The sequence below is a fragment of the Somniosus microcephalus genome, chromosome 28 (genome assembly GCF_052327205.1).
Source record: "Somniosus microcephalus isolate GS21.2 chromosome 28, FLI_Smic_1.0, whole genome shotgun sequence".
Taxonomy (NCBI): Eukaryota; Metazoa; Chordata; class Chondrichthyes; order Squaliformes; family Somniosidae; genus Somniosus; species Somniosus microcephalus.
In genome coordinates this window covers 44,286,585-44,358,673 of record NC_141014.1, presented here as the reverse complement: position 1 = coordinate 44,358,673, position 72,089 = coordinate 44,286,585, and the positions used below count along the sequence as shown (strand labels likewise).

At 52.6% G+C, this 72,089-nt stretch overlaps 1 protein-coding gene across 1 annotated transcript; it reads right to left on the bottom strand.

Annotated features, from left to right (window-relative positions):
• Positions 1-17,394: 17,394 nt before the first annotated feature.
• LOC147099707 (galanin peptides-like) lies at positions 17,395-45,402 on the bottom strand. The gene is made up of 6 exons (XM_085969344.1): positions 45,294-45,402; positions 41,906-41,986; positions 41,109-41,163; positions 37,687-37,785; positions 21,466-21,540; positions 17,395-17,632 (listed from the first exon to the last, which is right to left on the bottom strand). Exons 2-6 carry the CDS (start codon positions 41,984-41,986, stop codon positions 17,571-17,573), a joined length of 372 nt encoding a protein of 123 aa, XP_085825470.1. The 5' UTR covers positions 45,294-45,402; the 3' UTR covers positions 17,395-17,570.
• Between the last annotated feature and the right edge of the window lie 26,687 nt (positions 45,403-72,089).

The following is a 72,089-nucleotide window of genomic DNA, read 5'->3' as shown; positions in this document are numbered from 1 at the left end:
CACAGACTGTGAGAGTGTATACACAGACTGGGACAGTGTATACACAGACTGGGACAGTGTATACACAGACAGGGACAGTGTATACACAGACTGGGACAATGTATACACAGACTGGGACAGTGTATAGACAGACTGGGACAGTTTATACACAGACTGGGACAGTGTCTACACAGACAGTGACACTTTATACACAGACTGGGACAGTGTATACACAGACTTGGACAGTGTATACTCAGACTGGGACAGTGTATACACAGGCTGGGACAGTGTATACACAGGCTGGGACAGTGTTTACACAGGCTGGGACAGTGTATACACAGGCTGGGGCAGTGTATTCACAGACTGGGACAGTGTCTACACAGACTGGGACAGTGTATACACAGACTGGGACGGTGTATACACAGACTGGGACAGTTTATACACAGACTGGGACAGTGTATACACAGACTGGGACAGTGTATACACAGACTGGGACAGAGTGTGCACAGACTGGGACATTGTATACACAGACTGGGACATTGTATACACAGACTGGGACAGTGTATACACAGACTGGGACAGTGTCTACACAGAGAGTGACAGTGTATACACAGACTGGGACAGTGTAAACACAGACTTCAACAGTGTATGCACAGTCTGGGGCAGTGTATACACAGACTGGGGCTGTGTATACACAGACTGGGACAGTGTATACAAAGGCTGGGACAGTGTATACACAGACTGGGGCAGTGTATACACAGACTGGGACAGTGTATACACAGACTGGGACAGGGTATACACAGACTGGGACAGTGTATACACAGACTGGGACGGTGTATACACAGACTGGGACAGTGTATACACAGACTGGGACAGCGTATACACAGACTGGGACAGCGTATACACAGACTGGGACAGTGTATACACAGACTGGGACAGAGTATACACAGACTGGGACATTGTATACACAGACTGGGACATTGTATACACAGACTGGGACAGTGTATGCACAGACTGGGACAGTGTCTACACAGAGAGTGACAGTGTATACACAGACCGGGACAGTGTAAACACAGACTTCAACAGTGTATACACAGTCTGGGACAGTGTATACACAGACTGGGACAGTGCATACACAGACTGGGACAGTGTATACAAAGGCTGGGACAGTGTATGCACAGGCTGGGAGGATGTATACACAGACTGGGACAGTGTATACACAGGCTGGGGCAGTGTATACACAGACTGGGGCTGTATATACACAGACTGGGACAGTGTATACACAGGCTGGGACAGTGTATACACAGACTGGGGCAGTGTATACACAGACTGGGACAGTGTATACACAGACTGGGACAGTGTATACACAGACAGGGACAGTGTATACACAGACTATGACAGTGTATACTCAGACTGGGACAGTGTATACACAGACTGGGACAGTGTATACACAGACTGGGACAGTGTACACACAGACTGGGACAGTGTATACACAGACTGTGAGATTGTATACACAGACTGGGACAGTGTATACACAGACTGGGGCAGTGTATACACAAATTGGGACAGTGTATACACGGACTGGGACAGTGTGTACACAGACTGGGGCAGTGTATACATAGACTGGGACAGTGTATACACAGGCTGGGACAGTGTCTACACAGACTGGGACAGTGTATACACAGACTGGGACAGTGTATACACAGACTGGGACAGTGTATACACAGATTGGGACAGTGTATACACAGACTGGGACAGTTTATTCACAGACTGTGACAATGTATACACAGACTGGGACAGTGTATACACAGATTGGGACAGCGTATACACAGACTGGGGCAGTGAATACACAGACTGGGACAGTGTATTCACAGACTGGGACAGTGTATACACAGATTGGGACAGTGTATACACAGACTGGGACAGTGTATACACAGACAGGGACAGTGTATACACAGACTGGGACAGTGTATACACAGACTGGGACAGTCTATACACAGACTGGGACAGTGTATACACAGATTTGGACAGTGTATACGCAGACTAGGACAGTGTATACACAGACTGGGACAGTGTACAGACAGACTGGGACAGTGTACACACAGACTGGGACAGTTGATACACAGACTGGGACAGTGTATACACAGTCTGGGACAGTGCATACACAGAATGGAACAGTGTATACACAGACTGCGCCAATATATACACAGACTGGGACAGTGTATACATAGACTGGGACAGTGTATACACTGACTGGGACAGTGAATACACAGACTGGGACAGTGTATACACAGACTGGGACAGTGTATACACAGACTGGGACAGTGCATACACAGACTGGGACAGTTTATACACAGACTGGAACAGTGCATACACAGACTGGGGCAGTGCTTACACAGACTGGGACAGTGCATACACAGACTGGGACAGTGTATACACAGACTGGGACAGTGTATACACAGACTGGGACAGTGTATACACAGACTGGGACAGTGTATACACAGACTGAGACATTGTATACACAGACTGGGACAGTGTATACACAGACTGGGACAGTGTATACACAGACTGCGAGATTGTATACACAGACTGGGACAGTGCCCCAGTCTGTGTTTACACTGTCCCAGTCTGTGTAGGATCTGTCCCAGTCTGTGTAGGCAGTGTATACACAGACTGGGACAGTGCATACACAGACTGGGACAGTGTATACACAGACTGGGACAGTGCATACACAGACTGGGACAGTGCATACACAGACTGGGACAGTGCATACACAGACTGGGACAGTGCTTACACAGACTGGGACAGTGTATACACTGACTGGGACAGTGTATACACAGACTGGGACAGTGTATACACAGATTGGGAGAGGGTATACACAGACTGGGACAGTGTATACACAGACTGGGACAGTGTATACAGACTGGGACAGATTATAGCCAGACTGGGACAGTGCATACACAGACTGGGACAGTGTATGCATAGACTCGGACAGGGCATACACAGACTGGGACAGTGTATACACAGACTGGGACAGTGTGCACACAGACTGGGGCAGTGTATACACAGACGGGACAGTGTACACACAGATTGGAACAGAGTACACACAGACGGGATAGTGTACACGCAGACTGGGACAGTGCACACACAGACTGGGACAGTGTACACACAGACTGGGACAGTGTACACACAGACTGGGACAGTGTACACACAGACTGGGACAGTGTACACACAGACTGGGACAGTGTACTCACAGACTGGGCCAGTGTACACACAGACTGGTACAGTGTACACACAGACTGGGACTGTACTCTCAGACTGGGAGAGTGTACACACAGGCTGGGACAGTGTACACACAGACTGGGACAGTGAACACACAGACTGGGACTGTGTACACACAGACTGGGACAGTGTACACACAGACTGGGACAGTGTACACACAGACTGGGACAGTGTACACACAGACTGGGACAGTGTAAACACAGACTGGGACAGTGTATACACAGACTGCGAGTGTGTATACACAGACTGGGACAGTGTATACACAGACTGGGACAGTGTAAACACAGACTGGGGCAGTTTATACACAGACTGGGACAGTGTATACACAGACTGGGGCAGTGTATACACTGACTGGGACAGTGCATACACAGACTGGGACAGTGTATACACAGACTGGGACAGTGTATACGCAGACTGTGACAGTGTATACGCAGACTGGGACAGTGTATACATAGACTGGGACAGTGTATACACAGACTGGGACAGTGTATCCATAGACTGGGACAGTGTATATGCAGACTGGGACAGTGTATACACAGACTGGGACAGTGTATACCCAGACTGGGACAGTGTATACACAGACTGGGACAGCGTATACACAGGCTGGGGCAGTGTATACACAGACTGGGACAGTGTATACATAGACTGGGACAGTGTATACACAGATTGGGACAGTGTATACATAGACTGGGACAGTGTATATGCAGACTGGGACAGTGTATACACAGACTGAGACAGTGTATACTAAGACTGGGACAGTGTATACACTGACTGGGACAGTGTATACACAGACTGGGACAATGTATACACAGACTGGGACAGTGTATACACAGACTGGGACAGTGTATACACAGACTGGGACAGTGCATACACAGACTGGGACAGGGCATACACAGACTGGGACAGTGTATACACAGACTGGGGCAGTGCATACACAGACTGGGGCAGTGTTTGCACAGACTGGGACAGTGCATACACAGACTGGGACAGTGTATACACAGACTGGGACAGTGTATACACAGACTGGAACAGTGTATACACAGACTGGGACAGTGTATACACAGACTGGGACAGTGTATACACAGACTGGGACAGTGTATACACAGACTGGGACATTGCATACACAGACTGGGACAGTGTATACACAGACTGGGACAGTGTATACACAGACTGCGAGAGTGTATACACAGACTGTGCTAGTGTATACACAGACTGGGACAGTGTAAACACAGACTGGGGCAGTGTATACACAGACTGGGACAGTGTATACACAGACTGGGACAGTGTATACACAGACTGGGGCAGTGTATACACAGACTGGGACAGTGCATACACAGACTGGGACAGTGTATACGCAGACTGGGACAGTGTATACGCAGACTGTGACAGTGTATATGCAGACTGGGACAGTGTATACATAGACTGGGACAGTGTATACACAGACTGGGAAAGTGTATACATAGACTGGGACAGTGTATATGCAGACTGGGACAGTGTATACCCAGACTGGGACAGTGTATACATAGACTGGGACAGTGTATACGCAGACTGGGACAGTGTATACACAGACTGGGACAGTGAATACACAGACTGGGACAGTGTATACACAGACTGGGACAGTGTATACACAGACTGGGACAGTGTATACACAGACTGGGACAGTGTATACACAGACTGGGACAGTGTATACACAGACTGGGACAGTGTCTACACAGACAGTGACAGTGTATACACAGACTGGGGCAGTGTACACACAGACTGGGACAGTGTATACACAACCTGGGACAGTGTATACACGGACTGAGACAGTGTATACACAGACTGGGACAGTGTATACACAGGCTGGGACAGTGTATACACAGGCTGGGACAGTGTATACACAGACTGGGACAGTGTGTACATAGACTGGGACAGTGTATACACGGACTGGGACAGTGTATACACAAACTGGGACAATGTATACACAGACTGGGACAATGTATGCACAGACTGGGACAGTGTATACACAGACTGGGACAGTGTATACACAGATTGGGAGAGTGTATACACAGGCTGGGACAGTGTATACACAGGCTGGGACAGTGTATACACAGGCTGGGACAATGTATACACAGGCTGGGGCAGTGTATTCACAGACTGGGACAGTGTTTACACAGACTGGGACAGTGTAATCACAGACTGGGGCAGTGTATACACAGCGTGGGACAGTGTTAACACAGACTGGGGCAGTGTATACACAGACTGGGACAGTGCATACACAGACTGGGACAGTGTATACACAGACTGGGACAGTGCATACACAGACTGGGACAGTGCATACACAGACTGGGGCAGTGTATACACAGACTGGGACAGTGCATACACAGACTGGGACAGTGTATACACAGACTGGGACAGTGCATACACAGACTGGGGCAGTGCATACACAGACTGGGACAGTGCATACACAGACTGGGACAGTGTATACACAGACTGGGACAGTGTATACACAGACTGGGACAGTGTATACACAGACTGGGACAGTGTATACACAGACTGGGACAGTGTATACACAGACTGGTACAGTGTATACACAGACTGGGACAGTGTATACAGACTGGGAAAGTTTATACACAGACTGGGACATTGCATACACAGACTGGGACAGTGTATGCACAGACTCGGACAGGGCATACACAGACTGGGACAGTGTATACACAGACTGGGACAGTGTACACACAGACTGGGTCAGTGTATACACAGACGGGACAGTGTACACACAGACGGGACAGTGTACACACAGACTGGGACAGTGTACACACAGACTGGGACAGTGTACACACAGACTGGGACAGTGTACTCACAGACTGGGACAGTGTACACACAGACTGGGACAGTGTACTCACAGACTGGGACAATGTACACACAGACTGGGACAGTGTACACACAGACTGGGATTGTGTACTCTCAGACTGGGAGAGTGTACGCACAGACTGGGACAGTGTACGCACAGACTGGGACAGTGTACGCACAGACTGGGACAGTGTACGCACAGACTGGGACAGTGTAAGCACAGACTGGGACAGTGTACGCACAGACTGGGACAGTGTACGCACAGACTGGGACAGTGTACGCACAGACTGGGACAGTGTACGCACAGACTGTGACAGTGTACGCACAGACTGGGACAGTGTACACACAGACTGGGACAGTGTACACACAGACTGGGACAGTGTATACACAGACTGGGACAGTGTATACACAGACTGGGACAGTGTATACACAGACTGGGACAGTGTATACACAGACTGGGACAGTGTATACACAGTCTGGGACAGTGTATACACAGACTGGGACAGTGTATACACAGACTGGGACAGTGTATACACAGACTGGGACAGTGTATACACAGACTGGGACAGTGTATACACAGACTGGGTCAGTGTATACACAGAATGGACAGTCTATACACAGACTGCGAGAGTGTATACACAGACTGGGGCAGTGTATAGACAGACTAGGACAGTGTATACACAGACTGGGACAGTGTAAACACAGACTGCAAGAATGTATAATCAGAATTGGACAATGTATGCACAGACTGGGACAGTGTATACACAGACTGGGACAGTGTATACAAAGACTGGGACATTGCATATACAGACTGGGACAGTGTATACACAGACTGGGACAGTGTATACATAGACTGGGACAGTGTATACACAGACTGGGACAGTGTATACACAGACTGGGACAGTGTATACACAGACTGGGACGAGACAGTGTATACACAGACTGGGACAGTGTATACACAGACTGGGACGACACAGTGTATACACAGGCTGGGACAGTGTATACACAGGCTGGGGCAGTGTATTCACAGACTGGGACAGTGTTTACACAGACTGGGACAGTTTATCCACAGACTGGGACAGTGTATACATAGACTGGGACAGTGTATACACAGACTGGGACAGTGTATACACAGACTGGGACATTGTATACACAGACTGTGTCAGAGTATACACAGACTGGGACAGTGTATACACAGACTGCGAGAGTGTATACACAGACTGGGACAGTGTATACACAGATTGGGACAGTGTATACACAGACTGGGACAGTGTATACACAGACTGGGACAGTGTATACACAGACTGGGACTGTGTATGCACAGGCTGGGGCAGTGTATACACAGACTGGGACAGTGTACACACAGACTGGGACAGTGTACGCACAGACTGGGACAGTGTATACACAGACTGGGACAGTGTATACACAGACTGGGACAGTGTATACACAGACTGGGACAGTGTATACACAGACTGGGACAGTGTATACATAGACTGGGACATTGTATAAATAGGCTGGGACAGTGTATACACAGACTGGGACAGTGTATAAATACGCTGGGACAGTGTATACACAGACTGGGACAGTGCATACACAGACTGGGACAGTCTATAAACAGACTGGGACAGTGTATACACAGACTGGGACAGTGTATACATTGACTGGGACAGTGTGTACACGGACTGGGACAGTGTATACATAGACTGGGACAGTGTATACATGGACTGGCACAGTGAATACACAGACTGGGACAGTGTATACATAGACTGGGACAGTGAATAAATAGGCTGGGACAGTGTATACACAGACTGGGACAGTGTATACATAGACTGGGACAGTGTATACACAGACTGGGACAGTGTATACACAGACTGGCACAGTGTATACATAGACTGGGACAGTTTATTCACAGACTGTGCAGTGTATACATAGACTGGGACAGTGTATAAATAGGCTTGGACAGTGTATACACAGACAGGAACAGTGTAGACATAGACTGGGACAGTGTATACACAGACTGGGACCTTGTATACACAGACAGAGACAGTGTATACACAGACAGAGACAGTGTATACACAGACTGTGACAGTGTATACACAGACTGGGACTATATATACACAGGCTGGGACTGTGTATAATCAGACTGGGATAGTGTATACATAGATTGGGACAGAGTATACACAGACTGCGAGAGTGTATACACAGACTGGGACAGTGTATACACACACTGTGACAGTGTATACACAGACTGCAAGAGTTTATACACAGACTGGGACAGTGTATACACAGGTTGGGGCTGTATGTACACAGAATGGGACAGTGTATACACAGACTGGGACAGTGCATACACAGACTGGGACAGACTGGGACAGTGTATACACAGACTGGGACAGTATATACACAGACCGGGACAGTGTATACACAGTTTGGGGCTGTATACACACGGGCTGGGACTGTGTATAATCAAACTGGGACAGTTTATACACAGACTGAGACAATGTATACACCAACTGGGACATTGTATACGCAGACTGAGACAGTGTATACACAGGCTGGGACAGTGTATACACAGACTGGGACAGTGTATACATAGACTGGGACAGTGTATACACAGACTGGGACAGTGTATACACAGACTGGCACAGTGTATACATAGACTGGGACAGTGTATTCACAGACTGGGACAGTGTATACATAGACTGGGACAGTGTATAAATAGGCTTGGACAGTGTATACACAGACAGGAACAGTGTAGACATAGACTGGGACAGTGTATACACAGACTGGGACCGTGTATACATAGACTGGGACAGTGTATACATAGACTGGGACAGTGTATACATAGACTGGGACAGTGTATACATGGACTGGCACAGTGAATACACAGACTGGGACAGTGTATACATAGACTGGGACAGTGAATAAATAGGCTGGGACAGTGTATACACAGACTGGGACAGTGTATACATAGACTGGGACAGTGTATACACAGACTGGGACAGTGTATACACAGACTGGCACAGTGTATACATAGACTGGGACAGTTTATTCACAGACTGTGCAGTGTATACATAGACTGGGACAGTGTATAAATAGGCTTGGACAGTGTATACACAGACAGGAACAGTGTAGACATAGACTGGGACAGTGTATACACAGACTGGGACCTTGTATACACAGACAGAGACAGTGTATACACAGACAGAGACAGTGTATACACAGACTGTGACAGTGTATACACAGACTGGGACTATATATACACAGGCTGGGACTGTGTATAATCAGACTGGGATAGTGTATACATAGATTGGGACAGAGTATACACAGACTGCGAGAGTGTATACACAGACTGGGACAGTGTATACACACACTGTGACAGTGTATACACAGACTGCAAGAGTTTATACACAGACTGGGACAGTGTATACACAGGTTGGGGCTGTATGTACACAGAATGGGACAGTGTATACACAGACTGGGACAGTGCATACACAGACTGGGACAGACTGGGACAGTGTATACACAGACTGGGACAGTATATACACAGACCGGGACAGTGTATACACAGTTTGGGGCTGTATACACACGGGCTGGGACTGTGTATAATCAAACTGGGACAGTGTATACACAGACTGAGACAATGTATACACCAACTGGGACATTGTATACGCAGACTGAGACAGTGTATACACAGGCTGGGACAGTGTATACACAGACTGGGACAGTGTATACATAGACTGGGACAGTGTATACACAGACTGGGACAGTGTATACACAGACTGGCACAGTGTATACATAGACTGGGACAGTGTATTCACAGACTGGGACAGTGTATACATAGACTGGGACAGTGTATAAATAGGCTTGGACAGTGTATACACAGACAGGAACAGTGTAGACATAGACTGGGACAGTGTATACACAGACTGGGACCGTGTATACATAGACTGGGACAGTGTATACATAGACTGGGACAGTGTATACACAGACTGGGACAGTGTATAAATAGGCTGGGACAGTGTATACACAGACTGGGACAGTGTAACAATAGGCTGGGACCGTGTATACACCGACTGGGACAGTGTACAGATTGCGACAGTGTATACACAGACTGGGACAGTGTATACACAGGCTGGGACAGTGTATACACAGCCTGGGACAGTGTAGAGATTGGTACAGTGTATACACAGACTGGGACCGTGTATACACAGACTGGGACAGTATATACACAGACCGGGACAGTGTATACACAGTTTGGGGCTGTATACACACGGGCTGGGACTGTGTATAATCAGACTGGGACAGTGTATACACAGACTGAGACAATGTATACACCAACTGGGACATTGTATACGCAGACTGAGACAGTGTATACACAGGCTGGGACAGTGTATACACAGACTGGGACAGTGTATACACAGACTGGGACAGTGTATAAACAGGCTGGGACAGTACATACACAGACTGGGACAGTGTATACACAGACTGCAAGAGTGTATACACAGACTGGGACAGTGCATACACAGACTGGGACAGTATATACACAGAGCAGGACAGTGTATACACAGTTTGGGGCTGTATACACACAGGCTGGGACTGTGTATAATCAGACTGGGACAGTGTATACACAGACTGCGACAATGTATACACCAACTGGGACAGTGTATACGCAGACTGAGACAGTGCATACGCAGACTGGGACAGTGTATATGCAGACTGGGTCAGTGTATACACAGACTGGGACCGTGTACATACTGGGACAGTGTATACGCAGACTGGGACAGTGTATACACAGACCGGGACAGTGTATACACAGGCTGGGACAGTGTATACACAGACTGGGACAGTGTATAAATAGACTGGGACAGTGTATACACAGACTGGGACAGTGTATAAATAGGCTGGGACAGTGTATACACGGACTGGGACAGTGTATACACAGACTGGGACAGTGTATAAATAGGCTGGGACCGTGTATACACAGACTGGGACAGTGTATAAATAGGCTGGGACAGTGTATACACGGACTGGGACAGTGTATACACAGACTGGGACAGTGTATAAATAGGCTGGGACAGTGTATACACGGACTGGGACAGTGTATACACAGACTGGGACAGTGTATAAATAGGCTGGGACCGTGTATACACCGACTGGGACAGTGTACAGATTGCGACAGTGTGTACACATACTGGGCAGTGTATACACAGGCTGGGATAGTGTATGCACAGACTGGGACAGTGTATACACAGACTGGGACAGTGTATACACATACTGGGACAGTGTATACACAGCCTGGGACAGTGTAGAGATTGGTACAGTGTATACACAGACTGGGACCGTGTATACACAGACTGGGACAGTGTATAAACAGGCTGGGACAGTACATACACAGATTGGGACAGTGTATACACAGACTGCAAGAGTGTATACACAGACTGGGACAGTGCATACACAGACAGAGACAGTGTATACACAGACAGAGACAGTGTATACACAGACTGTGACAGTGTATACACAGACTGGGACTATATATACACAGGCTGGGACTGTGTATAATCAGACTGGGATAGTGTATACATAGATTGGGACAGAGTATACACAGACTGCGAGAGTGTATACACAGACTGGGACAGTGTATACACACACTGTGACAGTGTATACACAGACTGCAAGAGTTTATACACAGACTGGGACAGTGTATACACAGGTTGGGGCTGTATGTACACAGAATGGGACAGTGTATACACAGACTGGGACAGTGCATACACAGACTGGGACAGTGTATACACAGTTTGGGGCTGTATACACACGGGCTGGGACTGTGTATAATCAGACTGGGACAGTGTATACACAGACTGAGACAATGTATACACCAACTGGGACATTGTATACGCAGACTGAGACAGTGCATACGCAGACTGGGACAGTGTATATGCAGACTGGGTCAGTGTATACACAGGCTGGGACCGTGAACATACTGGGTCAGTGTATACGCAGACTGGGACAGTGTATACACAGACCGGGACAGTGTATACACAGGCTGGGACAGTGTATACAATGACTGGGACAGTGTATATGCAGACTGGGACAGATTACAGACTGGGACAGTGTATACACAGACTGGGACAGTGTATTCACAGACTGGGACAGCGTATACACAGACTGGGACAGTGTATACACAGATTGGGGCAGTGTCTACACAGACTGGGATAGTGTCTACCCAGACTGGGACAGTGTATACACAGACTGGGACAGTGTCTACACAGTCTGGGACAGTGTACTGACTGGGATAGTGTATACGCAGACTTTGACAGTGTATACGCAGACTGGGATGGTGCATACACAGACTGGGACAGTATATACACAGACAGAGACAGTGTATACACAGACTGGGACAGTGTACACACAGACTGGGACAGTGTATACACAGACAGGGGCAGTGGACACACAGACTGGGGCAGTGTATATACAGACTGGGACAGTGTATACACAGACTGGGACAGTGTACACACAGACTGGGACAGTGTATACACAGACTGGGGCAGTGTATACACAGACTGCGAGAGTGCATACATAGACTGGGGCAGTGTATACACAGACTGAGACAGATTATACACAGACTGGGACAGTGTATACACAGACTGGGACAGTGTATACACAGACTGGGACAGTGTATATACAGACTGGGACGGTGTATACAGAGACTGGGACAGTGTATACACAGACTGGGGCAGTGTATACACAGACTGGGACAGTGTACACACAGACTGGGACAGTGTACACACAGACTGGGACAGTGTATACACAAACTGGGACAGTGTATACACAGACTGGGACAGTGTATACAGAGACTGGGACAATGTATACACAGACTGGGACAGTGTATACACAGACTGGGACAGTGTATGCACAGACTGCGAGAGTGTATACACAGACTGGGACAGTGTATACACATACTGGGACAGTGTCTACACAGACTGGGACAGAGTATGCACAGAATAAGAGAGTGTATACACAGACTGGGGCAGTTTATTCACATACTGGGCAGTTTATACACAGATTACGAGAGTGTATACACAGACTGGGACAGTCTATACACAGACTGGGGCAGTGCATACGCAGACTGGGGCCGTGTATACACAGACTGGGACAGTGTATACACAGATTGGGACAGTGTATACACAGACTGGGACAGTGTATACATAGACTGGGGTAGTGTATACACAGACTGCGAAAGTGTATATATAGACTGGGGCAGTGTATGCACAGACTGGGACAGTGAATACACAGACTGGGGCAGTGCATACGCAGACTGGGGCCGTGTATACACAGACTGTGAGATTGTATACACAGACTGGGACAGTGTATACACAGACTGGGGCAGTGTATACACCGACTGGGACAGTGTATACACAGACAGGGACAGTGTATACACAGATTATGACAGTGTATACTCAGACTGGGACAGTGTTTACACAGACTGGGACAGTGTATACACAGACTGGGACAGTGAACACACAGACTGGGACAGTGTATACACAGACTGTGAGAGTGTATACACAGACTGGGACAGTGTATACACAGACTGGGACAGTGTATACACAGACTGGGACAGTGTATACACAGACTGGGACAGTGTATACGCAGACTGGGACAGTGTATACGCAGACTGGGACAGTGTATACACAGACTGGGACAGTGTATACGCAGACTGGGACAGTGTATACACAGACTGGGACAGTGTATACACAGACTAGGGCAGTGTATACACAGACTGGGACAGTGTATACACAGACTGGGTCAGTGTACCCAATGGCTGCGACAGTGTATACGCAGACTGGGACAGTGTATACGCAGACTGGGACAGTGTATACGCAGACTGGGACAGTGTATACACAGACTGGGACAGTGTATACACGGACTGAGACAGTGTATACGCAGACTGGGACAGTGTATACGCAGATTGGGACAGTGTATACGCAGACTGTGACAGTGTATACACGGACTGAGACAGTGTATACGCAGACTGGGACAGTGTATACGCAGACTGGGACAGTGTATACGCAGACTGGGACAGTGTATACACAGACTGGTTCACTGTACTGACTGGGACAATGTATACACAGACTGGGACAGTGTATCCGCATGCTGGGACAGTGTATACACAGACTGGGACAGTGTATACGCATGCTGGGACAGTGTACAGGCTGGGACAGTGTATACACGGACTGGGACAGTGTATACGCCGACTGGGACAGTGTATACATAGACTGGGATTGTCAATACGAAGACTGGGACAGTGTATACACAGACTGGGAAAGTGTATACACGGACTGGGATAGTGTACATGCAGACTGAGACCAGCCACCAATGGTAGGCAACGCGAGGTCAGAATGCTTTGTATGATTTAGTTGGGAACAGGTGATTTGAGGCATCTGGACTGTGTGGGACACAATGCTGCAGAGTCTGAAGGAATGTCCTGTGGATGGTAGCAGGACAGGGTTGAAGTGCAACGATGGATGAATATCCTGGATTTTTGCTCCTTGCTTTTGGGGAGAATTTATGCAAAATTTTCTCTGAGCATCTTAAATGGTTGAGGTAGAAACCACTGTTATGGTTCCAGCAGTCTCCACGAGCAGAACAAGTCTCCTATGAACCAAATCCTGCATCCTCACAGAGTGACGCATGGCTCAGGCTCTGGCCTTTCATTATAGCGCCTGGAATCTGATCCAATCTAGACTGATGGAATGACAGTCTCCTCTGTCCTCTGGTGTAAGCATCCTACCTGCAATGAATAGTGCCCAGTGAAACTAGCATTACTCCTGAACCATGCTGCATTGCCACAAGCTCTTGCGTCTACTTTGAAAGGCAGCAAATGCCACACAGTCAGACTTAGTCTGTTCAGGATAAAACCAATAGTTAGATTTATTTAAAGTAAGATAATACACAGAAACAGAAAGGCGTAAGTTACTGATGGTCCAAATACTGACAACAGATGTAAAGTTCCCTTGCATTGGTCCAGCAGGCTCTTGCAGGTCATTCACAGCGTGGATTAGATGCTGAGCAAAGCTCTCTCTACAATGTCCTTCCCAGGTCAGATGCAGCACAGATGCATCACTCTGGCCCCTCAACAGTGTTCCAATCCTCCATGTGACTCTCATCAGGAGATATTTACTGTGAGCACTGTGTCCAGTTCTGGTCAGACCCCACCATGGGCACTATGTCCAGTTCTGGTCAGACCCCACCATGGGCACTGTGTCCAGTTCTGGTCAGACCCCACCATGGGCACTGTGTCCAGTTCTGGTCAGACCCCACCATGGGCATTGTGTCCAGTTCTGGTCAGACCCCACCATGGGCATTGTGTCCAGTTCTGGTCAGACCCCACCATGGGCACTGTGTCCAGTTCTGGTCAGACCCCACCATGGGCATTGTGTCCAGTTCTGGTCAGACCCCACCATGGGCACTGTGTCCAGTTCTGGTCAGACCCCACCATGGGCACTGTGTCCAGTTCTGGTCAGACCCCACCATGGGCACTGTGTCCAGTTCTGGTCAGACCCCACCATGGGCATTGTGTCCAGTTCTGGTCAGACCCCACCATGGGCATTGTGTCCAGTTCTGGTCAGACCCCACCATGGGCACTGTGTCCAGTTCTGGTCAGACCCCACCATGGGCACTGTGTCCAGTTCTGGTCAGACCCCACCATGGGCACTGTGTCCAGTTCTGGTCAGACCCCACCATGGGCACTATGTCCAGTTCTGGTCAGACCCCACCATGGGCACTGTGTCCAGTTCTGGTCAGACCCCACCATGGGCACTGTGTCCAGTTCTGGTCAGACCCCACCATGGGCACTAGATCCAGTTCTGGTCAGACCCCACCATGGGCAGTGTGTCCAGTTCTGGTCAGACCCCACCATGGGCACTGTGTCCAGTTCTGGTCAGACCCCACCATGGGCACTAGATCCAGTTCTGGTCAGACCCCACCATGGGCAGTGTGTCCAGTTCTGGTCAGACCCCACCATGAGCACTGGGTCCAGTTCTGGTCAGACCCCACCATGGGCATTGTGTCCAGTTCTGGTCAGACCCCACCATGGGCACTGTGTCCCGTTCTGGTCAGACCCCACCCAGAGAACTGAGTCCAGTTCTGGTCAGACCCCACCATGGGCACTGTGTCCAGTTCTGGTCAGACCCCACCATGAGCACTGGGTCCAGTTCTGGTCAGACCCCACCATGGGCACTGTGTCCAGTTCTGGTCAGACCCCACCATGGGCACAGTGTCCCGTTCTGGTCAGACCCCACCATGGGCACTGGGTCCAGTTCTGGTCAGACCCCACCCAGAGAACTGAGTCCAGTTCTGGTCAGATCCACCATGAGCACTGGGTCCAGTTCTGGTCACTGAGACACAAGGGAGTCGTGTATCGCTGAAGGTAGAGTGGGGAAGAGCCATGAGGTGGATTCCGAATGTCAAAGCTCGGAGCTAGGATGAAAGATTGGAGAAACTTGGGCTTTTGAACCTTGAAATGAGGTGCCTGAGAGGTGATATTATCGAGGTTTATGTGATTGTTGATGGTAATTCAGGGAAATTACTTTAAACTAAATTGCGAGAGCAAGACAAGGCAACACAGATTCAAAGCAGTAAAAATTAAATTCAGGACTGACTTATGTAAATTCCTCTTTCCGCGGCGAGTGATCAATAACTGGAACGGACTCCTGGGTACAGAGTAAACCTGGATGCATTTAAGAACCAATTAGATGCAGCAATGGGGTCATTAAGGTTTCTCTGACAGTGTACTGGATAGTGGACCATCTACAAGATGCACTGCAGCAACTTGCCAAGGCTTCTTTGGCAGCACCTCCCAAACCCGCAACCTCTACCACCTAGAAGGACAAGGGCAGCAGGCGCATGGGAACACCACCACCTGCAAGTTCCCCTCCAAGTCACACACCATCCTGACTTGGAAGTATATCGGCCGTTCCTTCATCGTCACTGGGTCAAAATCCTGGAACTCCCTCCCTAACAGCGCTGTGGGAGTACCTTCACCACGTGGACTGCAGCAGTTCAAGAAGGCAGCTCACCACCACCTTCTCAAGGGCAACTAGGGATGGGCAATAAATGCTGGCCTTGCCAGCGACGCCCACATCCCATGAATGAATTTTAAAAATGAATTAAGATGGGCCCAATGACCTTCCCTCCCATAATTACCCTTTGTTTCTCTGTCTGGGCTGATATCAGACTTTGGTTGTTGATTAAAGGTGTAGTTTTAACAGTGGCATTTAGTGGGATACTTCGACACAAATGCATAAAGAGACAGACTGGAGAAAGGTGCAGCATCTTCGCTTCACTTTATTATTGGGACAATTAACCAGCAAAACTCAATCCTTTAAATCCGTGCAAATAATCACAAGGGGGTGGGGCTTATTTCCTTTTCATACGAGGACATTAGTAGCTTGTACATGCGAGGACTCAATGTTCCGAGGCTATGCTTGTTGCATCTGCTCTGCTGAGACCGGCACGGCTGAATTATCCAGGACACCAGATTCTGCCAAAACAGTGACACAGGATTAAAAAATGTAAACTGTCCATGAAATCAATCCACCGCACAATTAAACTATCAGTTGCCCCTCCTCCATCTACAGGCTCTTAAAATCCAAGTTTGGTTGCCTGACTACTGTTTCCGGATCCGTCTTATCTTCTCTTATACTCTTTCAACCTTAGCAGCATCCCACACACTGACCATCGGTCCCACACACTGACCATCGGTCCCACACACTGACCATCGGTCCCACACACTGACCATCGGTCCCACACACTGACCATCGGTCCCATCGGTCCCACACACTGACCATCCGTCCCACACACTGACCATCGGTCCCACACACTGACCATCGGTCCCACACACTGACCATCGGTCCCACACACTGATCATCCGACCCACACACTGACCATCGGTCCCACACACTGACCATCGGTCCCACACACTGACCATCGGTCCCACACACTGACCATCGGTCCCACACACTGACCATCGGTCCCACACACTGACCATCCAACCCACACACTGACCATCGGTCCCACACACTGACCATCGGTCCCACACACTGACCATCGGTCCCACACACTGACCATCGGTCCCATCGGTCCCACACACTGACCATCGGTCCCACACACTGACCATCGGTCCCACACACTGACCATCGGTCCCATCGGTCCCACACACTGACCATCGGTCCCACACACTGACCATCGGTCCCACACACTGACCATCGGTCCCACACACTGACCATCGGTCCCATCGGTCCTACACACTGACCATCCGTCCCACACACTGACCATCCGTCCCACACACTGACCATCGGTCCCACACACTGACCATCCGACCCACACACTGACCATCGGTCCCACACACTGACCATCCATCCAACACACTGACCATCGGTCCCACACACTGACCATCCATCCAACACACTGACCATCGGTCCCACACACTGACCATCCGTCCTACACACTGACCATCGGTCCCACACACTGACCATCCGACCCACACACTGACCATCGGTCCCACACACTGACCATCGGTCCCACACACTGACCATCGGTCCCACACACTGACCATCCGACCCACACACTGACCATCGGTCCCACACACTAACCATCCATCCCACACACTGACCATCCGTCCCACACACTGACCATCCGTCCCATACACTGACCATCAGTGGGTCCAGTATTAGTGATGTGCTCCGCGAGTAACTGCCTAAAAGATGTGAAACTCAACATAAACTTAATACATAGAAGTTATAAGATGGAAACAAGCCATTCGGCCCAACTAGTCTGTGTTGCCATTTACCCTCCATGTCAGAAAATAGTCCTAATCACATTACCCGCCCTGTTCCCATATCCCTTCATCCCTTTTCCTTCATCCCCCCTGTCCAATCTAATCTCGAATGTTGACATTGTTTCTGCTTCAACCATTAATCCTGGAGGTGAATCCCACAGCCCACGACTCTCTGTGTGAAGACGTTTCTCCTGCTCTCTGTTCTAAATCTCTCACCTTTAATCTTGTATCTGTGGACCCTCAACTACTGGAACCTGTCTACTTCCAACTCCCCGTCTCATCCATTCATTATTTTAAACATTTCTATCATATCGCCTGGCAATCTACATTCTTTAATTGACAAAGCCCCAATTTTTCAACACTTTCTTGGTTTTTGTATTTCCTTATACCAGATGGTATCCTCCACCCACCATAAACCTCAGCTCATCCAAATCTCCGCTCTCCATATCCTATCCTGCACCTGCCTGCTCACCATCGCCCTTCCCACGCCACTTCACCTGGGCCCTGGTTACACGGTATTAACCATCAAAGGCCTCAAGCCTGTGGCTTTCCATTAATGTTACAGTTTCTGATCTCACTCTGAACCCATTTAACTGGCTGCCTTGTACTCGCTCCATTCTTCCCTGTTTCATTTTATTTTGCCGGATTCCTCTCCTCGGAAGATCTGACTCTCTGGGGCATGAGTTCCAGGGGTGTTGGCCATGCTTTGATACCTTACCCAAGTGACCGTTTATCATGTTCTGAGCCCAGATATTATGGGGGAATTTTAACCTCCAAAAACGGGTGGGTTTGGGTTGGGTGGGAAGTTAAAATGTTAAAAATTAAAAACAGGAACCCAACCAGCGTTGAACCCGCCCACGTCCAGTGTTAATCAAGGCGGGCCGGGGGCGGGCGGCCAATCCGGACACAGGAGGCGGGTCCCTCATTTAAATATTTAAATCAGGCTGCGTGCCTCAGATTTTATCTCTGTTCCAGCTTTAACACTGGCTGAGATTCCCAGGTCAGGGGTCAGGGTGATTGAGGCTGGCTGAGATTCCCAGGTCAGGGGTCAGGGTGAATGAGGCTGGCTGAGATTCCCAGGTCAGGGGTCAGGGGTCAGGGTGAATAAGGCTGGGATTCCCGGGTCAGGGGTCAGGGTGATTGAGGCTAGGATTCCCGGGTTGGGGGGTCGGGGGTCAGGGTGAGTGAGGCCGGCTGGGATTCCCAGATTGGGGGTCAGGGTGAGTGAGGTCAGGATTCCCAGGTCAGGGGTCAGGGTGATTAAGGCTAGGATTCCCGGGTCGGGGGTCAGGGGTCAGGGTGAGTGAGGTCGGAATTCCCGGGCTTCGGGAAATCTGGCTGCTGAAGGGAGGCAAAGAGTGCTGGGTGGAAGAGGTTAGCTGACCAGCACAACCTGTGGGCCAGGAGCAGCAGAGAGCTTCCCCCAGACCCTGAACAAACCTGTTAACCTCCCAGTGATCAGAACCCCCAGAACTTTCTGAGCCCTGATTCACCTCTCGAACACCCGGTCCGCAATCTCCCCCAGCCGGCCGTTCCTATCTCCCGCCTCCCGACCTCCACGGTCTCTCCCTCCCTCCTCTCCGCTCCCCAGCTGCGGCCTACTAGTGCAGGCCTTCCCTGCCAGCCTGTCAATCTGGCCGCCTGCCAGGCAGGAAAACCACCTCCGGGTTTCCCGACCATAACACCTCTCCCACACTCCAAGATTGCTCCTCAGTAAATCCACGGGCCTGAGTCTCAGCAGGTTTTATGACTATTCGGGGAAATCAGTTTATCCTGATCACACGATATTCACACACGTGTATTTTCCAGCAATCACTGTGTAGTAATCAGGAGTGGGGACCCTGGCTGGTTTCCAAGCCTAATGCAGGAGCACGAAGGCCAAGTAAAGCATCTCTCCTACTACTCCTGGTCTGAATGCCCCAGTACCACATTGAGAGATGTATTCACCCCTGAACTATCTTAACTTTGATGCTGAAGTGCTGGCTCCCCAGTGGGCTGAACTCTCCACGCTGCAGCTCCCACCCCTCATGTGCTGACTCCCCAGTGGGCTGAACTCTCCACGCTGCGGCTCCCACCCCTCATGTGCTGACTCCCCAATGGGCTGAACTCTCCACGCTGCGGCTCCCACCCCTCATGTGCTGACTCCCCAATGGGCTGAACTCTCCACGCTGCAGCTCCCACCCCTCATGTGCTGACTCCCCAATGGGCTGAACTCTCCACGCTGCAGCTCCCACCCCTCATGTGCTGACTTCCCAATGGGCTGAACTCTCCACGCTGCGGCTCCCACCCCTCATGTGCTGACTCCCCAATGGGCTGAACTCTCCACGCTGCAGCTCCCACCCCTCATGTGCTGACTCCCCAGTGGGCTGAACTCTCCACGCTGCAGCTCCCACCCCTCATGTGCTGACTCCCCAATGGGCTGAACTCTCCACGCTGCGGCTCCCACCCCTCATGTGCTGACTCCCCAGTGGGCTGAACTCTCCACGCTGCGGCTCCCACTCCTCATGTGTTTGTTTTTGGAATCGTTTTGAACCCACCTCTCAGACGTAAGTAGGCCAGGAATTCGATCAGGGTCTGAAGGGCATTTTCGTCAAGTGAGTTCAGTGGATTACCTTAAAACAATGAAAAATAATGTTAGGCATTACAACTCGGCAACACCTCAATCATTCTGCAGCTCACAAAACCTCTGCAGAATTAGCAGCAATCTGCGAGTGCGGACACTGGGCATCATTCACACCTTTCACGGGCAACGTGTGTGAAACTCCTTCAGATACCAGCGTTCCCACTGACACCTTAAACCCGGGCACCAATCAGCTTCAGGTCAGACCCTCAAAATGTAATTTAATGAATAAAGCCCTGGATCCTCCTTTCTTCAGATTATTCAGTGTTTTAAAAGGTTTTAACAGTTTATTAAAGTAATTTTAACATTTCCAATGTTTTAAAGCATTTTTAAAGTAACTGTAAATCTTTTAAGTTTTGGGAGTTTTTAAAGTTTAATTTATTCGTTCATGGGATGTGGGCGTCACTGGCAAGGCCATCATTTATTGCCCATCCCTAATTGCCCTCGAGAAAGCGGTGGTGAGCCGCCTTCTTGAACCGCTGCAGTCCGTGTGGTGAAGGTGCTCCCACAGTGCTGTTAGGGAGGGAGTTCCAGGATTTTGACCCAGTGACGATGAAGGAATGGCGATATACTTCCAAGTCGGGATGGTGTGTGACTTGGAGGGGAACTTGGAGGTGGTGGTGTTCCCATGCACCTGCTGCCCTTGTCCTTCTCGGTGGAAGAGGTCGCAGGTTAGGAAGGTGCTGCCGAAGAAGCCTTGGTGAGTTGCTGCAGTGCATCTTGTAGATGGTACACACTGCAGACACGGTACACCGGTGGTGGAGGGAGTGAATGTTTAAGGTGGTGGATGGGGTGCCAATCAAGCGGGCTGCTTTGTCCTGGATGGTGTCTGTAGTGTATGTACCCGTCTACCTTAAAGGTGAACGGTTACATTCAATAGTTCCCTTAAAGAGAACTACTTTAGGTGTGGCACTATTTGTTTGGCTTCTGTATACTGTAATACCGATGGTGACCACACCAGTATATAAGTGTTGTGGCAGGATTGCTGGGGCAGATTCGCCCAGACCTTCGAATAGTAAAGACCTGTTTGTTTGTTACTTCTGAAGTCTGTGTATTTATTAACTGCACAACCCACAGACTTTACAGTGGCGACGAGTCCGATCGTACCCTGCGGCAAGACTACCAAAGCAACGAAGAGCGTCGAAGAGAGGCAACCGCCCTCGGCGTGCTGCTGAAAGAAAACACGAGGCTGCAGCAGGAGGAAGGAGGAAGACTTTAGCAACAAAAGCTTCCATCAGCAACAGGCACTGACTACCCTTCTACCACGGTGCGGAGTGAGCCGATCAGCAGGAAACAAGGCGGCCGCGGAGACTGTGAGTAGGGGAAGGTGTAGAGAATATCCGGAGGATAAGGGCTGTGCACTCGACCACGGTCGAGGGGGAACGGAGCCGGTCAGGAAGTCGGGTCCAACGGCGTTGTGAGACAGTCGGACCTCGATCGGCGGGAAAAGCCGGGCAGCGACCGCAGCCACGAAGCGCTGAGACTGGGAGTAGGTGCGGGAAGAGAAACCCAGCCGCAGCCGGGGAGGGAAACACCGGTCTGCGAGAGGGCTGGGAGGCGAACAGGAACCGTGCGGGTGGGAGAGAGAGACAGAGCCGAGCAAGGAGAGAGAGACTGTGCGAGAGCCAGTCCAGCGGCTGAACTGTTCTCCACCAACGGGGTACCCAGAGCCGGTAGAACCGAACGTGCGGGAGAGGGAGAGACAGAGCCGAGCAAGGGGAGAGAGACTGTGCGAGAGCCAGTCCAGCGGCTGAACTGTTCTCCACCAACGGGGTACCCAGGGCCGGTAGAACCGAACGTGCGGGAGAGAGAGAGCGACAGAGCCGGGTACGGAGAGAGAGACTGCGCGAGAGCCAGTCCAGCGGCTGAACTGTCCTCCGTTAACGGGGTGTACCCAGCGCCGGTAGAGCAGTGCGGGCGGGAGGAAAAGACAGTGCCGAGTAAGGGGAGCTGTGCGAGAGCCCGCCCAGCGGCTGAACCTGTCCGCTGTGGGGAAAGCGTACCCCTTCCACCAGGAAGAAACGCGGGAAGCCGCCATTAGGCGGAGGAGACGACAGAAGCGGGAAACCGCCATTGAAGTGGGCGGGGAGAGAAAGGAAGAGCGGGAAACCGCCATTTTCGCGGGAAAACCACCATCTTAACTGACATACCGCCATTGAAGTGGGCGGGGAGAGAAGGAAAGAGCGGGAAACCGCCGATTTCGCGGGAAAACCGCCATCTTAGAAATAAACAAATAAATAAGAATACTTAAAGAAATACTGGTGCTGCTCCCAAGGGAAGAAAGATGCCTAAGCGAGGGAATATTAACGACTTTAATTCTGAAATAGAAGACTGGGCCACGTACGTGGAACGCATAGAGATCTATTGCGAAGCCAACAAAATAGAGGAAGACGACAAGGCGATAACATTGCTAAACTCGATGGGGGCAAAAACATACGGGCTCTTGAAGCATCTAATAGCACCAGATAAACCAGCGGATCAGACCTTCGAAGAGATTGTGGCTGTGCTGAAGGACCACTTGAACCCCACACCGTTGATGCTGGCTGAACGATTCAAATTCTACGCAAGAACGCAGAGGAAAGACGAAAGCAATGCGGAATACTTGGTCGAACTGCGTAGGCTAGCGAAATAATGCCAGTTCGGAGGGAATCTGACAGAAGCACTGCGGGACAAGTTCGTATGCGGATTGTCCAAAGAAGGGACGCAGAAGCGACTACTGGAAGAGAACGACCTCACACTGGACAGGGCTGTCCTTATAGCTGCATCGCACGAAGCCGCAGCGAAAGGAACGGCGGAAATGCAACTAAAGGCGGCGGCACTCGGGGTGGACCAAATTACTTCAAGCACAACAAAATGCTACCGTTGTGGGAAGACAACGCATGACCAGAATCAATGCTGGTTTAAGAACCAAGAGTGTAGGAAATGTGGCAAACTGGGTCACATCGCGAAGGTATGCCGGTCAGGGAAGAAGACCAACAATCAAAGGAAGCCACCACAAGAAAAGTACAACAAGGTACACAAGGTGGCTGAGAAGAGTTCAGACGAACAGAATTCAGACTCAGACCCAAACAACCAGGAGCTGGGTAGTCTGAGAATCCACAATGTGGGTAAAGAAACGGATCTACAAACCATCTGGGTCATACTAAAAATAGCTGGAGTCCAAGTAAGGATGGAGCTGGACACTGGACCAGCTCTATCAGTCATCAACCGAAGGGACTACCACCGGCTATTCTCTCACACACCTTTAAGAAATACCAAGTTCGTATTACAGACATACACGGGGTATAACGTATACCCCGTGGGGAAAATAAGAGTCAAGGTGAGAGATAGGGGTAAAGAACACCCAAGAATGAACTTGTACGTATTACCTGAAGGAGGACCACCACTTCTAGGACGGGAGTGGATTAAGAAAATAGATATGGAATGGCATTACCTAAAAGCCATAATGAGGGAGGACTCGGTGCAAGCTATCAGCTCAGATTCTGAAATGGATGACGATAAGACCAATTCAAATATGGAAGACAAGGCTAAAAGGGACTTGCCGACGATGGGGAAGGAAACGAAGAAATGCAGAAGGACTTATGTTACCAAGAAGAATAAAGCTGCAGAGCAGAACTCCAGGTTGACAGAGAATTCTGAGCCTGTTCAAGCAAAGGATTCATCCACGACGGAAGAACACCGAGTTCGGACTCAAACTTATGTCAAAGTACGACAACAATTAGAACAGTTGAGTGACCGTCTCGTACAAGAGATGAAAAATATGGAAAAGTTCTGGGACACCGAATGGGAGAACCTGGAAAGACAACAGAGACAGCTAGCTCAAGCAGAGAGCGACCATAGAGCCATCGTGGCCAAATACCAATCACATTCCCCTGATGCTGTTCAGGAACTAGAATATTTACAGAACGAATCAAAGGAAGAGGAATCTTCAGGAAGCCAGGATTTTATCCCAGTTCATCTCTACGACTCGTTGCAAGCAGAGTGTAACAAGTTGAAAGAACAGTATGAACAGGCCCAGACTACAATCCTGGAAGGGGTTAATTCGGCAACCTCCGAAAAGCTAGTTTTAGTGAAAGCATCTGAACAGCTAAAGGTTGAACATGAGCGAGAATTACAAAGGCTGCAGGAAATGTTTGATGAGCTACAGGCCAAGACAGACTCATCGGTAGAGATTCCATCCATCGATGAAAAATTAGAGGTGGAAGACATAGCAGAACATGAAATTCAAGATGTCCAAGAACTCATTAAATTATTGAAGGCAACCCAGGACAAATATGAGGCGGCAATGGCCGAGGTTCAACAACTTGAAGAACATATTCAACTAGGAATCCGGGCAGTGGAAGGAAAGGCAACTGGAAGGATCACAGAGACTGTAGGAATGGCCCCTGAACAGGAGTTAGAGAACATCAAGGCGCAACTTCTTCGAGCGCTTAAACCCAAAGTACCCGATGGAAGGGAAGGTATTGAACTCACAAATGAGGCCAGTAGTGAAGGAATGGCAGACATCCCCGGAAGAGCGGAATGAATATGAATGTTTGAAGAAGTCTTTTCAAGAAAGATGGTTAGGGAAGGAACCACCGCCGGCTAACATCCAGATGGATAAGAAGGAAGTAGAAGGGCCTCTCACTGGCCTAACTCAGGACGACCCCGAATATTACCATGACCTGTTGAGTGACACTGAATATTACGAGGATCTGGTCTGCTCAGTTTGTGATGAAAACTCCCAAAGTGCTGAAATCCGGATGAAGCACTTAAGGTCTAAGGAACATAGAGAGTTGGTGGCGCTACAGCTGGCAGCCGAGAAAGGAGCTCCGAGAGTGTCAAAAAGGCAGAAAAGAAAAAGAAGAAGCAGAAGATAATAACTGTCTAAAATATTAGCACTTCTACCATCTCAGGCGGGACACTACGAAAGGAACTAAAGTAGTTGAAAAACTGGAAAATATCAAGACAGCCAGTTGGTTGTAAAAGTCCGCACTGCTGGTTCAACAGGATGAAAGTTCAAGCTGTTACGTCAAGAAAAAGGCTATGGAGGAGTCACGCTAGCCATGTGAACCGGCTACACCAAAGAGATGTTGTTTGGAACGAGTCAAGATCAGAGACTGAATCTATGAACTGTTTCCGCAGAGACTGAACCTGTGAACTGTTCCCACCAAGATTATATCTGTAAATTGTTTTATATGACATTGACTCCACCGAGATTATATCTGTAATTTGTTTTATAGGAAGTTGAAGATATGTATGTTTAACGGGGACTCTGTAAGTAATAAGCTAAAAAGGGAGGATTGTAGTGTATGTACCCGTCTACCTTTAAGGGAACTATTGAATGTAACCGTTCACCTTTAAGAGAACTACTTTAGGTGTGGCACTATTTGTTTGGCTTCTGTATACTGTAATACCGATGGTGACCACACCAGTATATAAGTGTTGTGGCAGGATTGCTGGGGCAGATTCGCCCTGACCTTCGAATAGTAAAGACCTGTTTGTTTGTTACTTCTGAAGTCTGTGTATTTATTAACTGCACAACCCACAGACTTTACAGTGTCGAGCTCCTTGAGTGTTGTTGGAGCCGCACTCATCCAGGCAAGTGGAGAGTATTCCATCACACTCCTGACTTGTGCCTTGTAGATGGTAGAAAGGCTTTGGGGAGTCAGGAGGTGAGGCACTCACCGCAGAATACCTAGCCTCTGATCTGCTCTGTTGCCACAGTATTTATGTGGCTGGTCCAGTTAAGTTTCTGGTTAATGGTGACCCCCAGGATGTTGATGGTGGGGGATTCGGCAATGGTAATGCCGTTGAATGTCAAGGAGCGGTGGTTGGACGCTGGCTTGTTGGAGATAGTTATTGCCTGGCACTTCTGTGGCACGAATGTTACCTGCCACTTATCAGCCCAAACCTGAACGTCGTCCAGGTCTTGCTGCATGCGGGCATGGACTGCTTCATTATCTGAGGAGTTGTGAATGGCGCTGAACACTGTGCAGTCATCAGCAAACATCCCCATTTTTGACCTTATGTTGGAGGGAAGGTCATTGATGAAGTAGCTGAAGATGGTTGGGCCTAGGAGACTGCCCTGAGGAACTCCTGCAGTGATGTCCTGGGGCTGTGATGATTGACCTCCAACCACCACAACCATCTTCCTTTGTGCTAGATATGACTCCGGCCAGTGGAGAGTTTCCCCCCCCCGAATTCCCATTGACTTCAGTTTTACTAGGGCTCCTTGATGCCACTCTCAGTCAAATGTTGCCTTGATGTCAAGGTCAGTCACTCTCACCTCACCTCTGGAATTCAGTTCTTTTGTCCATGTTTGGACCAAGGCTGTAATGAGGTCTGGAGCCGAGTGGTCCTGGCAGAACCCAAACTGGGCATCAGTGAGCAGGTTATTGGTGAGTAAGTACCACTTGATAGCACTGTTGATGACACCTTCCATCATTTTGCTGATGATTGAGAGTAGACTGATGGGGCGGTCATTGGCCGGATTGGATTTGTCCTGCTTTTTGTGGACAAGACATACCTGAGCAGTTTTCCACATTGTCGGATAGATGCCAGTGTTGTAGCTGTACTGGAACAGCTTGACTAGCGGTGCGGCTAGTTCTGGAGCTCAAGTCTTCAGCGCGACAGCCGGAATGTTGTCTGGGCCCATAGCCTTTGCTGTATCCAGTGCAGTCAGCCGTTTCTTGATATCACGTGATGTTGATTTGATGGTGGGGACCTCAGGAGGAGGCCGATATGGATCATCCACTCGGCACTTCTGGCTGAAGATGGTTGCAAACGCTTCAGCCTTGTCTTTTGCACTCACGTGCTGGGCTCCACCATCACTGAGGATGGGGATATTGATGGAGCCTTCTCCTCCCGTTAGTTTAATGCTCCACCACCATTCATGACAGGATATGGCAGGACTGCAGAGCTTTGATTTGATCCATTGATTGGGGGATCTTTTAAGTTTTGGAGTTTTTAAAGTTTAATGTTACAGGCTGGGCCTCGACTGCCCACAGGGGGGTCCCCCTCCACCCTCCAACCACCAGCACAGGGGGTCTCCCTCCCACACACCCCCGCACAGTGGGTCTCCCTCCCACCCGCACAGGGGTCTCCCCCCACCCACCCCCGCACAGGGGTCTCCCCCCCACCCACCCCCGCACAGGGGGTCTCCCCCCCACCCACCCCCGCACAGGGGGTCTCCCCCCCACCCACCCCCGCACAGTGGGTCTCCCTCCCACCCGCACAGCGGTCTCCCCTCACACCCACCCCCGCACAGGGGTCTCCCTCCCACCCGCACAGGGGGTCTCCCTCCCACCCGCACAGGGGTCTCCCTCCCACCCGCACAGGGGGTGTCCCTCACACCCACCCCCGCACAGGGGTCTCCCTCCCACCCGCACAGGGGGTCTCCCTCCCAACCGCACAGGGGTCTCCCTCCCACCCGCACAGGGGGTCTCCCTCCCACCCACCCCCGCACAGGGGTCTCCCTCCCACCCACACAGGGGTCTCCCTCCCACCCGCACAGGGGGTTTCCCCCCACACCCACCCCCACACAGGGGGTCTCCCCCCCACCTACCCCCCGCACAGGGGGTCTCCCCCCCCACCCACCCCCGCACAGGGGGTCTCCCCCCCACCTACCCCCCGCACAGGGGGTCTCCCTCCCACCTGCACAGGGGGTCTCCCTCCCACCCGCACAGGGGGTCTCCCCCCTGTAGTGTATGTACCTTTAAGGGGAGAACTACTTTTTACAGCTCCTGTATACTGTAGTACTGGCAGTGAACACACCTGTATATAAACCCTGAGTAGGGATCTGTACTTTAGTTTTAGAGTAACCTGCATCCAGTAAACACCTGTTGATTGTTCCTCTGCAGTCTCTGTCGATTTATTGAAGGACACCATACATCAATATTCACGGATTCAACAGTGGCGACGAGTCGATTCGAACCTACCTGCAACTCTGTAGAAGGCGGCCGATTCCACCAGTGCGGGCGTTGACCATCCGGAGAGGGCTTGAACATCGCAGAGGAGGCTGTGGAGAGCTGGGCTTGGTTCCCCAGTTGAGATGATCCAGCACAGCGGGCTGGCAGCAGGTACGGCACAGACCCTTCCCGGATGGCAGCGGCTGGAGCCGACCGACGGCACAGAAAAAGGCCGAGCAGCGTCGACGGGCTAAGAGAGAGGGTAAAGCGCACAGGGCGCAGCCAGGGTTGAAGACCGAGCAGCGTCAATGAGAGAAGGGAAAACGCGCAGAGCGCGGCCTGGGTTTCAAGGGCTGAGCAGCGTCCGCAGGGGAAGAAAGAAGCGCGGGAGACGCCATTTTGAGCCAGCGGAGAAGAAGGGAGAGCGTGGGAGACGCCATTTTTAGCCAGTCTAACCACACCCAGGGATGCAGAAGGGTGGCAGTGTCACAGCGTTCGACAATGAAGTCGAAGGTTCGGCAACATATATAGAACGTGTAGAAGTGTACTGCAAGGCGAATGAAGTGCCAGATGCCAGGAAAGCACTGGTATTGTTGAATTCCATGGGTGCAAAATCGTACTGCTTACTGCAAAACCTAATTGTAGTGTATGTAACCGTTCCACCTTTAAGAGAACTATTTTAAGGGTTGCACTACTTTATCTTGGCTGCTGTATACTGTAATACCGGTGGTGACCACACCGGTATATAAGTGCTGTGTAATGATTTATTGGGCAGTTCCGCCCTGACCTTCGACTAGTAAAGACCTGTTAAAGTTTACTCTTGTGGTCTGTGTAATAATTCTCATTATAACACACAGACTTAACAGTGGCGACGAGTACGATCTTACCCTGCGGCAGAGATACATCCAAGGCAGTTTAACGGGCGTCGAGAAGAGGCATCCGCCCTCATCATTCTGCTGAGAAAAGACTCGGGTCTGCAGAGCAAAGGAAGAATTCTGACACAAAGCCTTCCATCAGCAACAGGCAGTGATCATCCCTTCTATCACGGTGGTGGGTAAGCCGATCAGCGACGAGCAGCAAGTCGGCCACGTTGGCTGTGAAGTAGGGGAGGGAAAAACGGAGGATATAAGGGCAGAGAACTCGACCACGGCCGGGGAAAAGAGCCGGACAGAAGTCGGGGCCAGAGGCGCTGAGACTGGGGCAGCGTAAGGCACGGGAGCCGCGGTGAATGCAAACGCAGCCGGTGTAAAAGACCGGGCTGCAAGCGGGCTGGGAGACGCAACAGCGTCGAGAGAGAGCTCGACCGTGACCGGTGAAAAAGGCCGGGCAGCTACCGAGGCCGCGAGGCGCAGCGACCGGGTCAGCGTAAGGCGCGGGAGAAAATTTTTAAAAAACCGCGGAGAACTCAGCCGCAGCCGGGGGAAAGGACCGGACTGCAAGAGGGGCTGGGAGGCACGATTTGGAAAACCGCTGGGGAGGGCGAAGCGTGGTAACATCAACGATTTCGATCCCGATGTTGAAGATTGGGCCACGTATGTAGAACGCATAGAGATATATTGTAAGGCAAATAAAATATCAGATGAAGATAAAGCACTAACCTTACTAAACTCAATGGGTGCGAAGACATACGGGCTATTGAAGCATCTTCTATCACCAGCTAAACCGGCGGATCAGACTTTCGCTAAAATTGTTGCTGTCCTGAAAAATCATTTGAACCCCACACCGCTGATGTTAGCGGAACGATTTAAATTTTATGCGAGAACGCAACTGAAAGAGGAAAGCAACGCGGAGTATTTAATTGAACTGCGTAAGCTAGCGAAATACTGTCAGTTTGGGGAAAGTCTGACAGAGGCACTGAGAGACAAATTCGTGTGTGGATTGTCGAAAGAAGGAACACAAAAGCGGCTGCTTGAAGAGAATGATCTTACACTTGATAAGGCTGTCACTATTGCAGCATCACACGAAGCCGCAGCGAGAGGCACTGCGGAAATGCAGCTGAAGGCAGCGGTACTCAGCATAGATCAAATGGCTTTGGGTACAACGAAATGTTATCGTTGTGGAAAGACAACACACAATCAGAACCAATGCTGGTTTAAAAACCAGGAATGTAGAAAATGTGGCAAGCTTGGTCACATAGCTAAAGTATGCCGGTCAGGAAAGAAGACCAGCAACAAAAAGTCACCGCAGGAAAAGTGCAGAAAGGTACATAAGGTGGCTGAGAAGAGTTCGGATGAACAGAATTCGGATTCAGACTCCAACAGCAAGGAACTGGGTAGTCTGAGAATTCACAATGTGAGTAAGGAAGCTGACCGACAAACTATCTGGGTCACACTGCAGATAGCAGGAGTCCAAGTGAAGATGGAATTGGACACCGGATCGGCGTTGACGGCCATGAATAAGCAAGATTACAAAAGGTTATTCACACATATTCCCCTACGGGATACGGAGATAGTATTGCAGACATACACGGGGCAAAGAGTATACCCCATCGGAAAGATAAAAGTCAAGGTGATACACAAGGGCAAAGAACACCAAAGAATGGACTTATATGTACTACCTGAGGGAGGTCCACCACTTCTGGGACGGGAGTGGATCAGGAAAATAAATATGGACTGGCACTCCCTAAAAGCAATAACAGTAGATTCCGGAATAAAAGATGTCAAACCTGAACGATTGTCCAGAATATTGGATGAGGGCATATGCAGCAGTGACAGTGACAAAGAAGAGAGTGAGAACTCGGTGAAGACAATCAGCTCAGACTCTGGAACTGATGATGGTAAGACCAGCCCATGTGCAAAAGACAAGTCTAAAATGGACTTGCAGACTAATGATGGAAAAACGAAGGAGTGCATAAATGCTTCAGAAGAGAACAAAGTATCAGAACAGAATTCCACTGAACAACAACAACATAGTTTGACAGAGAATTCTGAGTATGTCCAGTCTACAGACATGCACATTTCTGAGGAACACCGGGCTCGAACTCAACTCAATCTCAAACTACAACAGCAATTAGAACAAATGATTCGCCGTTTTGAGCAAGAGATGAATGCAAAGAAAAAGTTCTTTGACACAGAGTTGGAGAATCTGGGAAGACAGCAGAAGCAGCTGATTGAAAAAATGGAGCAGGAACACACAAACCGTCTGCGTGATGAGGCCAAACGAATCAAAGCTGAGCAAGAAAGGGAATATGTCAAATTCATCGATCAGTTGAAAGCTAAGAAGAAAGAGCACCCTTTTGTGAGCAGTGTCAGCAGTAATAAGCCACTCAGGGGATTGGTGGCAGAGGCAAAAGCTGAAGTGATGGAGGAAATAGAAGACAATAGAGAAGAAGCAGAAGATGATGACTCATCTGAACCATTATCACCCCTACCAGGTCACGCACGTGGTCCCTCCGAACTGAGCCAAATCAGTCTGGAAGTAGAAAAACTTCCCAAGGTACTCGAGCCTTTAGAAGTCAGCAATGCTGGTTCTGAAGTTACGAAAGTTCAAGCTGTTAAGTCCAGTGAAGGACTATTAGATGAGTCACCCCAGCAACGAGAACCTACTACACCACCGAGAACTACTACACCACTGAGGCGTTATCCGGACCGAGTCAGGAGGCGCAGGAGGCGCCTCCGCAGAGACTGAATCTGTGAACTGTTTTTACATGAAGTTGTGTATATATGTTATGATGTTATGTTTAATGGGGAATATATATACTGTTAAGCTAAAAAGGGAGGATTGTAGTGTATGTAACCGTTCCACCTTTAAGAGAACTATTTTAAGGGTTGCACTACTTTATCTTGGCTGCTGTATACTGTAATACCGGTGGTGACCACACCGGTATATAAGTGCTGTGTAATGATTTATTGGGAAGTTCAGCCCTGACCTTCGACTAGTAAAGACCTGTTAAAATTTACTCTTGTGGTCTGTGTAGTAATTCTCACTATAACACACAGACTTAACACTAATAACCCCAGAGAAGCCAGTGGAAAAGGATTTTGAAAGCATAGTGGCAATCCTACAGGACCACTTAAACCCCACACCGCTGCTGATAGCAGAAAGATTTAAGTTTCACAAAAGGAACCAGCATAAAGATGAAAGTAATGCTGAGTATTTAACGGAACTCTGCAAACTATCGAAACACTGCCAGTTTGGAACAGGACTAGCAGATACTTTAAGGGACAAGTTTGTGTGTGGGCTTCAAAGTGAAGGAACCCAGAAACGGCTTCTATCAGAAAAGGATCTTACGCTGGACAAGGCTTTCAGCATGGCAGTATCACACGAAGCAGCCGCACGGGGCACTGCAGAGATACAACGAAGATCGCAAGAATATGGCACAAATGAAATGTCATATGGAGCAGTGAAGTGTTATCGCTGCGGCAGAACAACACACGACCATAAGGATTGTTGGTTCAAGGACCAAGTGTGCAGACAGTGTGGAAAAGTAGGACACATAGCAAGTGTCTGCAGGTCGGGAAAGAAAACCAGCAGCAAGAAATCTCCACAGGAGAAGTACAAAAAGATACATAAGGTGACGGAGAGTAGTTCAGACGAACAGAAAAGTGATACAGACTCCGGAAGCAAGGAGCTGGGTTGTCTGAAACTACATCATGTAATCAAAATGGAGGATCACCAAACTATCTGGGTCACGCTCAAGATAGACGGAGTCCAATTGAAAATGGAATTGGACACAGGATCAGCCCTAACAGTCATAAACCGAAGGGACTACAAACGGCTATTCTCACATATACCCTTGAGAGATACAGAGATTGTCTTGAAGACGTACATGGGGCAAAAAGTCTACCCCAAAGGAAAAATAAGGGTGAACGTGATATACAACGGCAAGGAAACACCAAAAATGGACATATATGTATTGCCAGATGGAGGACCGCCACTACTAGGGCGTGAATGGATCCGGAAGATACAGCTAGATTGGCATTCCATACAAGCACTGACTGTAGATGCCAAAAAGGATGACGACGTCACACCGGGACGACTGTCAAAAATGCTAACTGACGCACAAGAAGTGTTCCAGGAGGGACTCAGAACACTAAAAGGCATAACAGCAATGATCAAAATAGAGGAAAATGCAAGCCCAAAGTTTTTGAAGTCCAGACTTATGCGATCCGCCCAGCCGTCGAAGCAGAGCTGGAAGGTTTGGAACGTTCAGGAGTACTATCCAAAGTGGACTGGAGCGAGTGGGCTACACCCATCATTCCTGTAATGAAGAGGTCGTTGAGTAATACGCCTGGGGAACCAAAGAAGGTTCGCATCTGTGGGGACTTTAAGGTGACAGTGAACCCAGTCCTTCACACTGTACAATATCCGCTTCCGCGGATTGAAGATATTTTTGCCTCGCTATCTGGAGGGAAACGCTTCACTAAAATTGATCTGGCCCAGGCGTACCTGCAAATGGAGGTAGAAGAAGCCTCGAAACAGTACTTCACGATCAACACTCATAAAGGTCTCTACCAATACAACCGGCTGGTGTTCGGGGTAGCATCAGCTCCGGCTATTTGGCAAAGGGCAATGGATCAAGTCCTGCAAGGGATTCCAGGGACCCAGTGTTATTTGGACGACATCCTGGTCACGGGCGAAAATGACAGTGATCATCTCGCCAACCTGGAGCAGGTGCTCACTAGATTGAAGGATTATGGGCTCCGAGCTAATCGCCACAAATGCGAGTTTTTCCAGAAGCAGATCTCGTATTATGGCCGCGTTATTGATGAAGAGGGGTTACATAAGTCCCCTAAAAAGATTGAGGCAGTAGTCAAGGCTCCAGCACCGGAAAATGTGTCACAACTGAGGTCGTTCCTCAGGTTGGTGAACTACTACCATAAGTTCTTGCCGAATTTGTCTACAGTTCTACACCCACTGAACACCCTACTGCAAACGGGGGTATCATGGAAGTGGAATGACGAATGTAAACGAGCTTTCCAGAAGTGCAAAGAATTGATCACATCAAAAGAGGTGTTGGCTCATTTCAACCCAGCACTACCAATTCGGCTGGCGTGTGATGCATCACCCTATGGCATTGGAGCGGTGCTGTCGCACAAATTCCCGGACGGCTCGGAGAGGCCAGTAGCCTTTGCGTCTCAGTCACTAACCTCAGCCGAGCGTAACTACGCCCAGATTGACAGGGAGGCCCTCAGCCTAGTGTGGGGAGTGAAAAAGTTCAACCACTATCTGCACGGGCAGAAGTTCACCTTGCTGACTGACCACCAACCACTTGTCTCCATCTTTAACCCAAAGAAGGGCGTTCCGGTGATGACTGCGCAACGGCTACAAAGATGGTCCCTTTTTCTAGGGGCGCACCAATATGATATCGAATATAAGGGCACGAAACAGCATAGAAACGCTGATGGACTATCATGCCTGCCACTGCCTACTGCAGAGGAAGCACCAGCAGTGGATCCTGTCGAAATATTTCATTCGACTATAATTGAATGCTTGCCAGTAACTAACGCTGGTATAGAGAAGGAGACCCGAAATGACCCGACACTGTCTCGGGTATATGATTTGATGGTGAACGGATGGCCAGCACATGGTGACTCACTGTTGCCAGCATTCTCATCCAGAAGAGAACAGCTGTCAGTATGCCAGGGGACCTTGATGTGTGGATCCCGAGTGGTAATTCCACCCAAGTTAAGGGAGAGAGTGCTCAATGAGCTTCACGAAGGCCATCTGGGAGGGGTGAAAATGAAAAGCCTTGCTAGGGCTTATGTGTGGTGGCCGGGGATCAATCAGCAAATCGAGGACCTGACAAAGAGCTGCTAAGGATGCCAGAAGGTCCAAAATGCACCACCACATGCCCCTCTACACCCATGGGAGTGGCCCTCATCTCCATGGCAACGGGTGCATATTGATTTTGCTGGTCCATTCATGGACTCAATGTTTTTAATAGCTGTGGATGCGCACTCGAAGTGGCCTGAGGTGATCAAAATGTCCTCCACCACCACGGAGAAAACGATTGCAGTCGTACGGACCATCTTTGCCAGGAACGGCTTGCCAGAGCAGATTTGCTCTGATAACGGACCACAGTTTGTGTCCGAAGAGTTTCGAAGATTTATGAAAAGGAATGGGGTAAGGCATTACACCTCCACCCCATATCATCCAGCCACCAATGGATTGGCTGAGAGGTTCGTACAAACCTTTAAAAAAGCAGTAAGGGCCATGTGCGATGACGACATTCCACTGCAGCATAAGGTGGACAATTTCCTGTTAGCCTACAGAAATGCGACACATGCAGTCACCAACCAGACCCCGGCCATGATGTTCTTTAACCGAAGGTTGAGATCTCATCGGGATTTGCTCAGACCAAATGTACGAAGAGATGTTGAGAGTCAGCAATTCCAGCACATCCATGAGAAGCCGACAAGGAGCTTCAATGTAGGGCAACCAGTTTTGGCCTGCGACTACCAAACAGAGAAATGGCAACCAGGAACGATATGCACACGGCAGGGGCCACTAATGTACACAGTGGATGTTGGGGAGAACATTGTGAGACGCCATGTCGACCAGATCCTAGAGTCACAGGAACGAGTCAACCCCAGGTCTCACGTGCCTGGTGATGAACCCGACATATCGGTAGCATCTACCCCAGAAACAGTAGCATCGGAAGCTGATGAACCAACCGACGACAGGGGGCCAGAATCGCCTCCGCACCAAGAGCAAGACACTCAGGAAAGGCGCTATCCAGAAAGGATCAGGAAGCCGCCCCAAAGACTGAATTCATAAATGGACTATTTGCCGTTAATGTTGCATGTTAAAAGTGTTAATTGTTAAATGAATGTTATGGTACTGTTAATCTAAAAGGGGAGGAATTGTAGTGTATGTACCTTTTAAGGGGAGAACTACTTTTTACAGCTCCTGTATACTGTAGTACCGGCAGTGACCACACCTGTATATAAACCCTGAGTCGGGATCTGTACTTTAGTTTTAGAGTAACCCTCATCCAGTAAACACCTGTTGATTGTTCCTCTGCAGTCTCTGTCGATTTATTGAAGGACACCATACTTCAACCTTCACGGATTCAACAGCCCCCACCCACCCACCCCCGCACAGGGGGTCGCCCCCCCACCCACCCACCCCCACACAGGGGGTCTCCCTCTGAGCCCTCCGCCCAACCCCGTGAGTACAGTCACTGCAGGGCAGCTGCTGCCCACTGGTGCCCACACTGGGGGTTATAGGCAGTGGATGCGATGAGCCACTCTATTACACATGCACCTCTACAAAGGCACAGTCACAATATGATCAAGCATTCTTACTGAAACTTGCTCCAACTGAATTATAATTGTCATCGAAGGCATCTCTCTTCCCCGCGAGACCCCCCTTGTCACTCAGGGACCTGTGACCATTCGCAGCGTCTGAAAAGAAAGGACATAAGCAGCTCAATCACCCCGATAACACGCAGCGTCTCCCCCGATAACACGCAGCGTCTCCCGCTCACTGAATGTATCAAATACAATCCGCTCATTCCCGGACTACACCAAGTGGTGACCAGACTTTTCACTTTTGAGTTGCTGATGGGGCCAGACGTGTTTTTACAGGAATTTTTGCATTTATTTCAATTTTCCAGCATTTGCAAAGTTTTTCTTTTTATTCCCAGAAAATACCTTTCCCCTTACCAGCAGTTGGGATAAGAGAGGGAGGGGGGAGAGAGGGAGGGGGCAGAGAGAGGGAGGGGGAAGAGAGGGAGCGGGGAGAGAGGGAGGGGGAGAGAGGGAGGGGGAAGAGAGGGAGGGGGAGAGAGGGAGGGGGCAGAGAGAGGGAGGGGGCAGAGAGGCAGAGGGGAAAGAGGGGGTGAGTGGGGAGAGAGGGAGGGGGAGATAGGGAAGGGGGAGAGAGGGGGAGAGAGAGGGAGGGGAGGGAGGGGGAGAGAGGGGGAGGGGGAGAGAGGGGGAGAGAAAGAGGGGGAGAGGGAGGGGAGGGAGAGGGGGGAGAGAGGCAGAGGGGAGAGAGGGGGAGAGTGGGGAGGGAGGGGAGAGAGAGGGAGGGGGAGAGGGGTCAAGGGGGGGAGAGGGGGAGGGGAGAGGGGGAGAGAGGGGGAGAGGGAGGGGGAGAGGGAGGGGGAGGGGGAGGGAGGGGGAGGGGGCCGCCTGTGATGTAAAGCTCCCGTTGGTCAGGTGCTGGGACGGACCCCCCATTTTAACTGCCCCTCCCCCGGGGACCGGATTTCCTCAGGCCCGGGAGATATAAATCGGGGCCATTAACTTTCAGGGCCGATCAACACAAAGTTTAATTCCTTTCTAATCTTGTGGCAACTGTAAGATCTTTTAGAAATGAAACGGCAATTGGTTCTATCTTCTGTAAATGATCAGACTGAGATCATGTTACTGTCCGAAGAGGAAACACGGCATCATGGCGGGAATTGACACCTTAGTTCCAGTAATGCAGTGAGCTGGGCTGCAGTCAGCCTTTGCTCATTCATTCTTTGCCCTGGACAGAAGCGATGAGGCGAATCTTACTGTGTCTGCCCCTCGGGGACGCTGCTCCCAGCCTGTCTGGACCAACCCTATTCCTAACTGCAACACCTGAAAGGGCCAGAACAAAATCTGTCTCAAATCAAAGGGGGAATTTCCCAAACACATCTTAAAACTTTCAAATCAAGGGAAGTAAAATTAAAATAAAATCATAAACAAAGACCTCTAACCAGACACACGGAGCATTAACTCATACAGCGAGTGTCCAGCCTTCCTGCCCTCAAACATACAACAGCAGGATCCTGGGGATCGATTTGAAACGTTGACTCCACAGGCGCTGCTGAACCTGCTGAGCGTTTTCAGCATTTTCTGTTTATATTTCAGATTTCCAACACCCGCAGTATTTAGTGTTTTGCAATAGTTTAGTGTGGCTCACTGGCAGCACTCTGGCTTTAGAGTCACAACATGCTATGCTCACTCAGGAACCATCAGGGTTCAGTGCAGCGCGGAAAGGGTTGGACGGGCAGTTTATAGTGAGAATCCAAGACCCTCAGGGCATCGCACTATTTAAAGGGCAGAAATCTCTCCTGGTGTCCGAGCCTGAAAACCACAACCACAAATAGCCGATTGTCTGGACATTCACCTCCGCTCTTTGTGGATCTACTACATTTTCCTACCTGACAATGCTTCATAGATACATAGATACATAGAAGATAGGAGCAGGAGTAGGCCATTCAACGAAATCATGGCTGATCGTCCAAATTCAGTACCCTGTCTCTGCCTTCTCCCCATATAGAGTCATAGAGTCATAGAGTTATACAGCACGGATAGAGGCCCTTCGGCCCATCGTGTCCGCGCCGGCCATCAAGCCCTGTCTAATCTAATCCCATATTCCAGCATTTGGTCCGATAGATCCCTTGATCCCTTTAGCCTTAAGACATATATCAAACTCCTTCTTGAATATATTTAATGAATTGGCCTCCACTGCCTTCTGTGGTAGAGAATTCCACAGGTTCACCACTCTCTGGGTGAAGAAATTCCTCCTCATCTCAGTCCTAAATGGCTTACCCCTTATCCTTAGACTGTGACCCCTGGTTCCGGACTCCCCGACCATCGGGAACATCCTCCCTGCATCTAGTCTGTCCAGTCCTGTCAGAATTTTATAAGCTTCAATGAGATCCCCTCTCATTCTTCTAAACTCCAGCGAGTATAAGCCCAATCGACCCAATCTCTCCTCATACATCAGTCCTGCCATCCCAGGTATCAGCCTGGTGAATCTTCGCTGCACTCCCTCCACGGCAAGAACATCCTTCCTCAGATAAGGCGACCAAAACTGCACACAGTACTCAAGGTGTGGTCTCACCAAGGCCCTGTACAACTGCAGCAAGACATCCTTGTTCCTGTACTCGAACCCTCTTGCTACGAAGGCCAACATACCATTTGCCTTCTTAACCGCCTGCGGCACCTGCATACTTACCTTCAGTGACTGGTGCACAAGGACACCCAGGTCTCGTTGCACTTCCCCTTCTCCCAATCTATTGTCATTCAGATAATAATCTGCCTTCCTGTTTTTGACACCAAAGTGGATAACCTCGCATTTATCCACGTTATATTGCATCTGCCATGCTTCTGCCCAATCACCCAACCTGTCCAAATCATACTGAAGTTTCTCGGCATCCTCCTCACAGCACACATGTCCACCCAACTTTGTGTCGTCTGCAAACTTGGAGGTATTACATCTAGTTCCCTCATCTAGATCATTAATATATATTATGAATAGCTGGGGTCCTAGGACCGATCCCTGCGGTACCCCACTAGTCACTGCCTGCCACTCGGAAAAAGACCCGTTTATTCCAACTCTTTGCTTTCTGTCTGCCAACCAGTTCTCTATCCAAGTCAATACCTTGCCTCCAATCCCATGTGCCTTAACTTTACACGCTAATCTCTTATGCGGGACCTTATCAAAAGCCTTCTGAAAGTCCAAATACACCACATCCACTGGTTCTCCCTTATCTATTTTACCAGTTACATCCTCAAAAAATTCCAGAAGAATGAATTCATTGATTGTGAAATGGTTTGACATGTTCTGAAGACACAATAAGGTGATATATAAATACAAGTTGTTGTTATATCAATACAAGCTTTCTCTTTTTTTCTTGCTTCGAGTTCTAAGGACGCAATTATCGAGCAGCAGATTGTGCAGGTTCGCCCATGCAATGTTTAAGGATGATTGAGTCTGGGTCCGAGGCAGTGACCCTGTTACTCACGTGGGCCTAACAGATATCCCGCGCTGTTCAATGTCCAACCTCTCTTGTCTTTAGGCTGAAAAATAGGTTTTACAGGTTAAAGTTTCTCATTTTGTTTTCTAAGAGACATAATTTTCTGTCTTTTCCATCATTAATTTACTGAATCTTTTCAGCTGCACCAACACAGCCTGCAGGTCTGTGATTAAAAAGCAGATGCATCCTCTAGACAGAGCCCAACCTGACAGGAGATTCATTCTACAGACAGACCCCTCACCACTTCTACAGAAACACCAGCTCTACACTGAAGAGAACCTCCACAGAGTGACCCCTCTTCACAGTGGCCTCTCGCCACAGCGAGACCACCTCCAAACAGAGGGCACATAACACATCAGCTTTTGTGAGTGAGTGAGTGAGAGAGCACAAATCTTTAATCTCACAGTGAGGGTCCCACATGATTAAAACAATCAACTCGCCCCTGGGCGTCTCTGCTGGCAATGGAGGTAACCTGGGAGCACGGTGAATTCCAAGCCAGATAGATACCCCGGTACTTACGGGGAGGCAGCGAAGGTGTAGTTTAATATCGAGGCCAGAATATCTCACTGGGATCTTGAGACGGGGAGAGCTTTAGATGCCCTGTCGGAGTAATTGGGAAGTTACAGACCCTCTGTGATTATTTCTACACCTGACCTGGGACCTGTCACTGAGGACAAAGTGAGAAAGGATTCCCATTTCCCAACATTCTCAAGCCTCGATCCCACCCCAAGCAGTGACTCAAATTCAGTCCCGTCAATTCGTCATTGAAGAATAAATATAATTACCATGATAACTAATCCAAAACATTCGGTCACTAAGCCACAAAGGATCAAAGACATACAGATCAGGGTCCTGCCTTTAAACATCTAGAGAGAGAAAAAAAGAATATTAACTTGTAAAATAACAACAGAAAATGCTGGAAAAACTCAGCAGGCCAGGCAACATCCGTGGAGAGAGAAATAGAGTCAACGTTTCGGGTCAAAACCCTTCGTCAGGACTGAGAAAGCTCAGGAAATGAAACAGATTAAAAGGCCAGTTTGGGGGCTGGGAGAGAACAAAAGAGAAGTGAAGAGACATTAAGAGGTATTGAAAATGAGGCGAGATGGTGATAGGACTAGTGGAGACAAAAGACGGCTCTAGATTAGGTGTGAAATGCGCTGGCAGAATGGGAGACAGCTGCCATGTGGGAGAGAGAAAAAAAGGGGGGGGAAAGGGCCAAAACAAAGGTGTGGATAAAAAATATAAGTAAAAATGTAACAGGGGCCGAGGTTGTGATCTGAAATTGTTGAACTCTATGTTGAGTCCGGAAGGCTGTAAAGTGCCTAATCAAAAGAGGAGGTGCTGTTCCTTGCGCTTACGCTGAGCTTCAGTGGAACAATGCAAGAGGCTGAGGACAGTGAGGTCTGAGTGGGAATGGGGCGGTGAATTAAAGTGACAGGCGACCGGAAGCTCAGGGTCCCCCTTACGGACTGAACGGAGGTGTTCCGCAAAGCTTGTATGTCTGCATTAAAATGAGGTCACCTGAGGTTTGGGTCAGACCTTGAACTGTGTGACACACGAGGAATGTGACTGAGCTCACAGCGATTGTCAATGCACTCTTTCATTTAAAAGTGTTGCTAATCAAAGAAAACACACCATCGGCTTCAATTTCTCATTTAAATCAGTTAGTGGTTTTGATTTAAAGTTTATAAATCTAGGAGAGGCTCTCAGCATTCACCAGCGACGGTGAGGGGGGTACGGTGAGAGGGGTACGGTGAATGGGTATGGTGAGTGGGGGTACAGTGAGTGGGGGTACAGTGAGGGGATACGATGAGTGGGGGTACAGTGAGTGGGGGTACGGTGAGGGGTACGGTGAGTGGGGGTACGGTGAGTGGGGGTACGGTGAGTGGGGGTACGGTGAGTGGGGATACGGTGAGGGGATACGGTGAGGGGGGATACGGTGAGGGTGAGGGGGGATACGGTGAGGGGGGATACGGTGAGGGGATATGGTGAGGGGGGATACGGTGAGGGGATATGGTGAGGGGGGATACGGTGAGTGGGGATACGGTGAGGGGATACGGTGAGGGGGGATACGGTGAGGGGGGATGCGGTGAGGGGATATGGTGAGGGGGGATACGGTGAGGGGGATACGGTGAGAGGGGATATGGTGAGGGGGTACGGTGAGGGGGGGTACGGTGAGGGGGGTACGGTGAGGGGATACGGTGAGGGGGTATGGTGAGGGGGGTACGGTGAGTGGGGATACGGTGAGGGGGTACGGTGAGGGGGATACGGTGAGGGGGGTACGGTGAGGGGCTACGGTGAGGGGGGTACGGTGTGGGGATACGGTGAGGGGATATGGTGAGGGGGTACGGTGAGGGGGTATGGTGAGGGGGTACGGTGAGGTGGGTACGGTGAGGGGGGGTACAGTGAGGGGGTACGGTGAGGGGGGTACGGTGAGGGGATACGGTGAGGGGGGTACGGCGAGGGGATACGGTGAGGGGGTACGGTGAGGGGGTACGGTGTGGGGACACGGTGAGGGGGTATGGTGAGGGGATACGGTGAGGGGTATGGTGAGGGGGTACAGTGAGGGGGTACGGTGAGGGGGTATGGTGAGGGGATACGGTGAGGGGGGTATGGTGAGGGGGTACGGTGAGGGGGTGCGATGTGGGGATATGGTGAGGGGATACGCTGAGTGGGGGTACGGTGAGGGGATACGGTGTGGGGATACGGTGAGGGGATACGGTGAGTGGGGGTACGGTGAGGGGATACGGTGAGGGGGGTACGGTGTGGGGATACGGTGAGGAAGTACGGTGAGGGGGTACGGTGAGGGGGGTACGGTGTGGGGATACAGTGTGGGGTACGGTGAGGGGGTACGGTGAGGGGGCATGGTGAGTGGGGGTACGGTGAGGGGATACGGTGAGAGGGGTACGGTGTGGGGATACGGTGAGCGGGTACGGTGAGGGGGTACGGTGAGGGGGTACGGTGAGGGGTACGGTGAGGGGGTACGGCGAGTGGGGGTACGGTGAGGGGTACGGTGAGGGGGGTACGGTGAGGGGGTACGGTGAGGGGATACGGTGAGGGGGATACGGTGAGGGGATACGGTGAGGGGGGTACGGTGAGGGGATACGGTGAGGGGTACGGTGAGGGGATACGGTGAGGGGTACGGTGAGGGGATACGGTGAGGGGGGTACGGTGAGGGGATACAGTGAGGGGTACGGTGAGGGGGGTACGGTGAGGGGATACGGTGAGGGGGTACGGTGAGGGGATAAGGTGAGGGGTACGGCGAGTGGGGGTACGGTGAGGGGTACGGTGAGGGGGTACGGTGAGGGGGGTACGGTGAGGGGGTACGGTGAGGGGATACGGTGAGGGGGGTACGGTGAGGGGATACGGTGAGGGTACGGTGAGGGGATACGGTGAGGGGATACGGTGAGGGGGGTACGGTGAGGGGATACGGTGAGGGGATACGGTGAGGGGGATACGGTGAGGGGATACGGTGAGGGGTACGGTGAGGGGGGTACGGTGAGGGGATACGGTGAGGGTACGGTGAGGGGATACGGTGAGGGGATACGGTGAGGGGGGTACGGTGAGGGGATACGGTGAGGGGTACGGTGAGGGGGGTACGGTGAGGGGATACGGTGAGGGGTACGGTGAGGGGATACGGTGAGGGGATACGGTGAGGGGGGTACGGTGAGGGGATACGGTGAGGGTACGGTGAGGGGATACGGTGAGGGGATACGGTGAGGGGGGTACGGTGAGGGGATACGGTGAGGGGGGTACGGTGAGGGGATACGGTGAGGGTACGGTGAGGGGATACGGTGAGGGGATACGGTGAGGGGGGTACGGTGAGGGGATACGGTGAGGGGTACGGTGAGGGGGGTACGGTGAGGGGATACGGTGAGGGGTACGGTGAGGGGATACGGTGAGGGGTACGGTGAGGGGGTACGGTGAGGAGGTGTGGTGAGGGGATATGGTGAGGGGGGTACAGTGAAGGGGGTACGGTGAGGGTGTACGGTGAGGGGGGGTCTCTTTGGTCAACTGTTTGCTCACAGCTGCTCCTGATCGGTGGAGGAAAGGCTGTGGAAAGAGATTGATTGGTGGTTATGGTGGCGGAGCGGGAGCGAGGAAATTCGCGGCCACCGGTTGACCTCCTGTCGATCATTAGTTAGACTTCACTGGGAGACACCTGACACTAACTTGTAACTGGCACCAAAACCGATTGGAATCCCAACAACCGGTGCGACGGCAGCGTCTACAGCTGACGGGCAAATCTTTGAACTCTCCGCTCCTTACGGAGATTTCCCAATATTAATCAGGCTCCGGAGAAAAGCAGCAACTCACAAGCCCATAAAATCAGCTGACTTTCCAATTATTCAGTCAAAGCCCCAGACTTTCTCCTCCCCCAGACAGACTTGTGCACACTTCATGCACACTGCTCACTACTTGCACGGATCCTGTCACTAGCAATCTGGTGCCGCCGATACACACAATGCCTGCCTGGTGCCAAGAACAACAATTAATCATTTCCCACATAAATATTCAAATATTTCAAATTATTTTACCTTGATGCAGACGAAGTAAAAACTTGACGTTTCTTTTCTGAAGTTTGAAAGAATTACACAAAAAATGAGGGGATTTGTTGAACAATTGTTTCAAAAAGTAGTCTAGCGAGTAGCTGGGGATTGCGAGCGGCGAGTTCCGAGGGTCGGTGTGCGAGTGTTTGGGGAGACGGAGGGAAGCCTATTTATTTGTAGGAAAAAATTAACGTCCGCATTTTTTTTTCTCTTCACGTAAATGCAACCAGATTTTGAGAAGCATAAAAGGCTTTTCATTAAAACATGTGCTACGTTTCAGCTATAATTTCTGTCAGGAAAATGGAGGTAATTATTGATAATTGACTCATCTTCATACTGGAGGTTAACAGGAGAGTGACTATTTTAAATGCCTTTTTTAAAGTGCCTTTTTTAAATATTTTTTTCAGTAAGGAGGAGGATGAGGATCAGTGTCAAAATGTGTCAGAGTCGTCACAAAGATCCTGAATGGCAAAGTAGAGTTAGGCGGAATGTGGAAGGCAGAGAGTTTAGTTAAAATATGAAACCAAATGGGAAGTGGCGAAGGTGCAAGTCAGCGAAAGGAAGCAGATCTGGAGAAACTGAGGCAGAGAAACCGAATGAAGGGAAGAAAACAAAAACACAAACGGAAATAGAAAATAAAAATCCCAGAAAAAAGATAAAACAGTAAAAAACTGAGAAAAAAGGATCTTTAAAATCAAATGGTTAAACAGAGGAAAAGAAGCAAAAAGAGCAATAAAGGAAGAAGGAGAATGTGAAAAAGAAAATCAGAGAAAAGAGCCTTCATATTTTAGAAAGTAATAAAAAATATATATTAAATCCAGTTCGTTTAAAGGAAATAGACAAGTACCAGGACTGGTAACCATGGAAACATCATAGTTATCCCAAAATAAAAACACAGAAAATGGATTAATGGTAACAGGAAGAATCTGAAAATATCAGTGAAATCACAAGGTGAGGTCTTGGGAAGGGTTGGAGGGTGATGGAGGTGTAGGGTTGGAGGGTGATGGAGGTGCAGGGTTGGAGAGTGATGGAGGTGTAGGGTTGGAGGGTGATGGAGGTGTAGGGTTGGAGATTGATGGAGGTGTAGGGTTGGAGGGTGATGGAGGTTCAGGGTTGGAGGGTGATGGAGGTTCAGGTTTGGAGGGTGATGGAGGTGTAGGGTTGGAGGGTGATGGAGGTTCAGGGTTGGAGGGTGATGGAGGTTCAGGGTTGGGGGGGATGGAGGTTCAGGGTTGGAGATTGATGGAGGTGCAGGGTTGGAGGGTGATGGAGGTGTAGGGTTGGAGGGTGATGGAGGTTCAGGGTTGGAGGGTGATGGAGGTTCAGGGTTGGAGGGTGATGGAGGTTCAGGGTTGGAGGGTGATGGAGGTGTAGGGTTGGAGGGTGATGGAGGTTCAGGGTTGGAGGGTGATGGAGGTTCAGGGTAGAACAGTAATGGAGGTTCAGGGTTGGAGATTGATGGAGGTTCAGGGTTGGAGGGTGATGGAGTTGCAGGGTTGGAGAGTGATGAAGGTGTAGGGTTGGAGGGTGATGGAGGTGTAGGGTTGGAGGGTGATGGAGGTGCAGGGTTGGAGGGTGATGGAGGTTCAGGGTTGGACAGTGATGGAGGTGCAGGGTTGGAGGGTGATGGAGGTGTAGGGTTGGAGGGTGATGGAGGTTCAGGGTTGGAGGGTGATGGAGGTGTAGGGTTGGAGGGTGATGGAGGTTCAGGGTTGGAGGGTGATGGAGGTGCAGGGTTGGAGGGTGATGGAGGTGCAGCTTTGGAGAGTGATGGAGGTGCAGGGTTGGAGGGTGATGGAGGTACAGGGTTGGAGAGTGATGGAGGTTCAGGGTTGGAGGGTGATGGAGGTCTAGGGTTGGAGGGTGATGGAGGTGCAGGGTTGGAGGGCGATGGAGGTTCAGGGTTGGAGTGTGATGGAGGTGTAGGGTTGGAGAGTGATGGAGGTGCAGAGTTGGCGGGTGATGGAGGTTCAGGGTTGGAGGGTGATGGAGGTGCAGGGTTGGAGGGTGCTGGAGGTGCAGAGATGGAGGGTGATGGAGTGTAGTGTTGGAGGGAGATGGAGGTGCAGGGTTGGATGGTGATTGAGGTGTAGGGTTGGAGGGTGATGGAGGTTCATGGTTGGAGGGTGATGGAGGTGCAGCGTTGGAGGGTGATGGAGGTTCAGGGTTGGAGGGTGATGGAGGTGCAGGGTTGGAGGGTGATGGAGGTGTAGGGTTGCAGGGTGATGGAGGTGTAGGGTTGAACAGTGAAGGAGGTTCAGGGTTGGAGCGTGATGGAGGTTCAGGGTTGGAGGGTGATGGAGGTTCAGGGTTGGCGTGTGATGGAGGTTCAGGGTTGGAGGGTGATGGAGGTTCAGGGTTGGAGAGTAATGGAGGTGCAGGGTTGGAGGGTGATGGAGATTCAAGGTTGGAGGGTGATGGAGGTTCAGTGTTGGAGGGTGATGGAGGTACAGGGACGGAGAGTGATGGAGGTTCAGGTTTGGAGGGTGATGGAGGTTCAGGTTTGGAGGGTGATGGAGGTTCAGGTTTGGAGGGTGATGGAGGTTCAGGGTTGGAGGGTGATGGAGGTTCAGGGTTGGAGGGTGATGGAGGTTCAGGGTTGGAGGGTGATGGAGGTTCAGGGTTGGAGGGTGATGGAGGTGTAGGGTTGGAGGGTGATGGAGCTGCAGGGTTGGAGGGTGGTGGAGGTGCAGGGTTGGAGAGTGATGGAGGTTCAGGGTTGGAGGTTGATGGAGGTGCAGGGTTGGAGGGTGATGGAGGTTCAGGGTTGGAGGTTGATGGAGGTGCTGGGTTGGAGGGTGATGGAGGTGCAGGGTTGGAGAGTGATGGAGGTTCAGGGTTGGAGGGTGATACTGGTTCAGGGTTGGAGGGCAATGGAGGTTCAGGGTTGGAGGGTGATGGAGGTTCAGGGTTGGAGGGTGATGGAGGTGTAGGGTTGGAGGGTGTTGGAGGTTCAGGGTTGGAGAGTGATGGAGGTGTAGGGTTGGAGGGTGATGGAGGTTCAGGGCTGGAGAGTGATGGAGGTGTAGTGTTGGAGGGTGATGGAGGTGTAGGGTTGGAGGGTGATGGAGGTTCAGGGTTGGACAGTGATGGAGGTTCAGGGTTGGAGGGTGATGGAGGTTCAGGGTTGCAGGGTGATGGAGGTGTCGGGTTGGAGGGTGCTGGAGGTGCAGGGTTGGATGGTGCTGGAGGTTCAGGGATGGAGGGTGCTGGAGGTTCAGGGCTGGAGGGTGATGGAGGTTCAGGGTTGGAGGGTGATGGAGGTTCAGGGTTGGAGGGTGATGGAGCTGCAGGGTTGGAGGGTGATGGAGGTTCAGGGTTGGAGGGTGATGGAGGTGTAGGGTTGGAGGGTGATGGAGGTGCAGGGTTGGAGGGTGATGGAGGTGCAGGGTTGGAGAGTGATGGAGGTGCAGGGTTGGAGAGTGATGGAGCTGCAGGGTTGGAGGTGATGGAGGTGTAGGGTTGGAGGGTGATGGAGGTGCAGGGTTGGAAGGTGATGGAGGTGCAGGGTTGGAGGGTGATGGAGGTGCAGGGTTGGAGAGTGATGGAGGTTCAGGGTTGGAGAGTGATGGAGGTGTAGGGTTGGAGGGTGATGGAGGTTCAGGGTTGGAGGGTGATGGAGGTGTAGAGTTGGAGATTGATGGAGGTTCAGGGTTGGAGGGTGATGTAAGTGCAGGGTTGGAGTGTGATTGAGGTGCAGGGTTGGAGGGTGATGGAGGTGTAGGGTTGGAGGGTGATGGAGGTGCAGGGTTGGAGGGTGATGGAGGTGCAGGTTTGGAGAGTGATGGAGGTGTAGGGTTGGAGGGTGATGGAGGTGTAAGGTTGGAGGGTGATGGAGGTGTAGGGTTGGAGGGTGATGGAGGTTCAGGGTTGGAGTGTGATGGAGGTTCAGGGATCGAGACTGATGGAGGTTCAGGGTTCGAGTGTGATGGAGGTTCAGGTTTGGAGGGTGATGGAGGTGCAGGGTTGGATGGTGATGGAGGTGTAGGGTTGCAGGGTGATGGAGGTGTAGGGTTGAACAGTGATGGAGGTTCAGGGTTGGAGCATGATGGAGGTTCAGGGTTGGAGGGTGATGGAGGTTCAGGGTTGGCGTGTGATGGAGGTTCAGGGTTGGAGGGTGATGGAGGTTCAGGGTTGGAGAGTAATGGAGGTTCAGGGATGGAGAGTGATGGAGGTTCAGGGTTGGAGGGTGATGGAGATTCAAGGTTGGAGAGTGATGGAGGTACAGGGTTGGAGGGTGATGGAGGTTCAGCGATGGAGAGTGATGGAGGTTCAGGGTTGGAGGGTGATGGGGGTTCAGGTTTGGAGGGTGATGGAGGTTCAGGGTTGGAGGGTGATGGAGGTTCAGGGTTGGAGGGTGATGGAGGTTCAGGGTTGGAGGGTGATGGAGGTTCAGGGTTGGAGGGCGATGGAGGTTCAGGGTTGGAGGGTGATGGAGGTGTAGGGTTGGAGGGTGATGGAGCTGCAGGTTTGGAGGGTGGTGGAGGTGCAGGGTTGGAGAGTGATGGCGGTTCAGGGTTGGAGGTTGATGGAGGTGCAGGGTTGGAGGGTGATGGAGGTTCAGGGTTGGAGGTTGATGGAGGTGCTGGGTTGGAGGGTGATGGAGGTGCAGGGTTGGAGAGTGATAGAGGTTCAGGGTTGGAGGGTGATGCTGGTTCAGGGTTGGAGGGCGATGGAGGTTCAGGGTTGGAGGGCGATGGAGGTTCAGGGTTGGAGGGTGATGGAGGTGCAGGGTTGGAGGGTGATGGAGTTTCACGGTTGGACAGTGATGGAGGTGCAGGGTTGGAGGGTGATGGAGGTGCAGGGTTGGAGGGTGATGGAGGTGCAGGGTTGGAGAGTGACGGAAGTGCAGGGTTGGAGAGTGATGGAGGTTCAGGGTTGGAGGGTGATGGAGGTGCAGGGTCGGAGAGTGATGGAGGTGCAGGGATGCAGGGTGATGGAGGTGTAGAGTTGGAGATTGATGGAGGTTCAGGGTTGGAGGATGATGGAGTTTCAGGTTTGGACAGTGATTGAGGTTCATGGTTGGAGGGTGATGGAGGTTTAGGGTTGGAGGGTGATGGAGGTGCAGGGTTGGAGGGTGATGGAGGTGCAGGGTTAGAGAGTGATGGAGGTGCAGAATTGGAGAGTGATGGAGGTGCAGGTTTGGAGGGTGATGGAGGTGCAGGGTTGGAGGGTGATGGAGGTGCAGGGTTGGAGGGTGATGGAGGTGCAGGGTTGGAGGGTGATGGAGGTGTAGGGTTGGAGGGTGATGGCGTTGGAGGGTGATGGAGGTGTAGGGTTAGAAGGTGATGGAGGTGCAGGGTTGGAGGGTGATGGAGGTGTAGGGTTGGAGGGTGATGGAGGTGTAGGGTTGGAAGGTGATGGAGGTGCAGGGCTGGAGGGTGATGGAGGTGCAGGTTTGGAGGGTGATGGAGGTTTGGGGTTGGAGGGTGATGGAGGTTCAGGGTTGGAGAGTGATGGAGGTTCGTGTTGGAGGGTGAAGGAGGTTCAGGGTTGGAGGGTGATGGAGGTGCAGGGTTGGAGGGTGATGGAGGTGCAGGTTTGGAGAGTGATGGAGGTGTAGGGTTGGAGGGTGATGGAGGTGTAAGGTTGGAGGGTGATGGAGGTGTAGGGTTGGAGGGTGATGGAGGTTCAGGGTTGGAGTGTGATGGAGGTTCAGGGTTCGAGACTGATGGAGGTTCAGGGTTGGAGTGTGATGGAGGTTCAGGGTTGGAGGGTGATGGAGGTGCAGGGTTGGAGGGTGATGGAGGTGTAGGGTTGCAGGGTGATGGAGGTGTAGGGTTGAACAGTGATGGAGGCTCAGGGTTGGAGCATGATGGAGGTTCAGGGTTGGAGGGTGATGGAGGTTCAGGGTTGGCGTGTGATGGAGGTTCAGGGTTGGAGGGTGATGGAGGTTCAGGGTTGGAGAGTAATGGAGGTTCAGGGATGGAGAGTGATGGAGGTTCAGGGTTGGAGGGTGATGGAGATCAAAGGTTGGAGAGTGATGGAGGTTCAGGGTTGGAGGGTGATGGAGGTTCAGGGATGGAGAGTGATGGAGGTTCAGGGTTGGAGGGTGATGGAGGTTCAGGTTTGGAGGGTGATGGAGGTTCAGGGTTGGAGGGTGATGGAGGTTCAGGGTTGGAGGGTGATGGAGGTTCAGGGTTGGAGGGTGATGGAGGTTCAGGGTTGGAGGGTGATGGAGGTTCAGGGTTGGAGGGAGATGGAGGTGTAGGGTTGGAGGGTGATGGAGCTGCAGGTTTGGAGGGTGGTGGAGGTGCAGGGTTGGAGAGTGATGGCGGTTCAGGGTTGGAGGTTGATGGAGGTGCAGGTTTGAAGGGTGATGGAGGTTCAGGGTTGGAGGTTGATGGAGGTGCTGGGTTGGAGGGTGATGGAGGTGCAGGGTTGGAGAGTGATAGAGGTTCAGGGTTGGAGGGTGATGCTGGTTCAGGGTTGGAGGGCGATGGAGGTTCAGGGTTGGAGGGTGATGGAGGTGCAGGGTTGGAGGGTGATGGAGTTTCACGGTTGGACGGTGATGGAGGTGCAGGGTTGGAGGGTGATGGAGGTGCAGGGTTGGATGGTGATGGAGGTGCAGGGTTGGAGAGTGACGGAAGTGCAGGGTTGGAGAGTGATGGAGGTTCAGGGTTGGAGGGTGATGGAGGTGCAGGGTCGGAGAGTGATGGAGGTGCAGGGATGCAGGATGATGGAGGTGTAGAGTTGGAGATTGATGGAGGTTCAGGGTTGGAGGATGATGGAGTTTCAGGTTTGGACAGTGATTGAGGCTCATGGTTGGAGGGTGATGGAGGTTTAGGGTTGGAGGGTGATGGAGGTGCAGGGTTGGAGGGTGATGGAGTTGCAGAGTTGGAGAGTGATGGAGGTGCAGAATTGGAGAGTGATGGAGGTGCAGGGTTGGAGGGTGATGGAGGTGCAGGGTTGGAGGGTGATGGAGGTGCAGGGTTGGAGGGTGATGGAGGTGCAGGGTTGGAGGGTGATGGAGGTGTAGGGTTGGAGGGTGATGGCGTTGGAGGGTGATGGAGGTGTAGGGTTAGAAGGTGATGGAGGTGCAGGGTTGGAGGGTGATGGAGGTGTAGGGTTGGAGGGTGATGGAGGTGTAGGGTTGGAAGGTGATGGAGGTGCAGGGCTGGAGGGTGATGGAGGTGCAGGTTTGGAGGGTGATGGAGGTTTGGGGTTGGAGGGTGATGGAGGTTCAGGGTTGGAGAGTGATGGAGGTTCGGGTTGGAGGGTGAAGGAGGTTCAGGGTTGGAGGGTGATGGAGGTGCAGGGTTGGAGGGTGATGGAGGTGCAGGTTTGGAGAGTGATGGAGGTGTAGTGTTGGAGGGTGATGGAGGTGTAAGGTTGGAGGGTGATGGAGGTGTAGGGTTGGAGGGTGATGGAGGTTCAGGGTTGGAGGGTGATGGAGGTGCAGGGTTGGAGGGTGATCGAGGTGTAGGGTTGCAGGGTGATGGAGGTGTAGGGTTGAACAGTGATGGAGGTTCAGGGTTGGAGCATGATGGAGGTTCAGGGTTGGAGGGTGATGGAGGTTCAGGGTTGGCGTGTGATGGAGGTTCAGGGTTGGAGGGTGATGGAGGTTCAGGGTTGGAGAGTAATGGAGGTTCAGGGATGAAGAGTGATGGAGGTTCAGGGTTGGAGGGTGATGGAGGTTCAGGTTTGGAGGGTGATGGAGGTTCAGGGTTGGAGGGTGATGGAGGTTCAGGGTTGGAGGGTGATGGAGGTTCAGGGTTGGAGGGTGATGGAGGTTCAGGGTTGGAGGGTGATGGAGGTTCAGGGTTGGAGGGTGATGGAGGTGTAGGGTTGGAGGGTGATGGAGCTGCAGGTTTGGAGGGTGGTGGAGGTGCAGGGTTGGAGAGTGATGGCGGTTCAGGGTTGGAGGTTGATGGAGGTGCAGGGTTGGAGGGTGATGGAGGTTCAGGGTTGGAGGTTGATGGAGTTGCTGGGTTGGAGGGTGATGGAGGTGCAGGGTTGGAGAGTGATAGAGGTTCAGGGTTGGAGGGTGATGCTGGTTCAGGGTTGGAGGGCGATGGAGGTTCAGGGTTGGAGGGTGATGGAGGGTCAGGGTTGGAGGGTGATGGAGGTGTAGGGTTGGAGGGTGTTGGAGGTTCAGAGTTGGAGAGTGATGGAGGTGTAGGGTTGGAGGGTGATGGAGGTTCAGGGCTGGAGAGTGATGGACGTGTAGTGCTGGAGGGTGATGGAGGTGTAGGGTTGGAGGGTGATGGAGGTTCAGGGTTGGACAGTGATGGAGGTTCAGGGTTGGAGGGTGATGGAGGTTCAGGGTTGCAGGGTGATGGAGGTGTAGGGTTGGAGGGTGATGGAGGAGCAGGGTTGGAGTGTGCTGGAGGTTCAGGGATGGAGGGTGCTGGAGGTTCAGGGTTGGAGGGTGATGGAGCTGCAGGGTTGGAGTGTGCTGGAGGTTCAGGGATGGAGGGTGCTGGAGGTTCAGGGTTGGAGGGTGATGGAGGTTCTGGGTTGGAGGTTGATGGAGGTTCAGGGTTGGAGGGTGATGGAGCTGCAGGGTTGGAGGGTGATGGAGGTTCAGGGTTGGAGGGTGATGGAGGTGTAGGGTTGGAGGGTGATGGAGGTGCAGGGTTGGAGAGTGATGGAGCTGCAGGGTTGGAGTGTGATGGAGATTCAGTGTTGGAGGGTGATGGAGGTGTAGGGTTGGAGGGTGATGGAGGTGCAGGGTTGGAGGGTGATGGAGGTGCAGGGTTGGAGGGTGATGGAGGTGCAGGGTTGGAGAGTGATGGAGCTGCATGGTTGGAGGTGATGGAGGTGTAGGGTTGGAGGGTGATGGAGGTGCAGGGTTGGAAGGTGATGGAGGTGCAGGGTTGGAGGGTGATGGAGTTTCAGGTTTGGACAATGATGGAGTTTCATGGTTGGAGGGTGATGGAGGTTTAAGGTTGGTGGGTGCTGGAGGTGCAGGGTTGGAGGTTGATGGAGTTTCATGGTTGGACAGTGATGGAGGTGTAGGGTTGGAGGGTGATGGAGGCGCAGGGTTGAAGTGTGATGGAGGTGCAGGGTTGGAGAGTGATGGAAGTGCAGGGTTGGAGAGTGATGGAGGTGCAGGGTTGGAGAGTGATGGAGGTGCAGGGTTGGAGAGTGATGGAGGTGCAGGGTTGGAGAGTGATGGAGGTGCAGGGTTGGAGGGTGATGCAGGTGCAGGGTTGGAGAGTGATTGAGGTGCAGGGTTGGAGAGTGATGGAGGTGCAGGGTTGGAGTGTGATGGAGGTGCAGGGTCGGAGAGTGATGGAGTTTCAGGGTTGGAGGGTGATGGAGGTGCAGGGTCGGAGAGTGATGGAGGTGCAGGGTTGCAGGGTGATGGACGTGTAGAGTTGGAGATTGATGGAGGTTCAGGGTTGGAGGATGATGGAGTTTCAGGGTTGGACAGTGATTGAGGTTCATGGTTGGAGGGTGATGGAGGTTTAGGGTTGGAGGGTGATGGAGGTGTAGCGTTGGAGGGTGATGGAGGTTCAGGGTTGGAGGGTGATGGAGGTTCAGGTTTGGAGGGTGATGGAGGTTCAGGGTTGGAGGGTGATGGAGGTTCAGGGTTGGAGGGTGATGGAGGTTCAGGGTTGGAGGGTGATGGAGGTTCAGGGTTGGAGGGTGATGGAGGTGTAGGGTTGGAGGGTGATGGAGCTGCAGGGTTGGAGGGTGGTGGAGGTGCAGGGTTGGAGAGTGATGGAGGTTCAGGGTTGGAGGTTGATGGAGGTGCAGGGTTGGAGGGTGATGGAGGTTCAGGGTTGGAGGTTGATGGAGGTGCTGGGTTGGAGGGTGATGGAGGTGCAGGGTTGGAGAGTGATGGAGGTTCAGGGTTGGAGGGTGATACTGGTTCAGGGTTGGAGGGCAATGGAGGTTCAGGGTTGGAGGGTGATGGAGGTTCAGGGTTGGAGGGTGATGGAGGTGTAGGGTTGGAGGGTGTTGGAGGTTCAGGGTTGGAGAGTGATGGAGGTGTAGGGTTGGAGGGTGATGGAGGTTCAGGGCTGGAGAGTGATGGAGGTGTAGTGTTGGAGGGTGATGGAGGTGTAGGGTTGGAGGGTGATGGAGGTTCAGGGTTGGACAGTGATGGAGGTTCAGGGTTGGAGGGTGATGGAGGTTCAGGGTTGCAGGGTGATGGAGGTGTCGGGTTGGAGGGTGCTGGAGGTGCAGGGTTGGATGGTGCTGGAGGTTCAGGGATGGAGGGTGCTGGAGGTTCAGGGCTGGAGGGTGATGGAGGTTCAGGGTTGGAGGGTGATGGAGGTTCAGGGTTGGAGGGTGATGGAGCTGCAGGGTTGGAGGGTGATGGAGGTTCAGGGTTGGAGGGTGATGGAGGTGTAGGGTTGGAGGGTGATGGAGGTGCAGGGTTGGAGGGTGATGGAGGTGCAGGGTTGGAGAGTGATGGAGGTGCAGGGTTGGAGAGTGATGGAGCTGCAGGGTTGGAGGTGATGGAGGTGTAGGGTTGGAGGGTGATGGAGGTGCAGGGTTGGAAGGTGATGGAGGTGCAGGGTTGGAGGGTGATGGAGGTGCAGGGTTGGAGAGTGATGGAGGTTCAGGGTTGGAGAGTGATGGAGGTGTAGGGTTGGAGGGTGATGGAGGTTCAGGGTTGGAGGGTGATGGAGGTGTAGAGTTGGAGATTGATGGAGGTTCAGGGTTGGAGGGTGATGTAAGTGCAGGGTTGGAGTGTGATTGAGGTGCAGGGTTGGAGGGTGATGGAGGTGTAGGGTTGGAGGGTGATGGAGGTGCAGGGTTGGAGGGTGATGGAGGTGCAGGTTTGGAGAGTGATGGAGGTGTAGGGTTGGAGGGTGATGGAGGTGTAAGGTTGGAGGGTGATGGAGGTGTAGGGTTGGAGGGTGATGGAGGTTCAGGGTTGGAGTGTGATGGAGGTTCAGGGATCGAGACTGATGGAGGTTCAGGGTTCGAGTGTGATGGAGGTTCAGGTTTGGAGGGTGATGGAGGTGCAGGGTTGGATGGTGATGGAGGTGTAGGGTTGCAGGGTGATGGAGGTGTAGGGTTGAACAGTGATGGAGGTTCAGGGTTGGAGCATGATGGAGGTTCAGGGTTGGAGGGTGATGGAGGTTCAGGGTTGGCGTGTGATGGAGGTTCAGGGTTGGAGGGTGATGGAGGTTCAGGGTTGGAGAGTAATGGAGGTTCAGGGATGGAGAGTGATGGAGGTTCAGGGTTGGAGGGTGATGGAGATTCAAGGTTGGAGAGTGATGGAGGTACAGGGTTGGAGGGTGATGGAGGTTCAGCGATGGAGAGTGATGGAGGTTCAGGGTTGGAGGGTGATGGGGGTTCAGGTTTGGAGGGTGATGGAGGTTCAGGGTTGGAGGGTGATGGAGGTTCAGGGTTGGAGGGTGATGGAGGTTCAGGGTTGGAGGGTGATGGAGGTTCAGGGTTGGAGGGCGATGGAGGTTCAGGGTTGGAGGGTGATGGAGGTGTAGGGTTGGAGGGTGATGGAGCTGCAGGTTTGGAGGGTGGTGGAGGTGCAGGGTTGGAGAGTGATGGCGGTTCAGGGTTGGAGGTTGATGGAGGTGCAGGGTTGGAGGGTGATGGAGGTTCAGGGTTGGAGGTTGATGGAGGTGCTGGGTTGGAGGGTGATGGAGGTGCAGGGTTGGAGAGTGATAGAGGTTCAGGGTTGGAGGGTGATGCTGGTTCAGGGTTGGAGGGCGATGGAGGTTCAGGGTTGGAGGGCGATGGAGGTTCAGGGTTGGAGGGTGATGGAGGTGCAGGGTTGGAGGGTGATGGAGTTTCACGGTTGGACAGTGATGGAGGTGCAGGGTTGGAGGGTGATGGAGGTGCAGGGTTGGAGGGTGATGGAGGTGCAGGGTTGGAGAGTGACGGAAGTGCAGGGTTGGAGAGTGATGGAGGTTCAGGGTTGGAGGGTGATGGAGGTGCAGGGTCGGAGAGTGATGGAGGTGCAGGGATGCAGGGTGATGGAGGTGTAGAGTTGGAGATTGATGGAGGTTCAGGGTTGGAGGATGATGGAGTTTCAGGTTTGGACAGTGATTGAGGTTCATGGTTGGAGGGTGATGGAGGTTTAGGGTTGGAGGGTGATGGAGGTGCAGGGTTGGAGGGTGATGGAGGTGCAGGGTTAGAGAGTGATGGAGGTGCAGAATTGGAGAGTGATGGAGGTGCAGGTTTGGAGGGTGATGGAGGTGCAGGGTTGGAGGGTGATGGAGGTGCAGGGTTGGAGGGTGATGGAGGTGCAGGGTTGGAGGGTGATGGAGGTGTAGGGTTGGAGGGTGATGGCGTTGGAGGGTGATGGAGGTGTAGGGTTAGAAGGTGATGGAGGTGCAGGGTTGGAGGGTGATGGAGGTGTAGGGTTGGAGGGTGATGGAGGTGTAGGGTTGGAAGGTGATGGAGGTGCAGGGCTGGAGGGTGATGGAGGTGCAGGTTTGGAGGGTGATGGAGGTTTGGGGTTGGAGGGTGATGGAGGTTCAGGGTTGGAGAGTGATGGAGGTTCGTGTTGGAGGGTGAAGGAGGTTCAGGGTTGGAGGGTGATGGAGGTGCAGGGTTGGAGGGTGATGGAGGTGCAGGTTTGGAGAGTGATGGAGGTGTAGGGTTGGAGGGTGATGGAGGTGTAAGGTTGGAGGGTGATGGAGGTGTAGGGTTGGAGGGTGATGGAGGTTCAGGGTTGGAGTGTGATGGAGGTTCAGGGTTCGAGACTGATGGAGGTTCAGGGTTGGAGTGTGATGGAGGTTCAGGGTTGGAGGGTGATGGAGGTGCAGGGTTGGAGGGTGATGGAGGTGTAGGGTTGCAGGGTGATGGAGGTGTAGGGTTGAACAGTGATGGAGGCTCAGGGTTGGAGCATGATGGAGGTTCAGGGTTGGAGGGTGATGGAGGTTCAGGGTTGGCGTGTGATGGAGGTTCAGGGTTGGAGGGTGATGGAGGTTCAGGGTTGGAGAGTAATGGAGGTTCAGGGATGGAGAGTGATGGAGGTTCAGGGTTGGAGGGTGATGGAGATCAAAGGTTGGAGAGTGATGGAGGTTCAGGGTTGGAGGGTGATGGAGGTTCAGGGATGGAGAGTGATGGAGGTTCAGGGTTGGAGGGTGATGGAGGTTCAGGTTTGGAGGGTGATGGAGGTTCAGGGTTGGAGGGTGATGGAGGTTCAGGGTTGGAGGGTGATGGAGGTTCAGGGTTGGAGGGTGATGGAGGTTCAGGGTTGGAGGGTGATGGAGGTTCAGGGTTGGAGGGAGATGGAGGTGTAGGGTTGGAGGGTGATGGAGCTGCAGGTTTGGAGGGTGGTGGAGGTGCAGGGTTGGAGAGTGATGGCGGTTCAGGGTTGGAGGTTGATGGAGGTGCAGGTTTGAAGGGTGATGGAGGTTCAGGGTTGGAGGTTGATGGAGGTGCTGGGTTGGAGGGTGATGGAGGTGCAGGGTTGGAGAGTGATAGAGGTTCAGGGTTGGAGGGTGATGCTGGTTCAGGGTTGGAGGGCGATGGAGGTTCAGGGTTGGAGGGTGATGGAGGTGCAGGGTTGGAGGGTGATGGAGTTTCACGGTTGGACGGTGATGGAGGTGCAGGGTTGGAGGGTGATGGAGGTGCAGGGTTGGATGGTGATGGAGGTGCAGGGTTGGAGAGTGACGGAAGTGCAGGGTTGGAGAGTGATGGAGGTTCAGGGTTGGAGGGTGATGGAGGTGCAGGGTCGGAGAGTGATGGAGGTGCAGGGATGCAGGATGATGGAGGTGTAGAGTTGGAGATTGATGGAGGTTCAGGGTTGGAGGATGATGGAGTTTCAGGTTTGGACAGTGATTGAGGCTCATGGTTGGAGGGTGATGGAGGTTTAGGGTTGGAGGGTGATGGAGGTGCAGGGTTGGAGGGTGATGGAGTTGCAGAGTTGGAGAGTGATGGAGGTGCAGAATTGGAGAGTGATGGAGGTGCAGGGTTGGAGGGTGATGGAGGTGCAGGGTTGGAGGGTGATGGAGGTGCAGGGTTGGAGGGTGATGGAGGTGCAGGGTTGGAGGGTGATGGAGGTGTAGGGTTGGAGGGTGATGGCGTTGGAGGGTGATGGAGGTGTAGGGTTAGAAGGTGATGGAGGTGCAGGGTTGGAGGGTGATGGAGGTGTAGGGTTGGAGGGTGATGGAGGTGTAGGGTTGGAAGGTGATGGAGGTGCAGGGCTGGAGGGTGATGGAGGTGCAGGTTTGGAGGGTGATGGAGGTTTGGGGTTGGAGGGTGATGGAGGTTCAGGGTTGGAGAGTGATGGAGGTTCGGGTTGGAGGGTGAAGGAGGTTCAGGGTTGGAGGGTGATGGAGGTGCAGGGTTGGAGGGTGATGGAGGTGCAGGTTTGGAGAGTGATGGAGGTGTAGTGTTGGAGGGTGATGGAGGTGTAAGGTTGGAGGGTGATGGAGGTGTAGGGTTGGAGGGTGATGGAGGTTCAGGGTTGGAGGGTGATGGAGGTGCAGGGTTGGAGGGTGATCGAGGTGTAGGGTTGCAGGGTGATGGAGGTGTAGGGTTGAACAGTGATGGAGGTTCAGGGTTGGAGCATGATGGAGGTTCAGGGTTGGAGGGTGATGGAGGTTCAGGGTTGGCGTGTGATGGAGGTTCAGGGTTGGAGGGTGATGGAGGTTCAGGGTTGGAGAGTAATGGAGGTTCAGGGATGAAGAGTGATGGAGGTTCAGGGTTGGAGGGTGATGGAGGTTCAGGTTTGGAGGGTGATGGAGGTTCAGGGTTGGAGGGTGATGGAGGTTCAGGGTTGGAGGGTGATGGAGGTTCAGGGTTGGAGGGTGATGGAGGTTCAGGGTTGGAGGGTGATGGAGGTTCAGGGTTGGAGGGTGATGGAGGTGTAGGGTTGGAGGGTGATGGAGCTGCAGGTTTGGAGGGTGGTGGAGGTGCAGGGTTGGAGAGTGATGGCGGTTCAGGGTTGGAGGTTGATGGAGGTGCAGGGTTGGAGGGTGATGGAGGTTCAGGGTTGGAGGTTGATGGAGTTGCTGGGTTGGAGGGTGATGGAGGTGCAGGGTTGGAGAGTGATAGAGGTTCAGGGTTGGAGGGTGATGCTGGTTCAGGGTTGGAGGGCGATGGAGGTTCAGGGTTGGAGGGTGATGGAGGGTCAGGGTTGGAGGGTGATGGAGGTGTAGGGTTGGAGGGTGTTGGAGGTTCAGAGTTGGAGAGTGATGGAGGTGTAGGGTTGGAGGGTGATGGAGGTTCAGGGCTGGAGAGTGATGGACGTGTAGTGCTGGAGGGTGATGGAGGTGTAGGGTTGGAGGGTGATGGAGGTTCAGGGTTGGACAGTGATGGAGGTTCAGGGTTGGAGGGTGATGGAGGTTCAGGGTTGCAGGGTGATGGAGGTGTAGGGTTGGAGGGTGATGGAGGAGCAGGGTTGGAGTGTGCTGGAGGTTCAGGGATGGAGGGTGCTGGAGGTTCAGGGTTGGAGGGTGATGGAGCTGCAGGGTTGGAGTGTGCTGGAGGTTCAGGGATGGAGGGTGCTGGAGGTTCAGGGTTGGAGGGTGATGGAGGTTCTGGGTTGGAGGTTGATGGAGGTTCAGGGTTGGAGGGTGATGGAGCTGCAGGGTTGGAGGGTGATGGAGGTTCAGGGTTGGAGGGTGATGGAGGTGTAGGGTTGGAGGGTGATGGAGGTGCAGGGTTGGAGAGTGATGGAGCTGCAGGGTTGGAGTGTGATGGAGATTCAGTGTTGGAGGGTGATGGAGGTGTAGGGTTGGAGGGTGATGGAGGTGCAGGGTTGGAGGGTGATGGAGGTGCAGGGTTGGAGGGTGATGGAGGTGCAGGGTTGGAGAGTGATGGAGCTGCATGGTTGGAGGTGATGGAGGTGTAGGGTTGGAGGGTGATGGAGGTGCAGGGTTGGAAGGTGATGGAGGTGCAGGGTTGGAGGGTGATGGAGTTTCAGGTTTGGACAATGATGGAGTTTCATGGTTGGAGGGTGATGGAGGTTTAAGGTTGGTGGGTGCTGGAGGTGCAGGGTTGGAGGTTGATGGAGTTTCATGGTTGGACAGTGATGGAGGTGTAGGGTTGGAGGGTGATGGAGGCGCAGGGTTGAAGTGTGATGGAGGTGCAGGGTTGGAGAGTGATGGAAGTGCAGGGTTGGAGAGTGATGGAGGTGCAGGGTTGGAGAGTGATGGAGGTGCAGGGTTGGAGAGTGATGGAGGTGCAGGGTTGGAGAGTGATGGAGGTGCAGGGTTGGAGGGTGATGCAGGTGCAGGGTTGGAGAGTGATTGAGGTGCAGGGTTGGAGAGTGATGGAGGTGCAGGGTTGGAGTGTGATGGAGGTGCAGGGTCGGAGAGTGATGGAGTTTCAGGGTTGGAGGGTGATGGAGGTGCAGGGTCGGAGAGTGATGGAGGTGCAGGGTTGCAGGGTGATGGACGTGTAGAGTTGGAGATTGATGGAGGTTCAGGGTTGGAGGATGATGGAGTTTCAGGGTTGGACAGTGATTGAGGTTCATGGTTGGAGGGTGATGGAGGTTTAGGGTTGGAGGGTGATGGAGGTGTAGCGTTGGAGGGTGATGGGGGTGCAGGGTTGGAGGGTGATGGAGGTTCAGGGTTGGAGTGTGATGGAGGTTCAGGGTTGGAGGGTGATGGAGGTGCAGGGTTGGCGAGTGATGGAGGTTCAGGGTTGGAGAGTGATGGAGGTTCAGGGTTGGAGGGTGATGGAGGTTCAGGGTTGGAGAGTGATGGAGCTGCAGGGTTGGAGGTTGATGGAGGTTCAGGGTTGGAGGGTGATGGAGGTTCAGGGTTGGAGGGTGATGGAGGTTCAGGGTTGGAGGTTGATGGAGGTTCAGGGTTGGAGGGTGATGGAGGTTCAGCGTTGGAGTGTGATGGAGGTGTAGGGTTGGAGGGTGATGGAGGTGCAGGGTTGGAGGGTGGTGGAGGTCTAGGGTTGGAGGGTGATGGAGGTGCAGGGTTGGAGGGTGATGGAGGTTCAGGGTTGGAGGGTGATGGAGGTGCAGGGTTGGAGGCTGATGGAGGTTCAGGGTTGGAGGGTGATGGAGGTTCAGGGTTGGAGGATGATGGAGGCTCAGGGTTGGAGAGTGATGGAGGTGCAGGGTTGGAGGGTGATGGAGGTGCAGGGTTGGAGGGTGATGGAGGTTCAGGGTTGGAGGGTGATGGAGGTTCAGGGTTGGAGGGTGATGAAGGTTCAGGTTTGGAGGGTGATGGAGGTTCAGGGTTGCAGGGTGATGGAGGTGAAGGGTTGGAGGGTGATGGAGGTATAGGGTTGGAGGGTGGTGGAGGTGAAGGGTTGGAGGGTGATGGTGGTGCAGGGTTGGAGAGTGGTGGAGGTGAAGGTTTGGAGGGTGATGGAGGTGAAGGGTTGGAGGGTGATGGAGGTGTAGGGTTGGAGGGTGGTGGAGGTGCAGGGTTGGAGGGTGGTGGAGGTGAAGGGTTGGAGGGTGATGGAGGTGTAGGGTTGGAGGGTGGTGAAGGGTTGGATGGTGATGGAAGTGCAGGGTTGGAGGGTGATGGAAGGTGAAGGGTTGGAGGGTGATGGAGGTGTAGGTTTGGAGTCTGGTGGAGGTGAAGGGTTGGAGGGTGATGGAGGTGCAGGGTTGGAGGGTGATGGAGGTGTAGGGATGGAGGGTGATGGAGGTGCAGGGTTGGAGGGTGATGGAGGTTCAGGGTTGGAGAGTGATGGAGATGTAAGGTTGGAGGGTGATGGAGGTGCAGGGTTCGAGGGTGATGGAGTTTCAGGGTTGGAGGGTGATGGAGGTGTAGAGTTGGAGGGTGCTGGAGGTTCAGGGTTGGAGGGTGATGGAGGAGCAGGGTTGGAGGGTGATGGAGTTTCAGGGTTGGAGGGTGATGGAGGTGTAGGGTTGGAGGGTGCTGGAGGTGCAGGGTTGGAGGTTGATGGAGGTGTAGGGTTGGAGGGTGATGGAGGTGCAGGGTTGGAGGATGATGGAGGTTCATGGTTGGAGGGTGATGGAGGTGCAGGGTTGGAGAGTGATGGAGGTTCGGGGTTGGAGGGTGATGGAGGTGTAGGGTTGGAGGGTGATGGAGGTGTAGGGCTGGAGGGTGATGGAGTTTCAGGGTTGGAGGGTGATGGAGGTGTAGGGTCGGAGGGTGATGGAGGTGCAGGGTTGGAGGGTGATGGAGGTTCAGGGTTGGAGAGTGATGGAGATTCATGGTTGGAGGGTGATGGAGGTGCAGGGTTGGAGGGTGGTGGAGGTGAAGGGTTGGAGGGCGATGGAGGTGTAGGGTTGGAGGGTGGTGGAGGTGAAGGGTTGGAGGGTGATGGAGGTGCAGGGTTGGAGGGTGATGGAGGTTCAGTGTTGGAGGGTGATGGATGTTCAGGGTTGGAGGGTGATGGAGGTGCAGAGTTGGAGGGTGATGGAGGTGCAGTGTTGGAGGGTGATGGAGGTGTAGGGTTGGAGGGTGGTGGAGGTGAAGGGTTGGAGGGTGATGGAGGTGTAGGGTTGGAGGGTGGTGGAGGTGAAGGGTTGGAGGGTGATGGAGGTGCAGGGTTGGAGGGTGGTGGAGGTGAAGGGTTGGAGGGTGATGGAGGTGTAGGGTTGGAGGGTGGTGGAGGTGAAGGGTTGGAGGGTGATGGAGGTGCAGGGTTGGAGGGTGATGGAGGTGTAGGGTTGGAGGGTGATGGAGGTTCAGGGTTGGAGGGTGATAGAGGTGTAGGGTTGGTGGGTGATGGAGGTGTAGGGTTGGAGGGTGATGGATGTGTAGGGTTGGAGGGTGATGGAGGTTCAGGGTTGGAGAGTGATGTAGGTGTAGGGTTGGAGGGTGATGGAGGTCCAGGGTTGGAGGGTGATGGAGGTGTTGGGTTGGAGGGTGATGGAGGTGTAGGGTTGGAGGGTGCTGGTGGTGCAGGGTTGGAGGGTGATGGAGGTTCAGGGTTGGAGAGTGATGGAGGTGTAGGGTGGGAGGGTGATGGAGGTGTAGGGTTGGAGGGTGATGGAGTTTCAGGGTTGGAGCTTGATGGATGTGTAGGGTTGGAGGGTGATGGCGTTGGAGGGTGATGGAGGTGCAGGGTTGGAAGGTGATGGAGCTGCAGGGTTGGAGGGTGGTGGAGGTGCAGGGTTGGAGGGTGATGCAGGTTCAGGGTTGGAGGGTGATGGAGGTTCAGGGCTGGAAGGTGATGGAGCTGCAGGGTTGGAGGGTGATGGAGTTTCAGGGTTGGAGGGTGATGGAGGTTTGGGGTTGGAGGTTGATGGAGCTGTAGTGTTGGAGGGTGATGGACGTCCAGGGTTGGTGTGTGATGGATATTCAGGGTTGGATGGTGATGGAGGTGAAGGGTTGGAGGGTGATGGAGGTGTAGGGTTGGAGGGTGATGGAGGTGAAGGGTTGGAGAATGATGGAGGTGCAGGGTTGGAGGGTGATGGAGGCGCAGGATTGGAGGGTGATGGAGGTTCAGGGTTGGAGGGTGATGGAGGTTCAGGGTTGGAGGGTGATGGATGTGTACGGTTGTAGAGTGATGGAGGTTCAGGGATGGAGAGTGATGGATGTTCAGGGTTGAAGAGTGATGGAGGTTATGGGTTGGAGGGTGATGGAGGTGTAGGGTTGGAGGGTGATGGAGTTTCAGGGTTGGAGGGTGATGGAAGTGTAGGGTTGGATGGTGATGGAGGTGCAGGGTTGGAGGGTGATGGAGGTGTAGGGTTGGAGGGTGATGGAGGTGTAGGGTTGGAGGGTGATGGAGTTTCAGGGTTGGAGTGTGATGGAAGTGTGGGGTTCGAGGGTGATGGAGGTGTAGAGTTGGAGGGTGATGGAGATGTAGGGTTGGAGAGTGATGGAAGTGCAGGGTTGGAGAGTGATGGAGGTTCAGGGTTGGAGGGTGATGGAGGTTCAGGGTTGGAGGGTGATGGAGGTTCAGGGTTGGCGGGTGATGGAGGTGCACGGTTGGAGGGTGATGGAGGTGCAGGGTTGGAGGGTGATGGAGGTGCAGGGTTGGAGGGTGATGGAGGTGCAGAGTAGGAGAGTGATGGAGGTGTCGGGTGGGAGGGTGATGGAGGTTCAGGGTTGGAGAGTGATGGAGGTGCAGGGTTGGAGAGTGATGGAGGTGCAGGGTTGGAGAGTGATGGAGGTGCAGGGTTGGAGGGTGATGCAGGTGCAGGGTTGGAGAGTGATTGAGGTGCAGGGTTGGAGAGTGATGGAGGTGCAGGGTTGGAGTGTGATGGAGGTGCAGGGTCGGAGAGTGATGGAGTTTCAGGGTTGGAGGGTGATGGAGGTGCAGGGTCGGAGAGTGATGGAGGTGCAGGGTTGCAGGGTGATGGACGTGTAGAGTTGGAGATTGATGGAGGTTCAGGGTTGGAGGATGATGGAGTTTCAGGGTTGGACAGTGATTGAGGTTCATGGTTGGAGGATGATGGAGGTTTAGGGTTGGAGGGTGATGGAGGTGTAGCGTTGGAGGGTGATGGGGGTGTAGGGTTGGAGGGTGATGGAGGTTCAGGGTTGGAGTGTGATGGAGGTTCAGGGTTGGAGAGTGATGGAGGTGCAGGGTTGGCGAGTGATGGAGGTTCAGGGTTGGAGAGTGATGGAGGTTCAGGGTTGGAGGGTGATGGAGGTTCAGGGTTGGAGAGTGATGGAGCTGCAGGGTTGGAGGTTGATGGAGGTTCAGGGTTGGAGGGTGATGGAGGTTCAGGGTTGGAGGGTGATGGAGGTTCAGGGTTGGAGGTTGATGGAGGTTCAGGGTTGGAGGGTGATGGAGGTTCAGCGTTGGAGTGTGATGGAGGTGTAGGGTTGGAGGGTGATGGAGGTGCAGGGTTGGAGGGTGGTGGAGGTCTAGGGTTGGAGGGTGATGGAGGTGCAGGGTTGGAGGTTGATGGAGGTTCAGGGTTGGAGGGTGATGGAGGTGCAGGGTTGGAGGCTGATGGAGGTTCAGGGTTGGAGGGTGATGGAGGTTCAGGATTGGAGGATGATGGAGGCTCAGGGTTGGAGGGTGATGGAGGTTCAGGGTTGGAGGGTGATGGAGGTTCAGGGTTGGAGGGTGATGAAGGTTCAGGTTTGGAGGGTGATGGAGGTTCAGGGTTGCAGGGTGATGGAGGTGAAGGGTTGGAGGGTGATGGAGGTATAGGGTTGGAGGGTGGTGGAGGTGAAGGGTTGGAGGGTGATGGAGGTGCAGGGTTGGAGAGTGGTGGAGGTGAAGGTTTGGAGGGTGATGGAGGTGAAGGGTTGGAGGGTGATGGAGGTGTAGGGTTGGAGGGTGCTGGTGGTGCAGGGTTGGAGGGTGATGGAGGTTCAGGGTTGGAGAGTGATGGAGGTGTAGGGTGGGAGGGTGATGGAGGTGTAGGGTTGGAGGGTGATGGAGTTTCAGGGTTGGAGCTTGATGGATGTGTAGGGTTGGAGGGTGATGGCGTTGGAGGGTGATGGAGGTGCAGGGTTGGAAGGTGATGGAGCTGCAGGGTTGGAGGGTGGTGGAGGTGCAGGGTTGGAGGGTGATGCAGGTTCAGGGTTGGAGGGTGATGGAGGTTCAGGGCTGGAAGGTGATGGAGCTGCAGGGTTGGAGGGTGATGGAGTTTCAGGGTTGGAGGGTGATGGAGGTTTGGGGTTGGAGGTTGATGGAGCTGTAGTGTTGGAGGGTGATGGACGTCCAGGGTTGGTGTGTGATGGATATTCAGGGTTGGATGGTGATGGAGGTGAAGGGTTGGAGGGTGATGGAGGTGTAGGGTTGGAGGGTGATGGAGGTGAAGGGTTGGAGAATGATGGAGGTGCAGGGTTGGAGGGTGATGGAGGCGCAGGATTGGAGGGTGATGGAGGTTCAGGGTTGGAGGGTGATGGAGGTTCAGGGTTGGAGGGTGATGGATGTGTAGGGTTGTAGAGTGATGGAGGTTCAGGGATGGAGAGTGATGGATGTTCAGGGTTGAAGAGTGATGGAGGTTATGGGTTGGAGGGTGATGGAGGTGTAGGGTTGGAGGGTGATGGAGTTTCAGGGTTGGAGGGTGATGGAAGTGTAGGGTTGGATGGTGATGGAGGTGCAGGGTTGGAGGGTGATGGAGGTGTAGGGTTGGAGGGTGATGGAGGTGTAGGGTTGGAGGGTGATGGAGTTTCAGGGTTGGAGTGTGATGGAAGTGTGGGGTTCGAGGGTGATGGAGGTGTAGAGTTGGAGGGTGATGGAGATGTAGGGTTGGAGAGTGATGGAAGTGCAGGGTTGGAGAGTGATGGAGGTTCAGGGTTGGAGGGTGATGGAGGTTCAGGGTTGGAGGGTGATGGAGGTTCAGGGTTGGCGGGTGATGGAGGTGCACGGTTGGAGGGTGATGGAGGTGCAGGGTTGGAGGGTGATGGAGGTGCAGGGTTGGAGGGTGATGGAGGTGCAGAGTAGGAGAGTGATGGAGGTGTCGGGTGGGAGGGTGATGGAGGTTCAGGGTTGGAGAGTGATGGAGGTGCAGGGTTGGAGAGTGATGGAGGTGCAGGGTTGGAGAGTGATGGAGGTGCAGGGTTGGAGGGTGATGCAGGTGCAGGGTTGGAGAGTGATTGAGGTGCAGGGTTGGAGAGTGATGGAGGTGCAGGGTTGGAGTGTGATGGAGGTGCAGGGTCGGAGAGTGATGGAGTTTCAGGGTTGGAGGGTGATGGAGGTGCAGGGTCGGAGAGTGATGGAGGTGCAGGGTTGCAGGGTGATGGACGTGTAGAGTTGGAGATTGATGGAGGTTCAGGGTTGGAGGATGATGGAGTTTCAGGGTTGGACAGTGATTGAGGTTCATGGTTGGAGGATGATGGAGGTTTAGGGTTGGAGGGTGATGGAGGTGTAGCGTTGGAGGGTGATGGGGGTGTAGGGTTGGAGGGTGATGGAGGTTCAGGGTTGGAGTGTGATGGAGGTTCAGGGTTGGAGAGTGATGGAGGTGCAGGGTTGGCGAGTGATGGAGGTTCAGGGTTGGAGAGTGATGGAGGTTCAGGGTTGGAGGGTGATGGAGGTTCAGGGTTGGAGAGTGATGGAGCTGCAGGGTTGGAGGTTGATGGAGGTTCAGGGTTGGAGGGTGATGGAGGTTCAGGGTTGGAGGGTGATGGAGGTTCAGGGTTGGAGGTTGATGGAGGTTCAGGGTTGGAGGGTGATGGAGGTTCAGCGTTGGAGTGTGATGGAGGTGTAGGGTTGGAGGGTGATGGAGGTGCAGGGTTGGAGGGTGGTGGAGGTCTAGGGTTGGAGGGTGATGGAGGTGCAGGGTTGGAGGTTGATGGAGGTTCAGGGTTGGAGGGTGATGGAGGTGCAGGGTTGGAGGCTGATGGAGGTTCAGGGTTGGAGGGTGATGGAGGTTCAGGGTTGGAGGATGATGGAGGCTCAGGGTTGGAGAGTGATGGAGGTGCAGGGTTGGAGGGTGATGGAGGTGCAGGGTTGGAGGGTGATGGAGGTTCAGGGTTGGAGGGTGATGGAGGTTCAGGGTTGGAGGGTGATGAAGGTTCAGGTTTGGAGGGTGATGGAGGTTCAGGGTTGCAGGGTGATGGAGGTGAAGGGTTGGAGGGTGATGGAGGTATAGGGTTGGAGGGTGGTGGAGGTGAAGGGTTGGAGGGTGATGGAGGTGCAGGGTTGGAGAGTGGTGGAGGTGAAGGTTTGGAGGGTGATGGAGGTGAAGGGTTGGAGGGTGATGGAGGTGTAGGGTTGGAGGGTGGTGGAGGTGCAGGGTTGGAGGGTGGTGGAGGTGAAGGGTTGGAGGGTGATGGAGGTGTAGGGTTGGAGGGTGGTGAAGGGTTGGATGGTGATGGAAGTGCAGGGTTGGAGGGTGATGGAAGGTGAAGGGTTGGAGGGTGATGGAGGTGTAGGGTTGGAGTCTGGTGGAGGTGAAGGGTTGGAGGGTGATGGAGGTGCAGGGTTGGAGGGTGATGGAGGTGTAGGGATGGAGGGTGATGGAGGTGCAGGGTTGGAGGGTGATGGAGGTTCAGGGTTGGAGAGTGATGGAGATGTAAGGTTGGAGGGTGATGGAGGTGCAGGGTTCGAGGGTGATGGAGTTTCAGGGTTGGAGGGTGATGGAGGTGTAGAGTTGGAGGGTGCTGGAGGTTCAGGGTTGGAGGGTGATGGAGGAGCAGGGTTGGAGGGTGATGGAGTTTCAGGGTTGGAGGGTGATGGAGGTGTAGGGTTGGAGGGTGCTGGAGGTGCAGGGTTGGAGGTTGATGGAGGTGTAGGGTTGGAGGGTGATGGAGGTGCAGGGTTGGAGGATGATGGAGGTTCATGGTTGGAGGGTGATGGAGGTGCAGGGTTGGAGAGTGATGGAGGTTCGGGGTTGGAGGGTGATGGAGGTGTAGGGTTGGAGGGTGATGGAGGTGTAGGGCTGGAGGGTGATGGAGTTTCAGGGTTGGAGGGTGATGGAGGTGTAGGGTCGGAGGGTGATGGAGGTGCAGGGTTGGAGGGTGATGGAGGTTCAGGGTTGGAGAGTGATGGAGATTCATGGTTGGAGGGTGATGGAGGTGCAGGGTTGGAGGGTGGTGGAGGTGAAGGGTTGGAGGGCGATGGAGGTGTAGGGTTGGAGGGTGGTGGAGGTGAAGGGTTGGAGGGTGATGGAGGTGCAGGGTTGGAGGGTGATGGAGGTTCAGTGTTGGAGGGTGATGGATGTTCAGGGTTGGAGGGTGATGGAGGTGCAGGGTTGGAGGGTGATGGAGGTGCAGTGTTGGAGGGTGATGGAGGTGTAGGGTTGGAGGGTGGTGGAGGTGAAGGGTTGGAGGGTGATGGAGGTGTAGGGTTGGAGGGTGGTGGAGGTGAAGGGTTGGAGGGTGATGGAGGTGCAGGGTTGGAGGGTGGTGGAGGTGAAGGGTTGGAGGGTGATGGAGGTGTAGGGTTGGAGGGTGGTGGAGGTGAAGGGTTGGAGGGTGATGGAGGTGCAGGGTTGGAGGGTGATGGAGGTGTAGGGTTGGAGGGTGATGGAGGTTCAGGGTTGGAGGGTGATAGAGGTGTAGGGTTGGTGGGTGATGGAGGTGTAGGGTTGGAGGGTGATGGATGTGTAGGGTTGGAGGGTGATGGAGGTTCAGGGTTGGAGAGTGATGTAGGTGTAGGGTTGGAGGGTGATGGAGGTCCAGGGTTGGAGGGTGATGGAGGTGTTGGGTTGGAGGGTGATGGAGGTGTAGGGTTGGAGGGTGCTGGTGGTGCAGGGTTGGAGGGTGATGGAGGTTCAGGGTTGGAGAGTGATGGAGGTGTAGGGTGGGAGGGTGATGGAGGTGTAGGGTTGGAGGGTGATGGAGTTTCAGGGTTGGAGCTTGATGGATGTGTAGGGTTGGAGGGTGATGGCGTTGGAGGGTGATGGAGGTGCAGGGTTGGAAGGTGATGGAGCTGCAGGGTTGGAGGGTGGTGGAGGTGCAGGGTTGGAGGGTGATGCAGGTTCAGGGTTGGAGGGTGATGGAGGTTCAGGGCTGGAAGGTGATGGAGCTGCAGGGTTGGAGGGTGATGGAGTTTCAGGGTTGGAGGGTGATGGAGGTTTGGGGTTGGAGGTTGATGGAGCTGTAGTGTTGGAGGGTGATGGACGTCCAGGGTTGGTGTGTGATGGATATTCAGGGTTGGATGGTGATGGAGGTGAAGGGTTGGAGGGTGATGGAGGTGTAGGGTTGGAGGGTGATGGAGGTGAAGGGTTGGAGAATGATGGAGGTGCAGGGTTGGAGGGTGATGGAGGCGCAGGATTGGAGGGTGATGGAGGTTCAGGGTTGGAGGGTGATGGAGGTTCAGGGTTGGAGGGTGATGGATGTGTAGGGTTGTAGAGTGATGGAGGTTCAGGGATGGAGAGTGATGGATGTTCAGGGTTGAAGAGTGATGGAGGTTATGGGTTGGAGGGTGATGGAGGTGTAGGGTTGGAGGGTGATGGAGTTTCAGGGTTGGAGGGTGATGGAAGTGTAGGGTTGGATGGTGATGGAGGTGCAGGGTTGGAGGGTGATGGAGGTGTAGGGTTGGAGGGTGATGGAGGTGTAGGGTTGGAGGGTGATGGAGTTTCAGGGTTGGAGTGTGATGGAAGTGTGGGGTTCGAGGGTGATGGAGGTGTAGAGTTGGAGGGTGATGGAGATGTAGGGTTGGAGAGTGATGGAAGTGCAGGGTTGGAGAGTGATGGAGGTTCAGGGTTGGAGGGTGATGGAGGTTCAGGGTTGGAGGGTGATGGAGGTTCAGGGTTGGCGGGTGATGGAGGTGCACGGTTGGAGGGTGATGGAGGTGCAGGGTTGGAGGGTGATGGAGGTGCAGGGTTGGAGGGTGATGGAGGTGCAGAGTAGGAGAGTGATGGAGGTGTCGGGTGGGAGGGTGATGGAGGTTCAGGGTTGGAGAGTGATGGAGGTGTAGGGTTGGAGGGTGATGGAGGTGCAGGTTTGGAGGGTGATGGAGGTTCAGTGTTGGAGGGTGATGGAGGTTCAGGGTTGGAGGGTGATGGAGGTTCAGGGTTGGAGAGTGATGGAGGTGCAGGGTTGGAGGGTGATGGAGGTTCAGGGTTGGAGGGCGATGGAGGTGTAGGGTTGGAGAGTGATGGAGGTGTAGAATTGGAGATTGATGGAGGTGCAGGGTTGGAGAGTGATGGAGGTTCAGGGTTGTAGAGTGATGGAGGTGCAGGGTTGGAGGGTGATGGAGGTGCAGGATTGGAGAGTAATGGAGGTGCAGGGTTGGAGGGTGATGG

Excerpts from the sequence above, each read along its gene's own strand:
- LOC147099707 (XM_085969344.1), bottom strand. The coding sequence starts at position 41,986 with ATGTTTAAAGGCAGGACCCTGATCTGTATGTCTTTGATCCTTTGTGGC. Across the intron at positions 41,164-41,905 it reads GTTTTGGATTAGTTATCATG|CCTAAAGACAAGAGAGGTTG; the intron begins GTAATTATATTT and ends CCTATTTTTCAG. Across the intron at positions 21,541-37,686 it reads TTCAGTTGGAGCAAGTTTCA|GTAATCCACTGAACTCACTT; the intron begins GTAAGAATGCTT and ends CATTGTTTTAAG.